General features: G+C 39.5%; 2 protein-coding genes across 3 annotated transcripts; both read left to right on the top strand.

Annotated features, from left to right (window-relative positions):
* The first annotated feature begins 22,364 nt into the window (after positions 1–22,364).
* LOC109475150 (putative uncharacterized protein DDB_G0282133) lies at positions 22,365–53,784 on the top strand. Its single transcript, XM_019775685.1, has 7 exons — positions 22,365–22,552; positions 22,665–23,140; positions 23,201–23,257; positions 45,635–45,988; positions 51,636–51,935; positions 53,505–53,585; positions 53,762–53,784. Exons 1-7 carry the CDS (start codon positions 22,365–22,367, stop codon positions 53,782–53,784), a joined length of 1,479 nt encoding a protein of 492 aa, XP_019631244.1.
* LOC109475225 (rho GTPase-activating protein gacJJ-like) lies at positions 53,722–62,905 on the top strand. Of its 2 annotated transcripts, XM_019775823.1 has the most exons (5): positions 53,722–53,801; positions 54,489–54,743; positions 58,780–58,974; positions 61,716–61,804; positions 62,438–62,905. In XM_019775823.1, exons 1-5 carry the CDS (start codon positions 53,795–53,797, stop codon positions 62,591–62,593), a joined length of 702 nt encoding a protein of 233 aa, XP_019631382.1. In that variant the 5' UTR covers positions 53,722–53,794; the 3' UTR covers positions 62,594–62,905. The 2 variants fall into 2 exon arrangements, with proteins under 2 accessions (XP_019631382.1, XP_019631383.1); XM_019775824.1 differs by lacking the exon at positions 61,716–61,804.
* The last annotated feature ends 9,184 nt before the right edge of the window (positions 62,906–72,089 follow it).

Raw genomic sequence — 72,089 nt, 5'->3', positions numbered from 1 at the left:
GGGGCTGGGGGGGGGGTAATGCATTCAGAGAATATATCTAAAATGTTTCCTAGCTTTATCATTTACCTTTCAGGCCTTAAGAAAAAATGTATTTCTATTAATACCTCCCAAATCATATATCTCGCAAAACGTCGGGTATTTCATATTCCACTGCACACAGAAAAGAAATAAAACTCAGAAATAACTATATCAAAAGTAACATCCGTAGTATTATTTATGGTAATTTTACTGTATTCTTTTGTTATGTCCTGTGTGCTTACGTTTAGCCCTCGGGTATGAATTTGCAAAAACTTTCCTATATCTCAATTTAATCGGTACTCAAGTTAACCCACTTCAAATCTTTCTCCTCTAAAATTGAACTTTCACCAACATCAAACAAACATGGATTTCGAACAAAATAGAAATATATTTCATTGAGTGTACCGTTTTTTAATATTTCCTCGCTCCAATTGCAATGGAAATGACAGCATGTTGCGACTACAATACTCCAGATAACGACTAGACCGTGTAAAATAATACAGGCATTCCGAATATGCATAAACGCTAGCAGGAATATACTTTAATATTGAACCCATGGCAAAGATTTGATTCACAAGATTTACCGTGCTAGCTCGTGCAGTAGGCCGTAACATCAGACGATTGCCATCTGAACAGAATTTTTTCAGTAACAAGAACACAAATCGAGGTCTATTCTACAGATGTATTCACAATACAAACTAAAACAATTAACTTAGATTGTTTTCCGTAGTAATTTTTGTAAAAACCGTCAATTGTTCCAATTGCCATCATTATCTGTATACTCGGTACTGTCTGTATACTTTATACATTGTCTTCTGTTGCAAGTAGCCCTTGGGCATAAATGTGCAAATAAACTGGTTTAATATGCTAGTTAAGGTTCAAATATATCGCTTGAACATTAATCATAGAATGAAAGATCCTTGTTAAAACGTTTCTAGAATAAAGAGCGGTCTAAAACTTCTTGGCATGTAAAGATTTCTGTTATGATATGACAGTGATAAATTTTCACTGATGTACAAACTGCATAAAATATATCTTGTAGGCAGACTATCGTGTTTTGCAATGATAAATGAATAAGACCTTTATTGTACGTTGATACTCTTACAAACAAGCAATGGGCCATAGAGATGAAGAAAAAGTAATTTTACAGTGATATCTTACTACTTATAAACTGAGAAATATGAACTACTATGTACAAGTTTGACATCTTCTACTTTCTTAAGGCGATTGTAGATGCATGGGCATATGGAGTTCATATATACGAACAATGAATATGAATGTTTCTCTTCTGTCTTAATGTCTAAAACTGGGATCTTGCATACAGTTAAAGATGGTAATTGTCTCATTGCTGTATAATCAAAAAATCAACAATAAAATAACAGTTATCCTCAATCAGTTATATATCTAAGTTGTAGGCAAATCCTTTGCAGTAGAAAACTTGACTATGCCTGCTTTTTTCAAAGTGGACTTTGAAGTGACCCACAAGAAACTAGTAGAGTCAGGAAGATTACAACCATGGATAACTGACATTGCCTGTCGTTTCTTATCTTAAACAACGTGTGTGTTGTCTCTGATTAGCTTCAATTATTCTCGGAGCTCTTAGCCACAAAGACTTATTTACAGACAAAGGAATAACATGGTTGATTAATTGCATAATACGTATCTACACTAATGAGATATTCAGACTAGAGTTAGCGCATAAACAACTCACTTCATTGACTATGCGTAACGATGCCCAAACACGTTCCTAAGAACGTTTCAACATTTCATTGAATATTGTGAAATGGATTTTTTTTGAGCTGTCAAATGGGAGGCCTTCCTGTGTTGAGGTATTGTAAGTTCTTGTGTTTTTTATGGCAAAAGACTACAAATGACAAGCACCTTCACCGAGCACATTGAAGGGCATAGGCTTGAATCTAAGCTACCAATGTCATCTTCCCACGGAAGCCTGTTTTATGGCTGAAGTCGTAAAATAGATATTGGTGTTATAGGTCAACTGTGTCCTAATTTAGCAAGAATTCCCCTCGGCGACGTGGTATCGTTCGACCTTTTTCTCCATCGAAGTGAGACAAAATGTCAAGCTGTTTAGAATGTATATAACTCCGGCAGAACGTGCGCTCACGCGGCAGCAGGCAATGACTTTTCAACGATGCAGGACCAGACTGCCAAATCCACCAGGATTTCGGACTATCGCGTCGTGCAAGTGGCGGGGAAGTCTGGGGAATTTTGATACAGGTCTAGAGTAGCAAAAACCGTATGATGTCAGTTGGGTATACCGGCAGAATATCAAGACACACTTGGATAGCTGAGCAGGTTGGATCGTTCTGCATCGACAAGATTCTGACAGGATCCTTACATACCCACGCCCGTGAAAGTACAGGCGTGTCAAATCTTTTATGTCTGCCGTGATAAAAACGCGAATGGTCCAGATTGCCGTAAAAGTACCGGCTAAGGCAGCGGCAGTTATGGCTGTGACACGTCGGTAGTTGGCATTCACATCCTTATCCACCACTTTATTACCTTCATACATACTTCACTACACGAGCAAAGAATGACAAACAGCAAGTACAAACAGCAAAAACGCATCTGTGTAACCGTATATCTTTTTCACTTTGCCAATCTTCACGAGTGCCTCATTGTACACTATCATGGCAAATGTATGGCAAAGGCTACTCGCACAAATCAAAGGCAAGGGCATAGATGTCTAACTGTATTGGTATTCAATGCAATTTTAGGGTGGTGAAACAAATACAAACTTTCTGTGTGGGGGAACATGTCTGATATTGACATTTACTGTCATTTAGTAGCACATTTTCATCATCATCTCATACTGGAAGCGTTTGAAATAGCCACAAACAAGCTACGAGAGTACCCTTATTTTTTGGGTACGATACAAAACATGCAGCCGTTTTCCGTCAGTGACATCGCAATTTTGCCTCATAGATATCAGTATACTATGGGATAGGGTTAATTCAACTTGCTACGGTAACATTAAAAGTACGACCAGAAGATTGACTTTGGAATACAGTTTTGCCGCCCTGAAATTGCATTGGATGCCTTTATATAAGAGAAACGTTATGTTATGCATTACACTGAAATCGTGAGCATACCTGAAGAAGTGTAGGTCGCGTGCATCGCCGAATCTCTTTGTGGGGTTCTTGACAAACGACCGGACCTTCTGCAACCCATACATCTACCTCTGACTCGGGATTCTAAGAGCTCGTGTACCGGAAGAAACATTGGCGCCAGGTACACGTCACGTGGCTCGTAGTGGCCACGGTGGCCATGATTTAAATTCATCTGGCGAGGTTAGCGCCGGCGAGCGAGGGCAAGGGAGATAATTGGAAAGCTTGGGAACACATAATGGGCAGTTACTGAACGGTGCAGAGCAATAACGGTAATTCACGCCTTTTACCTTAAAGCAAAAGCGACTAAAAGAGACGCATACAAAGCTGAAGACTATGATAAAAATGGCATCTTGACGCTGCTCGACAGCAACTGCAAATGCATTAGACGAAGTTCTTATATACTGAAGAATGAGAGTAATAAAATTTTCATACTAGCTATACTAAGGCTATGGTCTTTGGATTATGCTTTAATCGGTTTTCTGCGGTAAGGTAGTTGTAAGAAACTCTGCTTAACTGAAATTCAATACGCAATACTTACAGTCAACATAAAGTTAAACTACAATCAATAATGGTCATGATATATTTTATCGATTTATCGTAAAAGAAGAATTGAACTTCAACTTCTCTGAATGATTTGATTTTATTCTCAATAAATCAGAAGCACAAGAATTTACATGTTAATTTCACAGAAAGATAAATTAAGTACGAAATATTAAGCATACAATGCAATGATAAAAGACAAAAAATAACTATCGCGTTGCAAAAAGCTGTTTGACCAAAAGGGAACAAATTATCTTCAAACTATTTCCGGAAATAAAGTGATTAGGTGAAAGTCCGATCATCTGTCTTGCTGATAAGATAATCGTCGAATACATTGCTATTGATGAATCGAAAAATCAATTACATGGAAAACGTAAACGAGGCAAAACTAGATATACTTCTGTCAGAAACCCGACCAGACTTGCTTCATAATATAATATTTGTCCCGAAATAGCCATTTAAAAGATGTCATTTGATCAACGATAAGTCACAAAAATGCATCAGTCTGACGAGGGTCAAGGGAATGCTGAGTCTGCTGCTGCTACTACTACTACTACTACTACTACTACTACTGCTACTACTACAACTACTACTACTGCTACTACGGTGACTACTACTCAATATGTTAAAGCTAATACAATTTTTTTTTTATTCCAGAAGTCTGTGTCATATTTCTGTTCGCTCTTTCCCCCTACTTCATTCTCAGTAAGGTTCTTCGGTTAAGTATATGGGCGACCTTTACCTTCTTTTAGCTTCTGGAGACCAGAGGAGCAGTTTACTGACTGATTCATCATGGCGAGTTGCATAGTCAGCGAGGCGTATCCTACGCCGATCGACTCTGGTGGAAGCAAGGGACCCGTAACGTTGTCTATGTGTTGTGTATTTCCACCAAGGTACGTTGTATACAGAACGGAGCATCTTGGTGAAGGTAACGCCTAATTTCCTGACCTGCAAAGTAGTTCATAAACCTCACCTCACAGCCTATGGTATACCAGGTGAAACTGGTGGGATCATGGTCTATGACGTCTGAAGCAGCTTGACCCCCTGCCCTTCCGGAGTGATATGTCAGCCGCATGGCCTCAAGAGTATTGGGAGCTCTTCTCGACTCACGGAAGACCCCTCTCCAAGTTATTATGGAATGATAGATCATTTCAAATCTTCCTTGCGTTTCTGAGCGGTCGAAAGAGCCCATCTCCGAGCTCCATCTGATATTCAAAAGGTTGAAACGTCGCTGATGCAACCGACGTTTCTTCAGACTCGTTCAAGTTCGCTTCTAGAAAACAGTATAGAATATGTGTTCCACTACGCTATACCTGATGTTAAGAATGTCATTCAAACGTTACATTATGAATTCTGCAAAGGAGATCCTCAGTGTCATCTAGCTACATGTACATACCGAAAATCACAAAGATCCGTCGACCAGTTATCCAGTTTTCCTTCCTCGAAAATGTTTAAACAAACACTCCTGTAGTGCTAGAACAAGCAGCCAGGGGGTAAGAATATCTAAGATTCAAATTCATGACCCTACCATGTCCAGATCACTCACGAGCTTGACAATTCATCAATAACCTCTCGAGTTTTCGTGGTAATATACACATTACATACAAGCACACACACACACACACACACACACACACACACACACACACACACACACACACACACACACACACACAGGTAATAATATAATGATATAAGACCATTGTCAAGAAGTTCAGACCATAGCTGTTGTCTATCGGTAGCTGCTTTCGTAGTGTTTTTCAGTCTGTCTGTCTAGACAGCTTGTCTGGACTTTTCACAAGTTACTAATGATGCGTATTGTGGCCGCTGGCAAAACATGAAAGACTTTAAAATGTATTTGAAATCTTTAAACATTCATTTGACGATTCCTCCTACATCCTCGCTTTTTACAGTTCGCAAAGAGGAATATGCCATGAAAAACTTTCCTAATGTATGGGAGAAACTACGGTATACATATTATGAAACAAGATTGAACTGCAATTGCCAACACGAAAAATTGGACTCTCCCTAATTTTCGACTGTACAACTCCAGTCTTTGTCATTCCTTGTGTCCAATATTTTGTGTTGGCAATTGCAGTTCAACCCTGTTTCGTAATGACTTGTACCAACACAGTTGGACTTCAAGATAAGATTACATACGGTATACACAGTTACAGCCATATTGTCATCTTGCTACCTACAGAAATCGAGAAAGAGAGAGAGAAAAAAAAACAAGAGTCCTTGGTTTAACTAGCTACTCAGTGTAAAAAGATATTCCAGTCACGAATCTAGACCCCAAAACGTGCATCTGAATTTAGAATACTCTTTTCAGTTGGGAAGATTAATTAGCAGCAGCGCCAAAGATTTAGATTACAGACTTCGATCAACGCTGCTTCGGCGTTGGGTCGAAGACGACATCCTGCAGTAATGAAAGCAGTCTCTATTGGTAAATCGAACAGCCGGCTACCTTCCGAAATCTCTCTCAAACAAAAGCTCGCCACACCATCTTTTGAATAGTGAGAATCTTAGGAGATAATTATGTCTGTATTTATGTATGGGTGCTCAGAGTAGAAGGAAGCCCTTGCCTTATCGTAGGTTAGGGAAGATAAAATACTGCAAATTGTGGGGATGGGGAAGGTCAAGATTAGATCGATTCCATCGAGGACAGTTGGAAGGCTTCATCAGACCGCGGGACGAGCTTGGATGAATATTTCTTGTATGAAAAATGATGCAAAAACACATCACCTATTTTCAATTGATGAATAATTTCTTTACATAACTCACGACCTGCTCATTTCAAACGGGATATGAAATCGTTTCCATTCAGTTTAGACATGCTGTTTCCAAGAATCAGAAATAAACATTAAAAATGTTACATACGTGTTGTGTTACAACTGACATAAATTTGTTAAATGGTGGCACATCGTTACTACTTTCTCTTAAACAGTCCTTTGAATGTAGATAAGGTGGGGGGGGGGGCAAAACATTGCCACGTTAAAGCACTAGAAGTTCTCTATTTTTACTCACATGTACTGATCTATATTTCACAGCAAGATGCTATGCAAAACATACTCTAGTTACTAATTCTCAAGGATGAAGTCCCCAGGACAGCTATATGTATATACCCAAGGAGGTGGGGGGGGGCGCTAAACCAACCCAGCAGACACTGATCTACGCTTTATCCCGTTGGCAAGAACGTCGCCTTATATAGGAATCAGATAAGTGACCTACATAAAACAGATTGATGCTGGAATGAAGACATAAAGATCATGTTGCAGTGACGGTTGGTCATTAGCCCCAGACGTTCTTTAATTGCTTGTAGAAGCTATTAATCTGGTGGGCCTTCTAACCACGATGATGCCGAGGGACTGGTTATTTACGGGATACAGGTTGGGTAACGCAGTACTTAAGGTTTTAGAGCGGCGAGTACAAATGATTAGGCGCGTGGGAGTCGCGTGCCGTCGTATTTACACCCCAGGCGAAACGCACACACTGTCACGAATGTAAGGAATCGACATGTTCTATCTAAATTAGGTTGACTATGTATAGATATATTGATTTTAGATTTTATCTATCCACACTTTAAAAAAGGATAACGAATGCATTAATGAAGGTTAAGCCTAGTTCCAACACAAAAAAGGAAAGTCGGAGAGTCAGCGAGTGGATCATACATCTGACGAAGGTTGGCGAGATCGACCTTTTTTTCCCCTTTTTTTGTGTTGGAACTAAGCTTAAACTTCGCAACTATGGAATCCATCAACACAGATGAGTTTTCATCCAAACATTGCATAGATAACTAAATATAAATGAAATATATCAACAATACAAAGGAGGCCGAAACTTTAACATGCTTGTATAAAGGCATCCGTTCATAAACTTATCTACTAATTCAAATAAATCAATTACACAAAACAATAAGTTAAATAACCATCAAATGAAATAAAATGTACACGTAGAAGACAAAAATAGTTAAAATAATGACATGCAGTCGAAACAAAAACAACTTTGCAGGGTCATGCATTTAATTGCATGGCACTGGACACGCACTATTAATGAAATAGACAATTTATATTTTGATGAGCCGCCCTGGCCGTTATGTGCAAGGGACATTGTTTATTGACACAGGTGGCGTTTGGAAATTGGATTCCGATGCAGAATGGACTATAGATGACAATATTTTGTAATTATGAAAAAACTGCATCTATTTTTCAAAGAAAGCCTTAGAAGCAACTGGAGGGGGGCATTCAAGCTATACCGTTGCTGACAGGTATAGCTTGGATGTCTATTCTTCACCAACGTATCCATGCTAGCTAAACTATCTGTTAAGTATAATTTATTTCGTGGAAAGGTTTCCACCAACTTCTATTGTTATTTTTTTTTCTTCAGAATTTTACTATCAGAATCTGATAGCCGTTTGAAACACGGCCACATATTTGCATAACATGTATATCTGCTAGTAGGCAGATACCCCTTGGCACCTCTATGTAGCATTTCTATAGATTCTGAAGAAAATGTATATCAATGAGATGGCTTTGACAGACGAAATGTTATCGCTGGAGAGCACTTGGCCATGGCTTTTCAAAACGACCGCGGGCTAGTATGTATCACCAATAAGTGCATATTTACCGTTAAGAAGCTTAGAAGGAGGGTAGTGAGACTGCTGTGACCTCTGGTTGAAGACGCTCAGCATCAGGGGCAAAAAGTAATGGTAGGATTAGATTTACCGACAGGGACCTGACGATAGCGTTCAGGCCTGAGTATGGTAATCTATTAGTCTCTGTTACCGGTGAAGGCAGGACGGTAGCAAAACATGGTCCCCTGGTGGCTTCGAGTTAGAGCATTCGGTCAATATTTCCATCCCTATTTCTAAACGACAGAAAGTTCTTTGCAGGGATTTTTTTTCGTGTCGTGGGGCTAATGTTGGGTTCATGGACATAATTCCCTTAAAATGTAATTTGGTCTTCGTATGATAGATTTTCGGCCAGAGAACAGTTTGCAGATAGTATTCTATATTTAGAAGCTATCATATAATGTGAGAACGTGGGTATAGTGGGGTGATATGTACCCCTTTTCTCTCTAATTCGGTAACCGTTCAGTGACAATGTACCACGGAAAAAGATCCAAATGTTGCCTTCCACCTTATACCCTTATATGTCTTTGTATGCCAACATTATTCCATTTATCTGTATGCCACCATCATACCATTGGGAAAATAACAACTGTTTGACATGATCCCCTGTACATGTACAAACATGACAACACACCCCTTTTGAAGCTCGCTCAGATATGTTGGTCGTTAATGAATACGGTGTGCTTTCAAATCATCACCGATGACACTTGGTATTTCCACACACCAATGTAGCGCCGATGAGAGTCGTTTCCTGACTACTTGACATTTCCAAGGTATGTTCTAGATGTAAGCTCAGGGGAGATTTACGTGAGGCTACTTGAAAAACTCCTTTTTGTGTGATACATGACCGAGCATCTGGGAATATAGTAGAGAATATCGATTGAAGTTTCCTACCGACGTCCCAACGTTGCAAATGTATAGACAGACCATTAGGGAATTGGAGTTCATCCAAGGACATAGACTTTAGCTAATTTTCGTTTCAAAATAAGCTAATGTTTTCTTATCTGTATTTATCCTGCAGCCTATGTATATACAAGTACGTAGAACTCAGCTAATGTTCAACATAAGCTATAACCTAACGTTTCTTGTCTTTATATTATATTCTGCAACTTATATATTAGACACATTAGGACTCACAGATTTATACTTATATATCTTTGACTCTGCACTTTTTATGCCTTAGACAAAACTATAAAACATTGCATGCATCACAGAAAAAATGGTTCAACACCCAAATATTGTTAGAAGTCAACACAGCAGCTTCTATTATACTATGATAAATACAATACCGGTATGGAATATATACCTAATGTCCTATTAGTCATCATAACATTCATCCTTGCACAGGTCATCCATTAATATGTAAGCCCTGACCTTTAGTTGCCCTCGACCGGCCCCTAGTTCAGAAAGGATAAAATCATATGTATAGCTGCTACCACAGGAAAAGATTCAGATAAATATCTATATTTTGTTACGCAGTGACAAGAAGGACGGTTTTAAAGATAGGTTTCCAATCATATCCAATCGGTGACATTCCATTTTACGAAATCCCACCTTAAGCGTCACTTTTATGACAGTGATATATGGTACTTTCCACCCAAGAGAATTCTTTGGCGGATTGACAAGAATCTTACTGTGTGTGTGCAACCAGTAGAACTGAGTGTACGTGTAGAGACAGCCATGTACGTACCAAAGGTTATGAATCGCATTGCATACAGTCGCCCACGCTATGAGCTACTGGGAGCACAATTCAATTACTACCATCCGACAGTTCTGATTGGCTGTCTGGCACGTCATGGTCGTTATGATTGACGTTGACGCCAAACGGTACTGTTCGCCCGTACGCTTTGGTGCGGCCATTAGACAATCATTCGTGTCTAACGAAGTTGAAGTTGAATGAAGGTCAGAGGTCTTTGTGGTCGTCTGCTTATCGCAATTTTGTCAATGGCAGGTTGTCTCACTCAATAAAGCTTTTCGATTGCATCCAGGAATAATATGCGGTTATCCTAGACTGAACTGGTAAAATGTAGAGTTATATTCAATTCATACCAATGTCTACGAAGGCTTTGTACATGGACAATGCCTCTTCAACAATTAATTTGCCAATATTGTCACCTAAATAAGACAGAAGATGAGCGTCATTTATCTTACATAACAAGAGAAATATCTTCTTTAATTGTATACATGACAAGTTCCATAGTTGTAGATATTTATATATCAAAGAAAAATTCGTATTCCTCGTGCAACTCTATAAACCATGTATTCTAACCTCCCTCAGTCTGTTCTCACACTACACGTAAAACTATCATAAAAAGCGAGAAGACGTTAAACCTTTACATTGTGTATTAGTTACTTTTAAATGTTTATTATAAGTTTGTGGTATAATAAAACTAGGACATCTACATAGTGTGTATCCCCATTTTTTTATCTAGACGTGTTTACGGTCGTATAACTACCATGGAAAATTTTGTTACCGGCACAAAGGAAAAGAAGAGAAAACATTCTTGAAAAACGTATCAATAACCAAAGGCATGCACCATGTGTGCATATGGCTACCTCGTTTGGCATGTGCCAAGGCTTGTCAAGTTTCTTAAATGTGACAATGAGAAACTTTGATACAAAAAGCTACATTTCCTGTAAGCTACCGTGTCGATGAGATGCTTATATTCCCCTCTATTTCCAACACAAATGTACTTTGAAGTTTGTGATCAAGAGCCTATTTAAGCCTGCCAAATTCTGCGTCGCATCATTTCACGACTCAGTACCCACAAATGAAACCCAAAATAAATGGTGCAAAAATCCCAATCCATCCGTGTTGAACAAGGCTAATGTCTCTGCGCTTATAGCTCTTGGACCTGCTGACTGAGATATCGCATTCGCCAAAGCCAGCACCATAACTCACTATACAAAAGGTTGGTCTGATACATTTCAACCGCTTGATCCGAACTGAATTCTGTTCATCCACCGTTCAAAAGAATTAGTTATGTTTCTCTTGAAAACATCCCTGGATTCAGGCAAATCTGCTTCTGTTATTTGAAATGAAATGCAGCATACTTTACGACATAACTTTTCAAGCCAGCGGCTCCAATTCTTTTGCAAGCTTTCTAAAGTGTGGTCGAAGCATCGCAAATAATGATATCTCGGCAATGCATATGAGTAGATGCATCAAAGACAAGCTTGTCCCGTAACGGCATTACTGATAAGCACCTTACCATTGGGTAGCAGGATTTATTTGTTCTAAGAAGCCGTTTGAAGCATTAGCTTTGCTCTAACAAGGGCGTAATTGGCTATAGGTCTTAAGGTCCATGTAAGATCCCATATCGTATTTCTCTTCATTTTCCCCAGTCAAATCTTTTGATTACTTGTATTTAAAGGCCTGGAGGGCTCCGGGAATCAACTGCTTTGGTCGTGATTCTTTGAGAGCAGATTTTCAGTCCGTTGCAGATTAAAAGTTGAGACGATAACTAGTAGTAGGCTGAATACAAGAAAAAAATGGAGGTAACTTTTGCTCTCGTAGGAACACATGTAGATGTTTGTAATATAACAACAGTATGTCTTCATCACAAGAGATCATGTGTTTTAAAGTCAACCACCTTTGCTATTCTTTATTAATCTAACTATTGAGTCAAAAATACATGGCACAAGAACCAAAGAAGTGTAATAAGGTGCCTCCGTACCAAAACTTCTACAGGGCCCCTCAATGTGTGCAATGTTTGTAAAACTCTCAACCGGGACGGGGCATAAGGTCTACTTCCATCAAACTTTGACCCATTGCTGAAAGTAACACGTGCACAGATTGACGTGTTCTATGCGATTGGGTCAGATAGCTGAGAAAGACAGACTTAGTCAGTCCAAAACTAAAGTGAAGTCTTTAGTTAGAGAACAGTTTAATTTCTTTCACAAGGCCAATTTACTGACAGAAAAACTTTCAAACTTAAGACAAAAATCAATTTTGGAAACGTACACACTCGGTGAGCTACTATCAATTACACCCTTAAAAACCAGAAGACAGTCAATTTCACATGATTTATAGCTCTGTACGGTCTTAGTTTTGGCACCGTGAACTCAGCAAAATTGCTCGCAGTATGGGCAATTATTACTCCATATTGGCTTTTCGTTATGCTAGCTCGACGCGACTGGATACGATATTGTGAATGCACTGTTACATTTGAAAATGCACTTTAAATGCAGAAGTTTTACTTCTTTAGATAGATATGAAACAAACTTTAACAGGCATCGTGCCAAACCCTACAAGAGGCCATGTTGGTCAAAGGCAAGCATAGCACTCTCAAACTTTCCACATTGGTAAACAAGGGACGCCAGTTTAAAATGAAAAAAATGTATGAACAGCCACTTGGCTAAATTTAAAAAATATTTTTGCAATTTCATCCTTATTCCTTATTATTGTTTTTCAGTTTTAGTTAAATCAAGCCTATCCTAGATCATACTGATATCCGTTAGGCAAAAAAAAAATACCACTGACGAAAAATGGTTGTTTGTTTTGCATCAAAGTCTGTTTCTAGATATTTAGACAGTACCGAAAACTAAAGGGACTCCTCTTGTAGCTTGATATGATTTAGTTCTAAAGTTTAAATGTGAAATGACGTAAAAATGTGCTGATAAATAAGTCTTTGAAGGCAGTAAATGTCAATATCAGACAGATTTCCTCATCCAGAATACATGTTCCCCCCCTAAAATTACATCAGTTGCCTTTAAGATTTAAGTGTCGGTAGTGTTATTTCAACGTCATTGCACGATTTTTATGCATGAAGAGATTTAATGGAGAAAGAAGTAGACTCGGCAGTACCTAAATGCAATTCACACATACCCTTCGCATTAAAAGGAATAGCTTTCTGAAACTCAAGGGAAAAATATATAGGTGTTTGTTTTATTCATGCCCCGTGTGTAAGTGTTATTGGGAATGTGTTAAAACCTACTATAAATTCTAACGTCGGTCCTACAATCCAGCCATACGGTTAGAAGAGGTAGCCCAATTTCGTGTGCTATATATCTTTGTTTAGTCACTGTTACAAACGTGAACTCCAGCAAAAAAGGTCTATCTGCAGGCAAGCGTAGCCATGCAATACGGCTTTGATACATAAAAAATCATACAACTAAAACGAAATGTGTTTTACTTTATTTGCAGATCATGGTGTGTTAGGATAGGAATGCATCATCCAAATCCGCCATTATTTTCCATTCGAGTGTTATAATTGCAATTTATAGAAGTAATCACTACCGTAATGGCAAACGTATCTTCGATAGAAATCGATGCCAGAACACGTTTTACTATAAAAACCTTAAACCGAGTTGTGAAAAATACTGCAATAAGTTTCACCGATACAGTTTGAATGAGATAGCAAACTGTTTCCAATCTTAAATGTGAGTGTAAAATTAAAAGAAACATATCAGGATATAGGAAAATACTAAACACTGAAAAAGACTACTTCATAAGAGCAATCAAGGAGGCCATCTACATCCGGGTACAGAAGAGACGGCGGGCGGTATAGACTTCCTGCCACTTTAGTTGTCAATGAATTGATGACGTCACGTGTCCGTTATATCACGTGCTCTTGGTGATTGGCCAATCTAATTCTTTGAAAAAAATGTGGTTGGACAGTCGAAAATTCTGATTGTGTGACAGTTTCGGTTCTGTACTACAATGTTAGGGATTGGTAAGGCCTCGACCTAAATCTTGGAGACGTATTGTGGGGAAGTCTTTCATCGCTACTTTCGTCCCTCCCCATTTACACTACATTAACCAGACCCTATTCCGAGGAGACACTGGGCTACAAAGGTCCATTTGATAAAGTAACAAAAGAAAATTACAAGGTCCTCCTAAAGCAACTACGGGCACTATATCTTCTTAGTGAGAAAAATCATAAACTGACAGGGAACTGGTACGGCCATCTACTACCACAACGTCATATTCTATCGTAGTATCCTAAAACTCCAACCCACTCTACGCTATAAGTAACTTAAAAAGTACTAAATTTTCCGCAATAACCAACGTGGCATTACAGATTGGGTCATACAGAAAATTTAAACGTAAACGGTTTGTTATTCTTTCTCAGTGCCCGGCTAGCGTACGGTAGTTTAAGGTGGGGAGGGGCACTCAAAATTGATTGGAGCTATAAACATCCGAGCAGGCCGCCAAGTTTCGTGCTGTGCAAGAGCTGGGAGCAATTTATGAGACTGCGGGAGAATATAGATCCGAATGTACGTAAAGGGGCACGCTGAGGCTTCAAAACGTACCTGTTATGGGGGAAATTTTAGTTTACTTTGTAGCGCGATGATATCTTTTATTTCCCACAATCATTTCTCTTTAGTCCATATAGTTTAAATACACTAGTGTTTGCAGTCGTCCCATAGGATTTTGAATGAAACTTAGATACCATATCTAAAAAAGTATTTCAAAAAGTAAGTTTTTAAATGTTCTTGTTTCATCGTTGTTTTAAACATTGTAGCAAATAACTGCTATAATTTACAAGGTGTCAACGAGTGGACAAAGCGCTTACAGTCTTACATGTTGCCAAGATTTACAGTCTAATTTGATATTTGATAAACCATTAAATTGTAAAACCTTATGGGACCAGCTGTGAATAAACAATAAATGTTTACTTAATATACTTTAATAGCCTACTGTGCAAAGATCTAAATAGTGTCATTACAGTACTAATCTCTGTTATACCAAAGACGTTTCAGCGCTAGTGGTATAACAAGCTTCACTGTTTTTCGTATATAATGACTAATGTATTTATATTGAGTCTTTATTCAAACTTTATAATTTATGACATACCTGCAAGCAATCAAAATGGCCCCGAATAAAAGCCGCGGCACGGAATACAGTAAAATGAATGAGCAGGTATGCGGTGAATAGTCTGTTTTATATAATAATCAATCCATAACCAATAACATCCACATATACATAAGAATACAGCACCTTTTATTTCTGCGACTGTGACTATAATGAATAAATGAATGAATGGTTTATTCGAAACACACACATATATAGTACAGAATATAGTATAGATAACAGCCTCGCAGTCAACCATTGCGCTGTGGCCAACATTAAATTATTACAACTTGCTCATTAACATTATCATTAATACATAATATCTCTCTCTCTATCTCTCTTTTTTTGAGAATTCAATGTAAATATAAGTGAAAAAATTGGAATCGTTCATAATAAAGGCAATAAAAAGAAAAAAAGGGTGCAAGGTTGTGACTAACAAAGTAATTAATTCTTTTTCAGATATTTTTTGGGTCTTACATTGGAATAATAATAGAAGATCAGTCATAATGCAAATATGATATATTGCCACTGGCATAGCAACTGATGTGAATCAGTCTTTTTGATATGTTGCCAACATCATGTCCCAGACAATTTATGTATTTGTACCTTTCATGCACGTACAACGTTGGGTAACCTGACCCTTATCCAAAACATGCCAGTTTATATTAGTATAGTGTATACATAGCAAGAATTGTCTTCTCAAAGATATGTAAAATTGACGTCCTATTAGCAGCGTAGTTACATCATAAATGCATTCAAACCAAAGATTTCATCCTGTATTCATGATCAATTATTTTGAAATTGACTACTAAAATAAATGTATCTATATGCTTGATATAAAATACCTTCGAATTGTTCACACAACGGCATATGCTGATTTTTTTTCGAAATAGCAAAGATTAAAAGCGAAAGAAAAATAGAAACCATAAAACATGCAGCTCAGTATATTTGATATACATGTATAGGGCTTTAGAATTTCAATTATTTTGTCCCCATGGTATGTATTTCAATGCATTAACATATTCTCATAATTTTTTTTGCTCTCTTTATTTACAACGTTGAAATATAATCTATTATTCGACTCATGATATTTTTGCACGCAATAGTTAACGCTTGAAACCCAACAAATATTCCACATGTATTACGATAAAGCTCATGGAAGCCCGGACGTCACAAATTGCTTTTAGGGAGGCAAAAAAGGTATTTCATATTCCGGATATCGTGGTCTTAAGTTCGGAGAATAACGTAGCCATTAGACACGCAGGATGTGGGTGTTAAGACGCTAAAACATCTTAGGCTTTGATTCTATGATTTCCCAAGCCATCCTGATGCCGGAAACAGATTGCTAAACCCAGGCAACCGGAACGAGAGAATGAGAGCCTGGAATCCTCGGGCCTTGCGTAATATAATTGCTTTCAGGCAGTCTCAAATACCTTACTGTTAGACAGCGAATATCAATCTTTCGTTACGTTTTCCTGGTGTTCTTTTTGTCGGAGGAAAACGTACACTGGTCCGGCATTAGGCCATGTTGAGTTGATCTTATTGATAACATCCCCGGGCGCTTGAAGTTTGGTCAGTTCACAAAAATGGTACAAAGCAACTGCAAATGAGCAGATATGCGCAGCAAATTGCAAAGAAAAACATAGAAATCCTAATCTGCATGTTTTGTAATTTGTTCAAACTTCATAATGAAGGCATCTTTCGCACGTTCGCAACAGTTTTGGAGTTTGCCTAAGATGTCATCCATATAATCAAATCAACATGCATGATGATTTATTGAACTATCATGGGCACTTTTTGTTAAAGTTTTTTTTCAGTTTTAAGGGGGGAACCCGTTCAAGTTACGTCACAATAACACCAAACTGTTATGATTTATTTATATAGTACACCCTCCTCTGAAAACTTTATGGCCATACAACGAGTAGTTTTGGATTAATTGGGGACGGACCTCAAAGGCCCCCTCTCTCAAGCCCAGTCTGAATAGGGTTATTAAGTTAATTGCAGACAATCAAGTCGCAGTGTTCAGTACATGTTCATTGCTGCTAACCTGATCATGACCTTTGCCTTGGGGACACGGTTACTGTTACCAGAAAAAAGCTACAAATTTTCCGTCTAGGTCCTGCTCCCGTGCACTGGAACGAATCGACCGAGAAGTCATTATTTTCTACATCCCTTCAAGCAAGTAATTAAATTGCTTTAGTCAGTGCCATAAAGGTATAGGTCAACTGAAAGCCCCTCTGCTGAAATTGAAGTAATATTTTTAGAAGGTCTAATGATACATTGCTAATTCAAAGAAACGAATTGTGGCCATAGAAGAACGTCTGGTTTCATTTTACGATATCTGAATTCTTTTTTATTGGCAAGAGGGTATCTTAATGCGTGCGTAGATGGCTATGGCAATGTAAGTTCTTTTGGCTACGGTTGAAAAAGTTTTGGAAATGCTCCAGCAGACATATAGCGAATAGTATTCAAACTGTGCAGCCATATAAAGCATTGAGACGGCGCCCATGCTAAGCTGCGCGGTTTGTCTTTTATGTTTGAACATTTAACAGTCACCTATAAAGAAAGCTGACTTTTGTCTATGAATTCCGGACAGATCCAACAAACTCTTTAAAAAATCTAAAATTTATCTGGCAAATTTATAAACTATCTGGCAACAATTCCATTATAATGTAATGCATCATTTAAGATCGCGTAAAACAAGGATGGCATCCCGCCTGTATTTCTGAAAATAGTTTCAACAGGTTGGTAGAGGATGTGATATTGTGATTCTCTTATATACAACCACATTGCTTATGTTTTGGTGTCTATCTCCTGGGGATACAATCTTAGCCCTGTTTAGGATTGTGTTCTCGCCACAAAAGCGCCACCTATGTACACGACCACGGTAGCCTAGGGCTAGATGTTTATTTGATTATTTGTTTCCATGTTTTTGAAATTCTTAGTTTAGTCTATGTGTATTTATTGTTGATGTGGTGTACATGTATGTATGTATGTATTTTTAAATGTTTCCACTATGTTGTAATTGCTATAATGTTTGAGCCTTGGAAGATTAGCCCTTCGGGGCTAAAAGGTTTCGAAATAAATGAAATAAATGAAGTTTGAATCTACATGCTTTGTTCCTCTTTTTCCTCTTTTTTTTTCCTCCTTTTGTACCCAAGGATAGATAAAATTGCATCCGACCAAAGAAACAAGGGTTTTTGCAGTCGTTAGATCACGTTGAACAAGATGCAGTTCTTTAGTACATCACAAGGTGGCAGTGCAGGTTAGTTACCAGGACGAAATATTACATTATGGCTTTGACTATCCTGGGCTCTTCCCAAAAGAGAAAATACACTTTTTTCACCAAAATAACCCGATTTCTGGACAGTACATATATGCCATTTTGTGATGGACATGTATCATGTAACGAAGCTACTACCTTCATCGTGGGTGACCTTAAAGGTCATAATTCTTGTTTACACAGATATACATTACCCAACCCCCCTATCCACGCGGCATAGCTTGGGTACTAACATGGGATTGCAATCACAACAAAAATAAATTCAATTTATGATTTGTGAGACTTTATAATTTGGATTGTGTCGACTCTCCAGTTTGGTTATAAATTCGCCATATTACGCAGCTGGCTTTCAGGTCAGGACGGCTGCAGTTCATTTCGCCTCCGCAGGGAACCATTTCTAAGGTTGCTGTTAGAGATAGATTCTTTACGTTGTACCTTATACCTTGTACAACTGCAGTACAATGCAGAATCGCCAGAGGCCGTTCAGCCCCACCAACCTCTGTTTTACTTGGAGAGTAAACATTAGCTACTTATTCTGACAATAGCACTGCACCTCTCTTCATCCCAAAAAAAACGCGCCGCGCGTTTCTTCTTTTCATCCGAAAAAGCAGCGCAACTCTCTTTTTCCACAAAGGCATTACACCATTCTTCCTCCATGAAAGCTAGCAACACACTTATCTTTATACGGAAAAGCACCCCACTTTCTTCTCTCAGTCCAAGAAAGCAACGCACTTCTCTTTGAATCAATCGTAGAAAACACCGTTCAGACAATCAACTCCACCATGTACGTAAGACTAACCTTGGATTGTTTGTCACACGGCATTGCGGATCAGCTACCGAAGGAGAACACACCCTACAAGAACAGCAGCAACCTACACCAGAGTCACTCTACCCGAGGTTCTGACCAGAATGTACCACATGAAGCTATTTTCACTGGCTTGACTTAAAAGGTACGTGTCTGTTAGTGGATAATCAAAGTCAAATCTATTGTGTATTGTTATTATGACTTATTAAAGGTTTGATTTTCTCAGCAGATATTGAGGTGCATGACATACTTTTTATCACTTTCGGCAAGGAAAGATAGCTATTAGAGAGGACCGGCTGTTAGAAAACGTTTAAGCTCCAACCCAAACGTGCTCGAAGATTTTTTTTACTTCTGAAAAAAGTATAGTAAAAGGCGTGCTGCTCCTACCCTGGATGCCAAACTAGTATCGGGCCGTTAGCCGTTTTCCTTCGGCAGCCGAGAGCCTTTCGCCCGCCTGCCTAAATTACCGCTACGGGGGAGTTGAGCCCGGGGGGAGTTGGCTGGCCCTAGAACTACTCGTTGGTCCGGCCAGCCAACCTCCCCCCGGGCTAGACTCCCCCGTAGCGGTAATTTACACCAGCGGGCGAAGGGCTTTTGCGGCCCGGACAGCGAGTCTGGATTTCCAGGGTATGCTGCTCCCTGATAGCTTGATTTGGTAAAGTCATTGAAAAGGCACCGATTCTGCAACAACCAGGAAGTTCAAACAAACTATGCACCTTCGACATTCATGGAGCAAAAAATACCTAAACTTCTGACAACAAACGGTTCCTGGAAGGACCTGGATTGATTTTAGGGTGCCTCCCAAAAACTAAAGGATTTTATCTTGGGGCTTGTTTCTGTAGTTTTAAATGCCTAAAGTGTGAAATACTGAATCAAATGTGCTAATGTGGGATAGTATGTGTCAATATTATACAGATTGCCTTATTCAGAATATTTCGTTTTGCCACCCTCAAATTGCAGAGGATGCCTTTAAACTCTTTTAGGCTTATGGCAACTATAACCTGACCTCATACAAGGCCTCAGACAATGAATTCATTATAGCAGTTTCTCCAATATGAATGTTTGTCTTTACTGCACAGAAGGCTTTGTGCAAATGCATTGTTTATGGGGGAGCAAAACCCATAGTCCTATGATTATTGTTTTTATATTTTAGAAAAAGGCATATGAACCTTTTAAAGATGGTTTATATTTTCAGTAAGAAGAGTAAACAACATTTAAAAAAGCACCGCAACTCCCTTAATCCATGAAAGCATCGCACGACTCTTAATCCAAGAAAGCACCACCGCCCTCTTTGTAAAATACGTGCCGCACTTTGTTTTCTCTTTCCAAGAAGGAAACTCACTTCCCTTTATCCTGAAGTATTCACCATACATTCGAATCCATCCAACAAAACGACGATCAGACAATCAACTCCAGCACTAGCCTTGGATTGTTTGTGACATGGCATTACGGATCAGACACCAAAAGACCACCTCTGCTGGACTCAATTTACCCAGAAGGTACCAAGCCTTGAGAACAGTTGAGAGCAGCCGAAAAACAATGCGTGCGCGGACGTCAGCCACAAAATTAAATGGTGTGGCCTTGGTTCTCACTTAGGAGGAACGCCTACCTTCAAGTCGACTCATTTCAATTCTTTCAGTCGTACATGGGTAGCAGCAAACAATGTGACAAAAGCACAGCCACATAGATAAATGGGATTGTTCCGAGCGCATGTATTTTAGGTCATTCTAATTTTATCTTTTGTTCTCTGAAATTCTAAAATAACGAATTTAGCAAAAGGGCAAAATGAAAGAAAAGTTATTTCTCTTCTGTGTGAATCAAGATTTCCGCATCGAACAGCAGGGTAAACGTAAAAAAGGTAGCTATAAATGTTGTGATCCAATAAATAAAGGTTGTGTGGCTTTACTAAGGAGCTTTCCGTTTTCCAGGACACCATGGGAAGAAAGCTCCGACACATGCTGATTTTCCTTCTCATCATCCTGAAGAAGCCCAACACACCAGAGGCTGGCTGCAGCTGTGTATCGTCACCTTTATTTGAGGTGGATTCAGGAGATTCCTGTGATCAATCATTTTACAGAAAGGGCTTGGAAAAAATTATTTATAATAACTACCCAGTGTACCTTCAACCGGGATGCCTTGATTTAAGAAGAAATCGTATTGAAGTTATTGGGGCGACTGAGCTTTCTGATTATAATCTATTTTGTAAGTTGTACTTGTCCTACAACAAGATACGAATGATTCAGCCTGGTTCATTTATACATTCACCCAAGCTACATTATATAAATCTGGGCTACAACCAGCTAACAATAATTCAGGATGGTACATTTGCAAACTTACCAGAGCTACAACATTTGTTCCTGTCCAACAACAAGATAACAAAGATTCAGGCTAGTACATTTGTCAATCTTCCCCAGTTACAATATCTATGTATGGACAGCAACCAGATAGAGTTGCTTCAGGCAGGTACATTTGTAAATCTACCCAAGCTACAAGAGTTGTGTCTGTTCAACAACAAGATAATTACCATTCATTCGGGTGCATTTGAAAATCTGCCCCGATTCCAAACCTTAGACCTCCGGGCGAACCAGATGTCTGTCATTCCACTGGCAGGTTTTGGTTTGTTTCCAGCCATAATTACCATAGAACTAGCCGGGAACCCCTGGCAGTGTGATTGTAGGATGGCTCCCGTCAGGCTACATATCTATTTTAAAGACAAGATAATATGCTATTCACCCGCCAAAGTTCTGGGACAAAAGCTTTCAGATGTTAGTCCAGAATCAATTTGTGAAGAGCCAACCACATCAGCACATGTTGCAGGGTCGGCATCTCCAACACAAGCCCTCGTTAACCCATTGAAAATTGCTAATGACTTTTCCAACGCCACCGTTACCTCTCGCTACCACTTGGTCTTTAAACGCAATAATGGTACAAAAGCATATCCTGCAAAAACCACGAGCAAAACAATCGAAACGGAAACTTCTGACAAACCAGAATCTGGTGACAGTTTGTCCATCCCCTTTGTCATTGGCTCTGTCTTTAGTTCAGCAGCTGGTATCTTCCTGATTATCATCATCATTGCCACAGTGAGCTACAATATAAAGACAAGGCTTCCTCCTTTAGGGCTCAATGTTGTTGGAAGAAACACGAACACAGCAGTTTCTGTAATGACAAGTGGTCATGATCAGACAGGACAGGATCAGTCTAATACCATCACTGAATCCAACATGATCAGCACAGCTACACTAGTGACCAATGATCATTATCAGACAGGCAGGTCTCAGACCATCACTGAATCCAACACACACACAATCACCACAGCTACTGCAATGACCAGTGGTCATGATCAGACAGGACGGGACCAGTCTAATACCATCACTGAATCCAACAAACACAACAGCTACTGTAATGACCAGTGATGATTATCATCGGTATGAAAATGTTGACAATCATCATGTTAAGACAGTGCAGGGCCCGTCTAAGGCCAACAATGAATCCAACACACACACCACAGCTACTGTAATGACCAGTGGTCATGATCAGACAGGACAGGACCAGTCTAATACCATCACTGAATCCAACACAAACACCACAGCTACTGTAATGACAAATAATGGTCATCACCAGTATGGAAATGTTGACAACCAGAATGTTAAGACAGTGCAGGGCCCGTCTAAGGCCAACAATGAATCCAACACACACACCACAGCTACTGTAATGACCAGTGGTCAAGATCAGACAGGGCAGGACCAGTCTAATACCATCACTGAATCCAACACAAACACCACAGCTACTGTAATGACAAATAATGGTCATCACCAGTATGGAAATGTTGACAACCAGAATGTTAAGACAGTGCAGGGCCCGTCTAAGGCCAACAATGAATCCAACACACACACCACAGCTACTGCAATGACCAGTGGTCATGATCAGACAGGGCAGGGTCAGTCTCAGACCATCCCCGAATCCAACATGAACATCACAGCTGGTCAAGATCAGCCAGAGAGGGGTCAGTCGCAGACCATTACTAGATCCTTGGATTCTGAAAATCTATCTTATGGCATAGGATCGACTGTCTCAGAGCTAAATTCTATGTACGCAAATGCGGAAACACAGTGATACAATCTACATTTCCATAGGAACGCCACTGCTGTGTAAACCAAAGTGAGACAAAAGAAATGGCCAATCTTTGATACCATTCATTATCAAAAATAATTGAAATATAATGTAAAGGCCCTAGAAATCACTGGGCGCTTACAGGAGAAACCTTTAATGTTCAAATTGTTGAATCTTTGGACGCTCAAAAGTGTCGTTTCTGTTGAAACCCGAAATAAAGGTTTTATTAACAGATTGGAGAGATAAGCCTTTCCTTTACCCTTATGTCCACAAAGACAGTGCTATTGGCCGCAGCAATGTATTTTATTTGTTCTATTACATTTTGAGTGTTGCGGTCTTACGTCTGCAGCGCGGAAGGGCCTCTTGCGGACAGCCGCTAAGTGCAGTTTGTAGTTGCCATGAAAAGGGATTGTGTGTGTATGAAGTTCGTTGGCAATGTTTCAATGTGATGTAGAGTGAGTGTGCTCAACTTAGCATGGCCGATATCAATTGAATTATTGTAGGATCATAAGGAACGCGGCCTTGTAAGGTACCCATTAATGCATGGTTCCTAATGTATAAAAAAACACTATGAATATTACCTTAATGTTGAATGTACAATCACATGTATTTACAATGCACTCATATTGAAAACAATCACCATGTAAGATATGTCAGTTTTGCATATAGAATGAAACCTGTGATTGTGCATAAGTGCATATGTTTCAGGTTTTTATGTTAATTCGTGGTAACATTAATATCATCTTAAGTAATTTAATGTAAAGTAATTATATCAAATACATATCTTGTGCTGATTTGAAGACGCCATTGGTTAAACACCAAATGGCTCTGTATTATAAGCCATTTTTACACTGTGTTTTAGAATGTACATGGAAAAAACTATTTGGTAGTATTTAATCCTCAAAGCCCCCCACCGACACACACACCTCTTTGATCCGCATGGCCAGAAAGCATGGTCTGAATAGGGTTCAAAGCACTTCTTGTGTACAGTCAGACTGAAAATGGTTGCCATATACGGAAATTCATTTTTTCCATGTAGAATGAAATCTAGGATTTAGAAAATGGAATCAACTGCAGTGTTTGTGTATGCGTAGATCAACTAAATGCTGAATGCGCTGGCACATGTACGATAATAACATAACATGTTTCCACATTTAATTTACCTTATTTCACTCCATGTTTCTAAGTTTGAATCGTATTGTTATCTATCATAACCTTCAAACTTAAGTGTGTATTTGACGTTATCAATTAAAGCATTCAAATTCCCAAAAACATTTATCGAAATGGTTTCTGATACTTCTACTTCTTAGTAAGTAGTCAAGCTAAGCTGTTTGAATTCTAAGAACACAGCCTTGAGTGATCTCCCAGTTTCTCCAATATACGTTTCCTCTAACGTGCCCTTGGATTTATAAACTTGACAATGATATACGACCATACATTTAATTTTATTTTAGGTGTTTCCACGGAATTGCAAAGAACGTTCTTGCAAGAGAACTTGATAGTGATGTTTCCTCACAAGACCCCTTGGAGTTGTGACCTTGACACTGTATTTCGTATACGACCCCGCATTTCTTTTTCATTGGTGTATTGACCTTTTTTGTTCTCTAAATACAGGAGGTGTTTCCACGGAATTGCAAAGAACGTCCTCGCAGGACAACTTGACAGTGAGGTCAACTATTGATCGTTTTGAGCAGGACTTACTTGACAGATAACCTATAGGGAAATCCCCCAGTCGTAAATGGCCGGTTCATATTGTCAGTTGTACAATGGTGGGGTCACGGCGTGGCAAAAATTAGGAGTCAAAATCGAACCATTTAGAGGGCAGGGGAACCGAAAGAAATATGGATGATTTTCTTGTCCACTGCCATTATATTTTGATATAATCTTGAAATTTTTTTTTCGATTTAGAGACCAGATAGTAAGATTTGAACCACTCATAAGAACAAAGGGAAGGGATTATGGCAACATCGGCAAGAAATCTGGAAAATTCATTATAAATTCTGACAATTCCTTGGAATTCTCACTGAGGTTCTCATAACGAGAGAAATGGCTATGAATCTATCTTAGTCTGATATCCGATGTGCACCAACAATGATCTGACTACCAGTTTTCCCCACCATTCCCGGTTTTCTGTTTGTATGCTACTGCTCCATTCATTCTCTCAAATCATCTTCACATCTTTTCCGTTTTGCCTACCAATTTTTCCTCCCTGGACTGTTCCTTGCATTGCAGTTTTCACTGATTCTGATATTCAGAAACGCGTTGCTAGTATATGGTTAGATGCACGTTTCATGTAACTTTCTGACCTCTACTCCCATATTTGACCTACAGTGGACATTGTGAACCTTGGAACGGCTACAGGACGGAGTATTAAATGCATCGGTGTTATTTGTTTCTTTTGTATGTTGTCCACTTTTGTCTTCAGACTAAACATAAAATTGTCCTACATATGCTGATGGCCGGCCCATTTGGAAATCGGCTTTGTAACCGGAAAATGCTACCCAGTCGTCTTGTAATGGAATAAATAAATAAATAAGCCCAGATGATATGAAAAGTCTAATATGTGCAAGTCCCCAGAGGGTGCATGGTGACCCTCTTTGCGTTCTCAATATCCGGCCTTTAACAGGGGTCAGATGAGGTCGTTCTCCTACAACATGCTTTCCTGGAGTTTAGGTCTCTCGTCTTGACGTCTTGACGTCATAGCCACCTGTACATAATGAAATCAAATTGGGAAACATGTGTAGTCCTCACGGAGACGGTTATTTACTTTAAGAGCCATGTCGGACATAGCCGAATATGGCCTTCGGAGCAATCCTTATGGTTAGGAGTAGGTCGGGAGCAATGTTGGCTGGTGTTCGGGCAGGTCGGCTTCTGTACGGCAGCAGAATGTTTCAAAATGTTTTAAACATTCGGCAATGGTTTGGCCATCCATGGTTGGCCGGTTTGGGAGTAGGTTGAGGAGTAGGTGGCATTCAAATTAAACTTAATTTTGATTCGGTTTGTGTAGAAAGGTAGGCGTAGCCTGTATCTGGCCAGACTGCTCACTAACTTCAGCCAACATTGCAGCTTGGTTAGCTTGTGTTCGTAAGAAGGTCGTTTAAGTGCGTCAGGGTATGAAGAGATGAAAACAAGTCCTTTATCCTGCGTTCTTCGATAACATCCCAGCGCCACGCGTCAACGAGATACCAGGAAGATATACGACTACCGCAAAGTCGAAACGATTGAAAATTTTACAGCGTCGAAAATCCAAAATTTGCTGCCTGCCAAAAGACAACCACAGATAATTGAATTACACGGGATTGTACATCAATAACATTAACATTTAGATTAAAACCAATTACCTCTGAAGGGAAGATGCCAACTGAGTCAGAACTAATCCATGACACGTTGAGCAGATTCTACCTTACAGTTCAGTGAAGCTGCCAGGGTTTAGATACCAAAGGTCCAGATCTACTACAAACTGTAATTAACCTGCGTTGTCGTCCCAATGAATACGTTTGCTCTTTACACCCGACCTCTGGATAGCTTGAAACCGGCGTCACGATTATTCACACGTGTGGTTATGAGTGATGGGTAAGGGGTGAGCAGGATTTAGGTAGTAGATCACAGTTTTCGTACTATGGGGATTTCTGTAGTTAAGGACGACCAAGGTGACTCAATTCGACGTGTTAGAATTAAAGTAGAATACACTTGTGAAATACGGAGCACACATATGTTTTTAGTTTGTTGTATAATCTATTACATAGCTGAAAACAATGAGACTCTCGCTTTATATAGCGCCCTGCAGAGGTCAACTGAACTGCAGCCGGCTCACCCTGGAACGCAGCTGCGTATACGTAATGCTGCGCATTTATACAGAAAAGGCTTCACAACACAAATCATACAGCCGATACATTTCTATACAAACTCAGTTTACTCCTGGCTACCTCTCAAATTGGTCAATCCAGTCAGGCTTCGAGAATTCCGACCGCACTGCTTTGTATACTCGCGCCGTATAGCCTCCAGGGTGGCCAATTAATACTGTGTGCTGTGGCCTTGACTTCAGGTATATGCGTTAACCTCAAAGGTTACACAAGGAGGTCGAAGGTCAATTGTAAAGTCTAGACTATATTGCCTGAATCTGCCGAAGGGTTAGCCTGCAATAATATTGTATCCAACATATATATATGATATTAATCCGAAGCCGTTAACTATTACAGTAACTGTTAATTTTCAAAGCCAGAAGAAGGAACAGTTCCCATAAATTGCTATAATTTTGTCGTCATAAATTGATACTGGCAATTTAACAGTTTGTCGTTAATTTTGCGACTAAATTATTTGTAGAAACCAGCTTGTACAAGCACCAGTCTCACATTTTAAATGTAAAAGCAACTAAACGATATCTACTGCTGTAAGTTCAACAAAACCGCATTTCCATTGACCAATTAGACTTGTGTAACGTTGCCTTTAGGACAGGTCTGGCTTACAACTTTCAATTACAGATCGCCGTCCAACCGAGAGACTACATTAGCCTTAAGCATATGGGCGAGCTTGTCAGCGGAAAATAACTCGTAAGTTTTGACCGGAGATATTTGCCAGTAATTAGCTGCAATGACTCCGCGAGAGTAATTTATGATTGGTTCAATCCATCATCTTGATTGATGTTTAACGGTTGTATGAGATTAACAGTAGTCGATTCTTTCCGAAGCAGGAACAAAATGGATCAAAAGGAAAGATGACACCGAACAGCAATAATTCTACTGAACAGCAATGGTTTAAGTGAAATGCAATGTTTTGGCCAGCATTTGTACTGGATATAGCCATGCTATGATTGAACAGCAATGATCTGACTGAACAGGATTGGTTTGACGTCAGCAATAATTTGAATGAGCAGCAATGGTTTGACTGATTTATGTGACTAAACAGCAATGTTTTGAATGAAAAGCCATACGTTGACCAAACACCAATGATTTTACTCATCATCAATGGTTTCACTGAACAGCAATGCTTTATTTACTGAATAGCAATGATTTGGCAATGCCGTAAGACATTTCCAAATACTTAGCTACAATGACTCCGCTAGAGAGATTTATTATTGATTCAATCGATCAGTTTTGATTGATGTATAACTGTTCTATGAGATGAACACTAGTCGAGTCTTTTCGAAGCAGGATCAAAATGAAATAAACACAATGGAACTGAACAGCAATGATTCGACTGGACAGCGATGGTTTAAGTGAACAGCAATGTTTTGACTCAAAAAGAAGCAAAAGCTTGAACAGTAACGTTTGGCTGAACAGCATTTTACTGATTAGCTATGTTAGACCCCGATTTATTCTATGTTATGTTATATTGTCTTGGATATTAGTTTAATTATGTTTCAGAATATATTCTGTCAATAGAACTTTTACTTTGAGTTAAAATTTATTGCAACAAGTTTATAAGCATTAAGAACAACCCGGAAAGAAAGATGCCATTTACCAATAACAAAAACATAATGACAACAACAAATCAGTCGAAATAAACAACACCATATTAGGAAACAGTTCGGTAACAGAAACAACCATGGTTCAACGTTATCATGAAGATGTCTGTAACAAAACGCCGCAATGATGTAAACTAATTATGGAAAACAACCAATAACTGTTGTTTATTGTGCCACTAATGCTTGTATATGGTAGAAGATAAGCAATAATAGTGTATCATTAACGCACTTATGCTTGCCATTAGAAATCCCCTCGACGGCCACTTCTCGTAACACAACAATAGTTCCTATCATCGCCCTCATCATAGCGCAGTGTAAAGCAGCAACAGCGATCAATCACTGCTTTTTCATGAAGATATTATATATATATAATTAGCCTATGTAACTTTATAAATGAAAGAACAGGAATTCAGATACCTCATAACTCCGTGAAACATTTGGAGCTTTTGTATTTTTTATTTCTGACTTGTCTCATTGATTATGGAAATAAGGTTATGATTAGTATGTATTTCAATATAGGGTTCACTGAACTTAAATTGTATATATCTTATATGTGAAAGTGCTATCCTTTGGCGATGTTTCTTGTTTACATTTAGTATTAATTATACAAATATCCTACCATTTGCAAAATATATACACAGCGATGCGTACCTTTAGATGACTTACACATGTATGAAATTGTTATTTTAAGCAACAATGAACCGTAGGATTTTCCATAGTTACTTGCATAATTTGTATCATGTTCAACCTGACAAAGATTATACAATATACACGTATCTGCGCCCTATTGTGTACAACAGTGGAGTTTTAGAATCCCTTCACTAATTGTGTAAATCAATTAAGTCCTCATATCACACACGGACACACAGACAGACCCAAAACAATACCTTCATTTTTCATAGAGGTAACAAAAACATTAGGATATTGCAATGACAATAGCGTGCCTTAGTTTAACGATAGCACGTCTAGGCGACTCATCATCGTTCGGTGGCTTAAATCTGATTGAAGCCGAGACAAAGATAATTCCACGGATCCGTTTCCCATAATTACGAGGCAGCAGCAGCGATCACTGACACTTTGTAACCCTCTAAAGAATTGCTGCAATTTCGCGCATGACCTTTACGCTGACATCATTTCATTGATAACATTAAATACAGCATGCGGAATCACACGGAGGAAGCGCACTGCTGGTTGGATAACATCGTATACACAAGTGACTACAGAGCCGCCATTTTGAATCGCCCAAGGTGGGGGGGGGCGGCATTTTATTTTGCAAAGCGTCAGACATGGATCTCTACTCGTTCGTAATAACGTTCGCTGTTCCGGAATGTGAATTTGACCTTGACGCGCGCAGCAGAGCTCGGAAGGCAGCGCCATAATTATCTGTCGCACGAATTTCCTGTCATTTATTCAGACAGGCATGTACCAAGGTGACACTCGGCTCCTGCGAAGCGTGTTTCATTATTCAGTGACGCTGCGACCCTGTCACCCGGAAGAAACATTCCCAACTTCAGGAGTGTTTTAAAAGGATGGTTGCTCCTGAAGACTTATAGTTTTTGCATTTGTATGCAGATTTATGTGGACCCAAACATTGCGTTTGCTTGCGGTCAGGGACAGAGTGTCAATTCTCTAGTTCAGGGGGAGGGGGGCCAAACATGATGCCAGCCTTCAGGCTATGTAAACTTTGCCACAAATATGCATATTGCTCAATATAAAATCACGATGAAATAGCTCAAAGTATGAGAAGATACTAATTTCATTAAACGGTTTTATCCCCTTCGGCGGGGTAATTTTCGCTTCAGTTGTAAAAACAAATTGTTACGCTTCACCCCAAACGAACTTTGCCGATGAGATGAGCAGAAATACTATCCCCCAGGGTTTGAATCAAATTATCAGAGGGAAGAGCACTTGAGATAAGCATCAAAAGATACGATTCCGTCTGATTATTCTAAGGTTACTGCAGTTCATATGTGTGCTGTTTTGCAAACTTTGCTGTTATCATTGACTTTATCAAAAAACTTTTAGGTTAGGCCATGATGATGTGATTATATCTATAGCTTGTACCATGTATGTTGTAGAGTATAGTATAATGTTACGGACGTAGATATAGTCTCACATACCATTGTATTTTCTTTCTTGTGTTGTTTGTAACTGCAATTAGCCCTCGGGCATGTATTTGCAATAAACTTTCCTATTATTTCCTATATGGATGATATCTCTGGGATTTCTTAAACTGATACGAGCGTGCTAATTAAAAAAAAAGGTTTGCAGAAAAGCTATTTACAGATTACGGTATTTACAGATTCATTGTATTGGCCGGGGAAATTCTCCTAGGTCCCAACCGCACCCGACCACTGCTTACGTACTCCCAACCACCAGCCAACCAGTCTCCAACCATGACCCAAGCTCCCATCCGCAGCCGAATGTTCTTTTTATCATCTTTAAACATTCGCCTGCGTTGGCGCAGTTGAACAGTAGCCGACCTCAGCGAGCACAGCCAACCACAGCCGACCTTGCTCCCGACCTTCTCCTAATTATGTATAACCATAGTTGGAATGTGTTTGGTAGTGTTCATGGTGGTCTTCATGATCAGCTACGTTTGACAGGGGCTCTAGGCTTGTAGACTTAGCAAATTGGCTCTGTTCAGAACCTCAGATGCTGTAAAGTTTCTCGCTGAGAATTAAAAGTACACCCCTGGCCCTAGGAAGCACCACTTCCACAATCGATAATAACCACATAAAGATTCCTGGCAGATATTATAATATATATTGAAGGTTATTATGCGCTGTCTATTTTAGATTATGATTATCAGAAAAGAAATCCCCACAGAAAAAGCGGTGAAGTTCGTTCATTATTTTCCAATAATGTACGTTTAAGTCATTCCACTGTGCGGATGCTATATACAAATTTTAATTATATATTGTATGATGTTTCATAAATGTAGAAAAGATAAAAATTGTTTTTCCAGTCCAAGCTTCAAGATAATGATTCTGTGTCTTTTTCAACACATATTCGACTTATACTTTCCAACTAATATCAATCTATTGGGTAGAGGAGCGCTAAAACTGTACTATAACAGCCAATCGTATTATTTGTTTTCAAATTTATGTAAACGCTCTTTAAATAATTTTCCTCAACTATGCATTGAATACACATTCATCAATGTATAACTTTTAACCTGATAATTAATTCGTATTTTAGATTTGTTGTGTATGTACCCTGTTGGCGGATTTCAGGTGAAATTGTATTTAACATGTCAATGCCAAGATCAATAAAGCTGAATCTGAATCCGGAACTAGATCTGAAAGACCCAGATTCTCAACAAAGGGTTCTTATCTGTGTTGCCACACATTTTCGTTTGAAAACTCTAACCCAGCATGATCACAGCTACAGCATTTTCGTTCAATAGCCATATCTATAGCCATAGCTATATCTATGCAAATCACACACACAACAACATATCGGGTCCTGTGATAATATGGCTTCTAGGAATTCTACCGGATCAAGCTTTGTCCGCCTTGTGATGAGGTTTTCACATGAGGACATAGGTTGTTAACGAGGTTTGGCGTTTTCGGCATGTTAATGTGAAAAGGTCATGAACTGTAGATGTCTGTCCTGTATACCAGAGCGCCCCGTCAGGGCAATTTTGGTCAATGCAGTTGATGAAAGTGCCGCCGGCAAAGTCGGGTTACCTTCAAAGTATCCCGTTGATACCTTACTGACAACGTGTGGAGGTGAAGGAGAAAATATGCTAAAGGTTATTCTATCAACATTGGTGGGGAAATCCTCTTCCCCACTGCGGCGAAATAGTCGATATGTCTCCTATTTCATCCTAATGAAAATGATTTTGTCTATTGATTACTGTGTTAGGTTTCTTACAGTACCTCTATTGAGCTGTCAGGAGGCATATTTCAGCGCGCATTTGTTCGTGAAATGACCCTCTCTGATTACACTTTTGCAAATAGAGACGGTCGTTAAGGGGTTTTGTCTAACAATTTGCGACTTATCGATGCCAGTTGCATAACAGCTTAGCTGACAATTGAAAATTGCATTTTATATCTAACTGAAAATACCATGCATTGATCAGACCAAAGTCCTTATGAAATCATATTATGGCGTTATTACTGTCATATATTTTTCTTGACACTCCACTATATTATAAGTAATAATAAAGATATGTCATATTTCCGGCAAGTCTTTTGGGTCTTTTGGTGTCCGTATGACCGGAAAATGTCTCGGGTGAAACGTTTGGGTTTGATTTATTTAAAATGTGTATGATGTGATTCAATCTGGTATTACACCGCTTTCTGAATTCCTCCACAAACTGCCCAGTCCCTTCTCTCACCCTGCGCCTGATCATGAGTCACCTTCAGACGTGACCTCCCTATCAATCACCTGTCAAAATCCCCTCCCACCCACCATGCAACCGAAGTTTATTAGGAGACACAGACACACAGTACAACCACCAATATTTCCGTACCTTGAGTTAACAAGAATCGCGTTTCCATCACCCAAATCCTTGATCAGTCCTTGAAGATAAAATACGATCTCCCGAGTAATGAAAAGAAATACGGTGAGAGGTTCTGGCCAAGTCATTATCACAGTAGGACCGTCAAATATTAATCAGTCTGGACTGGCGGCCTTAGTGTTGGTAGTAAAATTGAGCTTCCTCATAGCGACTGTCTGGAATGTGGCGGTTGGTACTTTGAAGTGGCTGATCCACCAATTAGTAACTCCCCAGTTCCTTTATCCAATGCAAATGGTATTGCTGAGGGGGCTTTGTAACGTCGATTACGATGAACAGCAAGTACACCTTTGAGAAAATAAATTTGACAATCTCCTTGAATAGTTAACGTTTCATTAGGTCGGTAAGTCACAACGAAGAGACTCCTTTTACACAACCTAGAGGTTCCCTGTAGCTTCTTTTTCTGCAGCAGTACTTTTTTCTGCAGCATTATGCACATAACACAGTCATGTACGTTTTGGGCCGCATTGTGTGATACAGTTCCCCATAACCATGTAGATATGTAAATACTTTGCATTAGGGAACGAATCTATTACGGCGACACCTGTGCTGTGCAACATGTGAACCAGACAGAATTGTCCTGAGGAAGGTGATGACAGACGGTCATCAAAATGTCGGTTGTCAAACCTCTTGGTTGTGTAAAAAGAGTATCTTTATTGAAGGTTTAAAATAATCAAATGCCCTCATAACTGCTGTTAAATTTCAAGTTTTAAAAGAAATGACGAAGCTGTTTAGATCGACACAAATATATTTGTAGAAATTAACACATTCGTCATGTAGTACATAGTCATATCAACATGTCTGGTAGACTAATTATCTACGTCGCTTTACATTGTATCTCATTTGAGGAGTTATTACTGATGCAATATCGTCTCAAATATCTTATCTGCGCTCAGAGAATCATGAGGCGGCTTAAAATACTACATCGATGTAATAACGTCCTTCTCTGTCCTTCATGTATGACCGCCAAAGTTTACATATCACGCGAGATCTATCTCTCTCGCGAGATTTACCCTCGCCGTGATGTAACGTGCATCAGATCGGGCGGTTGCCAGAGACGACGTGAATCTATTACCATCGATTCTATCGTTTGCAAGACGCCGAGATGTCCTGTTTGTATTACGTGTGGATCTACTCAAGAACATCCACTGACAAGAGTGTTTAAAACTGATAAGGGCAGACGACTCTGCCTGCCTATAACTGTTCCGTTTGCGTCCAGAGAACCGTAAAATATCGCTAACTTTGACATACTGCGTAGCGTGAACCCCGTAGGTTATATGATGTAGAAGCGGCACTGCCCTATGGCAAAAGGTTTGCGTTTGAATCGTTTGGACATTGGCATTCGGAAGTTTTTCCAGGAAACATCTGGCATTTGAGTGGGGCAAATGCCCAGCCCGTCTTGTCGATCGAAGAAAGGTCTATGCGTGGTTTCGTATGTAGTCCAATGTTATGCTTGCCAGTCGTGAGGACAAGCTAGCTTCATTTAAATTTGTTTACGGTAAATATATATAAGATAATTAAATGTTCATAATGCATCTTCACTCATTATCAATTATAACCTACAATTACCGGAAATACATTGCTACACATGAAAGAAATATAGAATTTTGCCAAAAACATATAAATTTATGTCTTCAAATTCCCTCTTTTGAATAGACGTCTAGACATATGGCCTAGGAGAATAATGCTATGTCTCTGACTTCCAAACTGATAATAGCCTTTTCTGTGGGTTGACTCCAGGTAAGTTACGTAAATTTTGCATCTGAATTTGAAACGTCCTGAAATGCTATTTCATATGCATTGTAAAGGGAAAATGAAACCAGAAACTAAACAACAATTTTGCCCTATACAAGTAACCTTCCTAAGCAACATTTGGGAAAACAAAAAGTGGCACCGGTGGCAAAAAAAATTCTTGATGAGGAATAATGTGAATAATTTCTGAGGAACATTTACTGCCATTTTTAGTACATTTTTGTCATCATTTCAGGCTTGAAGCATTCGAAGCAGCCCAAAATAAGCTACGATATTTATTGTGTACCGGCCCACGATAAAAATGATCCTTCAGTGACATCGAATTTTTGCCTCAAAGATATCAGTGGATTCAAATTCATAGATTAAAAGTAAAAATTGACTTTGGAAATCAAGTTCTTTTTCTGCCATTAAAAATTGCATTGTAAGATGCAATTCCATTCATGAACAGTCTTCTCTCTTCTACTGTAGCCATGTATGCAAGACGCTATCTCTCTAAAAGTGTAATCGCCGAACTATCTTTTGAACTTACTTCATCAAATTACACTCCCTTTGAGATACGCCTTCGACTTCTTCGCAAGGACATACCCTCCCGTATCTTAAGGAATATCTAAATAGACCACCGCGAAGCTGCACTGTTGAGAGAATGTTAAGAAGCATTATGAATTGCCCACGGAAAATCCCTAGGCTAAGCTAACTGAATTTAGGACGGTAGTGGTGCAAATACCCTTGCTACGTCATGAATACCTGTGTTGTGATTAAACATAATTCTGTTATCACGTAAAACCGCATACAGTGTTTTACGGTTGTTAATTAGGATGGTATCTCATTCCGTCTAATTATCCCGTTTTGATTTATTAGCAAGTTGAATATTTGTCAGTGCATTATTACATTTTATTAATGATGTTATGTTGCTGTATTATTACAACTTATTATTACTGCCACAGTGACATAGATTTGTTTTTTATTCACTGAATAATAAAGATAGCTACTATGAAACGCCATAATGATGATACCTCAAAAATCCTGGAACTCTCATTTAAATGCATCCAATGCAGTTTCAGGACGGCAAAACTGGATTTCCCAAGTCAATATTTTGGCCATTTCAAGTAGTAAGTTGAATCAATCCTATCCCATAGAATTTTGATATCTGTAGGGCAAGAAGGCGATGTCGCGGACGGAAAACGGTTGCTGTGTTGTATCGTAGGCTGCCGGTTTCTAGCTATCTATGGTCGGTACCAAATACACAGAGACGCCTCACGTAGTTTTTTTTTTAAATTGCATGGAATGCTTTTAAAGTGATTAGATATTCCCGAGTCAAGGTCCTCAAAAGTCTCTACAAATAGAAACTGTAACTTAATGATGTTACGCAGAGTCAAAAAGCATCTCACTTATACTACATATCGATCGTCCCTCGGCATAGGATGCTCCACTTATCTACAAATGCCATATCTTTGCATGAGCAAAAAGCTCTCGTGCGAATGTGAAGTCATAGGTGCCAATCTAGTTTAATCCTTTTGTATCCGTCGGCGAGAAACCGGGACGAGATGCCATCAAATGCTGGCGGGGTGACGACACGGTTGAAGAGCCGCTGGAAAGGGCATTGGCATTCAGCGCACAATTAGGCCCTCGATTTAGAGTTCCCTCGCATTGGACTAGACTGAAATGCTGTAATATGGGCCCATTCATGTCGTGCTTTGGTAAATGTATCGGAAGGAGTTGAGAGGATACGTGACCGGGATGTGTAACTCGCAGTTGTGTGTGCCTAGCGCCTGGCTGCTATGACTTTAAGCTCTGCTGTCGTGTTCCAATCTACGTAATGGACTACACTGGCAGCAACCCTTGGAGCGGACTCAACAGCACCGATGATAATATGAGTGCGAGGGATCTAGCAATGGTGAATTATTAGACAGGACCAAACACCTACAGGCGGTGTAATGCAACCCCGAGGCTCTCTGCACGTCTTCTAAAAAGTTTCTCTGATGGCTTAGATCCCGGCAACTGCACTTCTCTAGACTACGGCTGCAGCTGCCGCCATTCCCCAGTGAGAGTTCAAGTGGCAAGTACATACCCTGCCTTGTATGATTCATGCATAATTCTGCATCACGCTAAATTGTTCAGGGAAACGTCTAGACAATTAAGTCTTCTACCGAGAAAAGGCATCGCTTTCCGAACAGACACACTAGAGAATTCTGGAGTAATGGAAGCGGTTCCGAAGCCGTCCTTTCAAGGAGGTCCTCATCTGGCCTTGGGCTTATGTGAAGAACCGACTGCTTATACCCGACGAGACATGTAGCAATTCATCATATCCCCTCTAAGGGATTTCTATATGTCAGACTTTGCGACAATTGCCTGCGGTTATAAGCCGCGTAACGGGGATTATCTGCCCGTAATGTATGAATTACATGAAATGACAGCAGCAAATTGCACGGAAGTTGAATTTCTGGGTGGTCACGCTGATATAAATATGCACTGGAGCCCTTGCTGCGAAGCAAACTCGGTTTCTGAATCGGTTTTCTTTGTGAATTCGTGACTACTTAGCAGTAGTTAGGACCCTCATATATTCCTATCAATTCGTCATGAAAATATATGCTAATAAGCACTGAGTATTGACCTTCATTGACATCTGACTTACTGTTTCACGGGATGGTGAGATCACCCTAGCTTCTAGGGGTGACCTTTTTTGAATCTTTTCTTTTTTACGTATTCAGAGCCAGAATCGCTAGATCGGGACCCCGGAGCTTGTAAAACATGGATGCGCCTAGGTGATTAATGAGGCAACACAGCAGATTGCATGTATTGAACGTGGGGCTTTGTTGAATTGTGGGTAATACATAGTCAGTGCCACTGTCGTAAAACGCCACAGAAATACAACAGCTCGTACCGCCACAAACTAAGTACACGGGCGGCTGGGAGAGGGGAGCGGTTTGTTTTAGCGGCTGGATGCTGTGGTTATAGAACCGTGGTACCTTTATATTATTTCGTGGATGCGAGGGACCCGAATGATACGAACCGACCCCTCCACAATACGTATATAGGATTTGGTACAACTGCAGACTCAGCCGGCTGCTGGTCGATGTGAACGAAGAGGAATTCTAGGCGGAGTTACCTACGCACGAACAGGGTCCGTAGTCAACCCTAGCTACGCACAGGCCGCGGGACATTTTACACAGGCATACCGGCGGCTGCAGTGGGCCACTGGGCTGGATTTCAGAACCACAACATCCCAGGGGTTGAGAGCAGCGACTGTCCAACAGGTAAGACTGCGAAGCATTCAGGTACTATAGTCATGCCCATATCAATAACGACGTGTGTTCACATATGCCTTACTGCTGGCCGCGTTCGATTCCTACATTGCCACTCGCGGAGACAGAGATACAGTACCTTGCTTTATGCGTTATCAAATCGGCTTGTGGAGTTGTGTTCAGCATTGCTGCACATGTTAAAAATATCCGGGTGCAGCACAGCGTGTCCGCTAAGGTCATGACAGAGCCGTTTGTGAGTGTGTGTGTGTGTGTGCATCTCCGACAGATGATCTCCAATGCTATTAAGTGTTGACGTCCTGCAGAGTGTCGTGGCTTAGATGGGGGGATTTCGATTGCACTTGGGCCCTGGCGTAGCCAGCCTACTTCACACTTCAAAGCGTTATCGCCCTCTTACAGCTTCGCTACTATGGCTATCATGATCGCTATTGAAAAATTGGACCATAGCGTCTTGATGTTTATCTACGTCAATGGCTATTCTTTCGTAGATAAGAAAATCGCCACTACCTTTACACCCCCCCCCCATCTCCAACACCTCGGCCGAGCAGCAACGGTTTTGCCACGCACTAGAGAGCAAGTATCGAATAATGGATTATTCTATTTCTTGCTTTCAAGAAGCTGTGAGGCCAAAACGTGGACAGCGGTCAGCCAATTTATCTGATAGTGGAAACGCTGCCGCAAGCAGCCTCATCTGGATGAGTACATTCGGACATCACATCGATGTGTGTGAAGGTGAAACCGTCTTGATGTACAGGTCGATAGCAATCGACCGCCTGGTAATACGTGCCTTCCTCTGAGTAAACATTTATCGTTGGTAACCCAATGATACCACGTTGCTCATCCCGGAATCCGGTTAAAAGGTTCTTCAAAAGCTGTCCTTTTTTCGGCCTCTCTTCTTTGAGATCCTTTAAATTGATGGGTCTTGATATTTGCGCATATGTTAAAGCGAAGCCTGCCTGCCTGTATGTATGTATGCATCGTGCTGCTGTGCCGGCCATTCTAGGCACGGCCTGCGGCAAGATTCAATAGCAAAAAGGGGGCGGCTGCACTGCCCGCATGACGGTTGCCGATAGAAATGACATTGAAGCCCGGCTAAGTGGTGAATGCGCTGGCAGGATATGGAAAGAAATCCATCAAATTGCGGGCACGATAGCAATTCAATCAAGCCTATTATTACATTTTCCTCACTAATTTTCCACCAAGGAGAGCTTCACCATTTACGCTGATGCGATAGCCGCTTTACAGTTATGCTTAGGGAATTCTAAAGAATAACCGCCTACTTGATTGTCATCTACTTACAGTGAAGTCAGGTCTAATCAGAGTCAGTGAAATTTTTATGAAGACCTTTCAGAGCACTTAACCTGTGAGAGCACGTCTGTTCCATCCCTTTGCCTTACCATCGCAAGGCCTTGGATTCCACAGTTGCCCAAGAATCGATATGTGAAATCCTCAGGGTAAAGACGCAACAATAGATTTCCTTTCTTCATTCGAACCCTTCTTTCAATCGATGGATCTCTCGATCTTTTGCCCACAAAGGGTGTGCATACATGAATACGTGTGTGCCCGTTTTGGAACCAGGTTATATAAGTTGAAACGTTTGTAGTAGTTCCATGGCGGATGTTTCAAGTGAGCCAGGATGACATATATCGTCACTGACAACCAGACTTAAATTTGAGAAAACTTAGCTTAGCTATAATGAGCAAGACGCCAGATAGTGACTTAAACGTTCAGGCAATTGTTTTGCTGAAGGTAATCCCGTAAAAGGGTCTGTGAAACTACAAGGAGCTGTGTTTAATCTTTCAAACGCATCTTGACTGCTTCGATGAAGACAGAAATTGCTCATTGCTGCATTCGCATTCCCAAGGCAGATTTCTGTTACTGTAATTTGATTTTTCACGGTACTTTTGTGTTCTCGGTTTTCGCGGTCACTTCTGTACCGCGAACTTAGCATTACCGTTAGCAAATGATTCACTTACTTTCCTTTTTCTACACCTGCCGCCACTGTGAACATATAAATCCATGAACACCAGTTTTTCTCAGACCGTGAACTTTTGCAACCGCGAACATAAAGTGAATTAAATTACAGTATTCATCTTTTAGCGAGGTATTGTAATAACTAAATTGCTGTGTCTAGACGATTTTGTTTTGACAATGTCTCTTCCTACTTACTTAATTCGACCCCGACCACAGTCTGGACTTTCCTTCAATACAATTTTTCCACGGGGAAAATATCATTTTTTCATAGCATCTGATATTCTCTGTTTTACAACGACCTGAAACCTCACACCGACTTTTCCCCCTGACCCCCTCTCAATCCTCTCACCGGCAAACATCTGCACCGCATAAGATAAAAGAACCCTGCGCGTATGACCTCCAAAACACCGGCTAGACATATCCATCTTCCACCGCCTGCCTATAAATCAACTATCGGAAAATAATAGGTAACCACCGTATTTGTTGAAACTGGATATTGCCCGCATGCATTTTATTGTCGAACAGAATATAATGAATGGGCGACCACAATTCAAATACGACGTGTGATATAAACTTCGATAACTGAGAGAGTAAAGTTTCCAAGTTTTCTTCATATTTCTTCATATTTCTTCAGAAAAGGTCATGCCTTTCCCTTGAATATTCTGAAGTTTGAATTGCATTTTCGGGTTTTATTGTTTCCAGATTTAGTAGTGAAGGGTTATATTTATGGTATTCATAAAACGGATGCGTAGTTATGCAATAATGGTACGATAATAGGTTTAAACCTCATGCAGGATTAAGCAATTACATATTTATGAGACATAATAGTTTTACAGTTTTACAGTTATTATAGTGGTGGTGTGCAACAAAAAGCAGCCCATGTAATGCAGTTAGGAGCATGAAATACAAACATTGACTTCTTTTTACTCTTCCTTAAAATGAAATTTCATCACTATTTGAGTTGTATTTTACACACATTTATAACGTAACATCATGATTTATAACGTAACTTGTAATAACTGTAAAGATGAGAATTTTTGTCTTTCCTTTCACCTTAAATGTCAGAAATGCTGAAATATTAAAATCGTGCCCAAAGCAATTTTCTCTAGTTCTCTGTAATTTTACAAATGATCTGACAAAAGCGGAATTGCTTCCCATCTATATCCAAACACTCACATGACAACGACGACAAGCAATCATACCATGATTTATGTTGAGGATGTTATCTTAGTGGTGATGCTTTTCGGTCGACCGCCAAGTGAGGTTCTACTAACGCCCTTTGGTGCGGGCGTTAAGTGAAGTTTTCCACTAGAGATGGCGTCTTTTGGAGCAGGGCCTCTTGGTTAGGGAGTTAAAACATCCCTCTAAAGGTTCACAGGCCTTGGTGTCATTCCCGTTGCGCATTCATCATAATATCATTTCAGGAAGTTTTTTTGCTCCTTGGAGCAAAGTTTGTCGCGTATTTCTTATGTGCGTGGTGCAATAAATGAGATCCATTCGTAGGGCCCTCGTTCACTTTATTCCCGATGCTATAATCCAAGCTATGACATATCGGCTCCACCGCTTTCCAATTTCCAAATGTGCAGTGCAATAACGTCACACACACACAACACGGTATCCAGCGATCTGGGAAGGCGAAGCGGTTCGGGGCGGAAATTCGCTTCTCCCGGCGTTAATTGTATTCTCGGCAAGCCTATATCACATCAAAGTGATTGCGAGTACATTTTTGATTGGGCTGCAAATTGGCGCGTTATGTTCGAGGTGGAGATCTAATCCCCCACCCAGATAGGCCTCCGCGAAAGACCGTAACCACATTATCTTCAGTGCAATGCGGAGCGGCGGCCCAACTATCAATTATATACCCGATTGGTTGGCTGTGTGCAGACAGGGTTTTCGCACGAGATCGATAGGCAAGAGGCGCTCTTTCTACCACGGGATCGGCCTGAAAGCCCCGGAATTTGATGAGTAGTCTTCATCAAGCATACGCACGACGTCTTTTCGTAAATGTCGAACATCTGTAGGTCTACCTTTGGCGAGGTTTGGGCCTTAACTACACTGTAAGCTAGCAGACTGCCATGTTTGAAAACAACAACTGTCTTCCCAAAGCGGCGGCAAGAGGACAGATATCTATCAGCCGGTTTTAAAAAAAGGACATCGCAGCGTTTCTCTGCCATCACTTCCTAAGACCTAAAGACGATGTCGGGACATTAGTGAGAACATTATGTCAATAAGAGACCATTACAGAACCAACCGTCCGTATTCAATCAAGGAACTGTCACCTTATGGCCAGTTTGCAGCATCTGATCGTAAAGGGAGGTTAACCTGCAGCATATTACACATAGTTGCCATATCGGATATTGCTTTGGACATGCTTCAACACGGCAGATCAAAGTATCGAAGGCCAGAGCTGAACGTTTTTCTGCTGCCTCTGCATTTACGGGCTTTTAAACTTGTTTCAGGACTGTTGCTTCGCGGGTTCAGCGGCCTGTGAGTCACCGAAGTGGACAGGAACTAACCCGGACTCAGCCATGGTGGTGAACGGAAGGACGAGCGGTCTTCTTGTCATCTCTTTTGTCTTTGGTATGTAAACAAACGTACATGTATACACGTATGGTAATCTCATAGAGATACTCATTTGTTTGTTTGCTCGAACCTTGCTTTATTGATGAGAATTTCAATTCGGCCTGCATGCCAATTTTCTTTCAGATCATGAAGGCAGAGGTAAGGGTTAGCCAAAATATATTAAAAAGATAATGTTTTCATCTTTTAAAGTCCTAATGCATCTATATACATATTCATAAAAGACATAGCTATATGGTAGTTTTTAGCTTAAAGAATCGTCAATGATCAGTACATTGCTGTCAAAAGCTCTACTGCAAAGAATTGTTATGATATTCAGACAGTGAATGTAAGTAAATGATCAGAATCTCGTGTGCGGAATTCCTTTGTAATGAATGTATTGTAAGATTTATAATATTACCAACTTCCGGAGTTAATGTATCATGCATCTGCGGATTTCTGCTTTGCTGATTCAAATAAACAAAGATGGAAGATTGATTAAAGATTGCAGGTCGTTAATAAATGAAGAAAGCTGGAAAGGAAATCTAATTAAGTCACGGCCCCGATTCTCTTCCCTCCATCAATGATCATCAGTACTGCTGGTGCAAAAAGGCCTGACATCACAGATACGCTAAGACACTAGTTATCGACCAGGAGATGTTAACGCCGCCCTGCCTGAAAGGTTTCTAAAACAAATTCCTGCCAAGGCAATCAACCTAGATACATAAAACGAAGAGCTTCATCATTGGCTTGGTACCTAAAAGATGAAGCAGCCGTTAGGATGCGACAGATTGCTCCAGGGCTCGAAATGCTATTTTCTGTACACAAAACCATCTTTATTCACAAAACAAATATGCAGCGACGTTCGTAAAGTGTATAACTACACATGTAAACAAAACTGGCTACAAATAAATTTGCCGAGTAGACATAAAAGTTTAGAAATAAATCGACATGTTGAGTTTGATGTATCGTATATTATTAGTTCTTAGGGCTAAACATCCTTTGATATATTTACCTATTCATACACAGTAAAGGTTATCTCCTTCTATAACGCATTTGGATTTATCTATAGCATGAAATGTAACAAATTCTGTTGAGCGAGGGGAAAGAAATATGCACAGTTTCAGGCAGTATTTCGATTTGCCATTACTACATAAACTTTATCTGTACTAATTTAGCCATACCTCCAGGTTCTTCGAAATTAATGCTTTGCCTATTTCTATGGCACAATATTGAGTCTGCTGGTCAGCTATAGTTAGTTGCAAAGGTCTAGATGGAATGGTGGGCATAATCTAGTACAGAGGAATGGTTAAATTTTACCTGTGCTAATATGTATATGCAGGTGGCATTTGAAACCCTCTTAATGATTTATTAGTAGTGTTTTATATGACAGGCATTTGTGGTTTATGAGGAAATTGTTACTTTAATATACGGAATCTAGTTTTCATTGCCATATTTTAGGGCATTGTATGTAAAATATTATATAATTGCGTACCTTTACGTACGGTCACATCAATGCTATGAGGCTCTTTTATAACGTCATATAAAATACTGATAAACTATAGTAACAGATGGTTAATGATCAAATTATACTTCCTACCAATATCTGTCGAAGGGTTTTACCTTAAAACCAACCAGAAGGCAGTATAAATGATTTAATAGTCGGGGAAGAAAAATTGAAAGGGCAGTCTGATGGAAAATTAGTTTTCTTGTATTACAAGTCTCGTATTACTCTTTCTTAAACCCCATCATTTTTCAAAGCTATCAAAATCATTTGTCAAAGGTATCAAAATCATCCAAATGAGTAGATGTCCATATGGTGCAACCAGAAACTATTTTCACGCAGACAGTGTTATCACCATTTGCCTTATACATCTATTTATATCAATTAAATTTTTTTAGTCTTAGCATCACATATGTATTGGCTATTACAAATTCAATACCAGGTTTCAAGCAAGAAATCTGTACATAATCGTCTGTATATTCTTATCGTTGTTTCAAGCCCAAATTAGAATTAGAATTTATTTGAAATTATTCATAAACACTGTGTAAAGAATAACATTTGCATTATGCCAGCATTACAAACGTGTTTTTAATGCTGACATAGTGTTATAGCCAGTTTCGTCAGTGTTGCGTGTTCGTAAGTGGTGTTATTATTGCTATTACAGGGCTAGACATGCAGAAAATTAGGTCAAAAATCCCATCAAGATTGTAATCTATGGCCTTTGTAATCTGTCTCTTTGTGACGTCAAGAAATCCTTCGTCATCAATTCTGCGGCAGGAGTATTCATGTATGCTTCTAAACGCTGTAACTAGATGCTAGTAGTTGATTTATTGTTTTGCCTGTATTTGGCAAAAAATCTTAGAAGCCACCTATCGAAGTATTTAGTTTATTCAATAGTTGTGAACTTGAATTATTGATTCATCATCTATCTAAAAAACTAGCCTTCTATGTCCTTATATTATCAATTTGTAAAAACCTTCTCGAGTATTGTATTAGGGTTATGCATTTAGATATGCAAATCATAATACAATGCGATTGAAGTATAGCAGGAGTGCACTACCATACCTGGTTGGCCTTCTCAACGATAAAGAGTTAGCAACGCAAATAAGTATTTTAGAAGCTTAGAGCACCCTGTAAGGTCTCTAATATTTAACCCATGTGTATATCTTTATAATGTTGACTTTTTCTTTAATTGTCATAATCATGTTTCAGCCAGTGAACTGCTACTGTATGGAATTGTTGTGATAAATGATGTGAATAAACATTTCATTGTATTTCTTAAGTCCTGGTTGAGAGCAGCAACACCCCCTACCCTATGACCGTCAGAGGGATGGTGGGCGACCGTGTAACCCTCCGCGGCAAATTCCAGGAAAGTCTCGATGGCGTCATCGCTATAACGTGGAGTAAAATCGACAGCGCTGATGGCGGTTCCCGGAACGCAGTCGCCATCTGGTCCCCTAGTGGCAAAGATGCCAGAGACATGACCTTTGACCCGCTGAAGGAAAGGACGGCACTAAACAGGGATGGGTCCCTGACGTTACAACCGGCCGTGTCAGCTGACCAGGGACTTTACGTACAGACGGTCCTGATTGATGGAGTGGGCCAAAAGGAATATTACGTTGCGGTGGAAATTCATGGTAAGTTTTCCTATCTTCCTATCCATAGCGCGGCCTTGATAGCTTATAATTTATGACAATGATGTTTTGAGACAACTACTATGGTGCAAAGCCATGGTTCTAATTTAAGTTTACAAAGTATCATAGTCTATCTGATGTTCACATGGTGTCAAGGTGTAACAAATGTTCAGACAGTGCGTGTGTGTGTGTGTGTGTGTGTGTGTGTGTGTGTGTGTGTGTGTGTGTGTGTGCGCGTGTGCGTGTGTGTGTGTGTGTGCGTGTGCGTGTGTGTCAATCTGTTATAAGAAAACCTAAGTTCCAATTGGTACTGTTTGACTGATTTTTCTATCATAAAGAAACCTGCGTTCCCAAGGACCAATAGGAGCTTAGGATTCTTATTTTTAAATCAATGTCCTGGTTGACCACAAGATATTGGGAAGGCACTTTGTAACAAAGACATGTAATTTTGGAAACCTTTAAATGCATAATTACTTCTTTACACCCAATAAACAAAGTGAAGAAGAGCAGATTGATAACAAGATGCTGAGAGGAGACAGAATATCTTATGGCCAGATTATTTTCTCACGGCCTCTCACTTTCAGTACTGATCCCTCCACCACGCAAGACGTGACCACTCCTATAAATCCCAGCTTCAAATTAGTGTCAAGAAGACGTCTAGCTTGTTTTACCAGGCGTGCTTTGAATCCATTCTGGCTTAAGGAAATGTAATTGTAGCTAATTCTACAGTGTGACAAAACGATTTTACACCAAAAGGTTGTTAGTATGTTAATATTGTGTTCACGGCCAAGCTTAACTTCATTCTTCTGTTTAAAATTTGATTTTAGATCTATAATGTATAATGTGTAAAATATAAGTATTTAGTTGTATTTATTATTTATTATAGCAGTTGCATGTTTTCTATTGCGCCTTCTTGCATAATTTTGCATAATTATGTATCAATATTATAATGTATGTATCCTACGTTTATAAATGCTCTTAAATGTTGTACAGGAGCTGAAAAGAGGCGTGTCCTGTTACCCATGTGTGACAAAACTGTGATAAATAAACATGGAAATATTTATGATTTATAAATCCTCATCTTTTAGCTAAAATGTTTAAGTTACTAGTAAAAAATTGCGTCTTTTTTCAATGTGCCAATTTTCTTAAAGAAATCATGACTTATATGAGGAATGCATCTTTAATTGTTTCTCCTATATAAATATGTGCTGTCAACAAAAATCCGCAAAAAATTGGGCTTAGAAATCCAAGTTGGATCTTTATTCTTGAAATAAATCTATAAACGCCAGGCTGCAGCATTATGCAATATTACTTGACAATTATGATGAATATCAATGGCACAGTTCTGGTCACATAATTGAGATACAAGTAAAAATAGCAATACCGTTTTAATGTCGCCCTTTGCAGTTCATCACGTAGAAGTCATCATCCATTTACTCAAATGTCTACATCAAATGGTATCAAAGTTAATGATCAATATGCAGCAGAGGGAGCTCATTTAGCAACCAATAGAATTATTTTGCCCTATCGTCTTAACATTATATTTTAAGAGACCACATTGCTGAAAACGACCCTTACCTTCCTCGTCACCATTTTGACTAAAAGGCGTCATAAATCCCATTAAGCCGTTAAAAGTGCAATGATGGTGCATGCAGTTGTTCTGTTTTCTGCTAATTAAGATTTCTGTTTTTTTTCTCCGCATGCATGAGCGGGTGAGTTGTTGTTAATCATCCTATTTGCCATAATGGGTTGTGCAGAAGGTATCTCGGGGACTGTACTTTTGTTCCCTTCATTGCCTGGTAGACGTAACGTTACGTTCCCCTGACAATTCCCATTACATGCAGACGATGCCGGAGAGCATTTACCAAAACAGACTGCGTCTATACCTGGAGGGCCTCGATTTCTCATTAAGGATACGTTACCATGAATTTTAACTCTTGTTTTCATTAATAAGGCAGTGTTGATTATATGTTTGACATCCACGCGCTGATGAAATTTCGTCCATTGAAGAAATTAAAGCAGCTGTGAGCAAATATATGCAGTAATTTGCAATTAAAAAAATTGGAAAACATAGTGCCAAAACTAATTCCAAAGAAAATGTAAAGAAAGTGAAAATGTAGAGTCTATTATTCTCCATAGCATACTCTGTGTGTTTTAGTCATTTGATAAATTTTGCGTTTAGTCATTTGTTCAACCCTTATGATTACATAAATTTCATAATGAAGGCAACTTTACTTTTGCCAGACTTGTCTTTTTATTCGCATCACTTTCTGGGGTCATAGGATGTCATTCATGTAATAAAATCAACATGGCCTAATGGCAGAAGGTAATACAGCATGCAGTTATCTTTGCGTCGTTGCTTGCTCCAATGAAGAGAAAGAATTTGACTGTAGATTGTTAATCCAGCATCTGGATGAAAATGTTACTTTTGGCTCTGAAGAACTGTTATGCCCCTGCAGTTGGGTATAGTTGTTGCCACAATTGCTATTTTTGTTGTAGATGCTAGAATAAGCATTATGTTTATGGCTGCCATGTATTTTCATTTTGATTTGTTTCGAGTCTGTTGTTACACCAGGGAACTCGTTTGCTTTGAACACCTGTAGTTGAAAATGGTTTCTGTCGTACGGTTGCAACTGTTTATTTGACATATTGCCTCAACAGCATATTATCTTGGCCTCCTTGTGTTCTTATTTTAACTTGTTATAGGGACTTACGTTGTTTCACCAAGGGTCCTCATTAACAGATGATGGCTATAAACATTTGGAAATTCTACACCACTTTATTATCATGTTATCATGGCTGCCATGTATTGCTATTTTAACTTGATTTGGGGTTGTTATTTCATTAAGAATGCTCATTTAAAAGTTGCTGCCTTTGAACCTCTGGTATGTAGTTGCATTTGGTTTGTTGTTACAACTGATACAGATTCTAGAATAAACTTCGACAGCAAATTATCGGATCTGCCATCTGTTGTTAGTTTGCCTTGTTTATGCACGAGGCTTTCATTTTATTTATTCATTGATTGATCATACTTGATGCCAGGCGCCAGTTCAAATCCTCCAGCTGCTTCTTGTTTGAACCGTTAGACATCACTACAGGCGGTGGCGTCCTCCCTGGTTAAACCTCCGTATTTGTATGCAAAGACGGTTTCCCTGGATTACAGCACACACTTCGTCGTCCCTAGATAGTAAACTTGGAAATAAACCAATGGTTTGTGGCTTTATCCGGTGAACAATGTAAGATTCCAACGCATGGGCACGCTAAGACCCTCTGAGTAAGATGAACGGGTCGCATGTGACAAGAATTTATTGCCTTCTTTTATCAATGTCCACGGATTAGGCTAAAACATGTCCCGTCAGCTTATACCTAATCCAGGAGTGGTTAGGGAAAAAATTCCAATCAACTTTGCATCATAGAGCCCCGAGGATACGCCCTCAATACTACTAGTCACTGATAATTGGCACATGGAAGGCTGGTGCTTTAACTTTAAAAAAAAGAGAGATGAATTAAAGAGTTATGTGAAAATGGCATTGAATCTCTAAAATGTCCTTCGTAATATGTCTTCATGACTTTGATCTGCTGAGTCGAAATTGCCGCCTTTGTAATCTTGCCAGGTAATAAAAGCTGACCGTATCGTTGAGAAAAATGGTTCCATTTTACACTCATTCGCGCCGACTATATATTCCTATATGTGTCCCAGATCGAATCATCTAATAGAGATTTTCCCCCTTGAAGGTAATCATACACATAATTCTAAACGTAATTAGCTGCTATTTGACCCATAAGCTTCATCAATGGCGGGCAATGATATGGTGAAAAATCACCGGAATACCTGCCGTAATTTCACCTAATTGATGCCACGATGTCCTGGTCCAATTAGCTGTCATGGTGTGATGTAGTGGCTGGGCTGCTATCGGGTACAAAGTGGCCCAATATTTCAAACTCGTAACGTCGTTTTATTATCATCGCAGCTCCAAACTGCGATTTATATAAGGAAAGGTGAAGGTTTTGAAATGCATTACCTGTCGCCAGCCTTTGTAAGTTACGGTCTCAACTTCTACCAACGACAGTAAATATAAGGAACACGTAATGGTATACATGAAGTGAATTACTTGGCTTATATGTATATGAGATCTGTATATGCGATGAAATGTAATCTACGTAGGTTGTGTTGTTGAGTGCTATAGCCGTAATGTGGGAATACCTATAGTAACAAATCTTATTTATCTTGTTTTCTTATGGAAAGAAATATTTCCTTATGTGAAGAAAATCCAAATCAAGAAACCTACCACAAAATATCTGAATGTATAATTGTATTCTATTTCTTATTTCCTTTCAATCTTTTTCTACAGTTCGGAAAATATTTCTAGTATGATGCTCATCAATACGAATTTTCAAGATCTGTTCGTTGTCATAGGTCAGATACGCTAATATTCTATCCTTAAGATCTATTTTTCGTTAAACGTTTTGTTTTACCAAAAAGAACAGTATAGATGTATAGTTGACTGCATCAATTATAGTTTGAGTGGGCCATAAAATTGTATAAGATATTGAATTGAGAAGAGCTGATTCGTGTACGCAAAAGAGCTTTAATTTACCTGAAAGCATTACATCGTATTTGACAGTTGCTCGATATAGATGTGATGGACGGATCAAAGATGGCAATATTGGCCCTGATGAATACAATATCCGAACACTGTCAAAGGCCAACTATAATGTAGGAATCGATAATTTGGTGCCCCTTAAGAGAGAGAGAACCTGATGTCCCTGAATGTAGCACACTATTTGAATAGAACGGACGTGTTAAATTCCATAATATCAAACTGTCAAACAGTTATGGCTGTTATTTGTCTCCATGTTACCATGTGGTCATATGGTGCTTTTAAAGTTTGCAGTTTTATGTTCTTGCTTGGCCGAGAGGGCGACAATTTTTATGATATCAAGGACATATGAATCATAAAGGTGGTGAAATATTGCGATCGGTAGAAAGATTACATCGGTATTATTGTATTTATTGTGCACATATAGCCTTTGTATGAGGAACATTTGTCAGGTTATAGATCGATATTGTGGAATGGCCTTTATTAATATGGCCAATGAACCTGTTGAATATTATATAACTTCGACGACGATATTGTGGAATGGCCTTTATTAATATGGCCAATGAACCTGTTGAATATTATATAACTTCGACGACGCACAATGCAAGAGGACCATTTCTTTTTCAATATCAACCATATAACACAGTAGCATTGTGTAGAGTACTAAACTGCCGTTTAAATGTCTAAAAACGTCTGTTACCTTCCACCATCGTAATCCCTGACCAGCTTGATTGAGATATTTGGCACTGTTTCGACTATATTGTGCACGTTTGCTCTCCTGTGCAGTTTGAGATTCAGGAATATTAATCGAAGCTAGATACTCATTTCCACTTGAGTGAAGAAAGTCGTGTAAAGTGCCCTTCCCAAGGGTACAAGATCGGTGGCATGGAAGGGTTTGAACCCGGGACCACTTGGTTCTGAACCGAACACTCTGCTATTACGTGACATGACCCCACATGATAAGAAAGGATGCCGTAGAAACATCAATTTGAAAGTGTCGGTGTGCATTTTATGTAATCTCTTGTATTCTTGCTTGTCTTCTCTCCTAGTGCCACCGACGGTTAGGCTTTCTATGCCGAGAAGAGGAGAAGCTGTGGAACACACCACATTATCCATCCACTGTTCCGTGGAGAACACAAGTGCCTTAGTCAGCCCTATATACTGGACAAAAGACGGGAGTATCATCGACACCAGTTTGCGGATGTCGGTCACGTTAAAAAGTGGGGACAACATCAGGAACACTTCGTTAGTGATTCCGTACGTCGAGAGAAAAGATGGCGGGAATTATTCGTGTGTGGCGGAGTACCTCACGGGGTTTCAGGCGGCCAGCGTTCTATTAGACGTGCTGTGTAAGTACGGCTCAGATTCAGATTCAGCTTTCAGTGAACTAATTCTTTAAACACACCTTAAAGCATGCGTAAAGGTACATACGTATGAGAGAAAAAAACGGAACATTTACGCATACTTAAATGTAGGCTTAGATAATGGATTTTTTGCAGTGTTTATTTGTATTGACTTATAGTAGGTCAAATACATGTGCAAACATGGTGTGCCAACATATACACCGGGGATTTAATGTTTTTCTTAAAATACTTAATTGAACAAAATACAACAAAGTTTAAAATTTAATTCGATTTTGGTGTTAAAAAATATGCAAATGTATACAAATTGTATATTTCAGTAATGCTACAAGTAAATGCCGTGATGAAAGAATATACGGGAAAGGATCACAAATAAGATTATTTCTACCACATATACACACTTATTAGAATAAAATAAGGGTAAAAAATCAGCTGCCATAATTATAGTAATGATAATAAATGAATGGATGGGTAAACAGTAAGGTTCTAATAAGCTAGGAATAAAGAAGGGGTCATTTGGTTTTGCTCTTCGTAGCCCTACGCGGACTCTCTGTTGCCCCTTCCAATCATTAGCTTACATAAAATTACATAATGATGATGACCTTAGGCCTTTGTCTAGTTTGTTTTACAAAACAAAGATAAATTGGAGGCATTGACTAAGGATACTTCAAGGTCGTCTTTAAACCCCTAACAGCACTTTAACTTTTGCAGGATTAACTTTACGTGCCTCAGGGCCAACTTAGGAATCAAGTGGGATCAGGAACATACATAATATTAGCTACAGCGGTATCAAAACAGTTTAGGAACTACAGCATTAATACCATGTTACGGGTTTGACCAAAGAAATGCAAAGCAGTATCATTAGTCGCATAGCACGCATTTCCTATAAATCGGTGATGCTGGATTTCCATAAATACATCTTATCATGGCGCGTGGGTTATGGGACCTTCGAGCCACTAGACTGTGGGAAACGACCTCTTAAATTAATGAGCTATCCAAAGGAGTGGGACTGGGTGTCTTTGTGGGGAGGATCTGCGATACATTAACGAGTGATGGCTTTGAAAACATGAAACTGTTGGCACTCCACAAGCTCCCATTGGAGCATCTTTGTCAATGATGGATGGATGCAAGACGGACACTGTGAGAAGAAGGAACTGTCGCAAGAATTATCCATCTTAAGACCGTTGACTTTTATTGAACGAAACGATATTTACGCATACCTTAAAGCATATGATCTATTTTAGTACAACATTTATGCATAATTTAAGGTAGGCTTGAATATCGTTTCGTTCAATGAAAGTCAATGGTCTTAACATGGATAATTCCCGTGTCAATAAGGTCACGTGTCTGTAACCGTAACTCTTGCGACATCATGTTTTGAAGTGATTGGTCATTCATTATCCCGATGAAGGCTACAGTGGTCGTTGAAAATTTGATCTCTGTGTAATCTTTGTGTTAAGTTCACCATTTTACCATGATTACCAATACAGATGAACATTCACGATAATGAAAAGTCGTTATTTGTCTCCCATATAAGTGTCATGTTAAACATTACAGACGCGGCAAAGATCATCAACATCTCCAATCCCATCGTGCCTTTCGTCGGAGAAAGCGTCGAGCTGCTGTGTCAAGCCGAAGGTAACCCCACCCCCAACGTCACGTGGTACAAGGCAGGACTCGGGGAGCCAATCGCCTTTGTCCGCGGGGTCAACAGGAGGGCTTCCGCCTCCGTCACCATTCCTGAGTTGAAGACCAATGAGAGCCAAGATTACCTTTGCGTGGCATCCAATGACGTTGCCGATGCCGACTTCAAGTCTGTGTTCATTTCATTCGTTGAAACAGCAGCCATGACAGGTGGGTAACAATCCTACAAGTATCAAGTCACCACAGCGCACGGCGTCTGCGCCAAAACCCTATATATTGAGCATAGCACTTTGACAGATCGTCTCGTTTAACGTCGTGTTCACGTATTTAAAGATGACATCCTGTCTATAGTTGTATAAGTGTAGTGTAGAAAAACACATGGTCAGCAACATGCAAAATTCTGATGCAGCGTTGAGCAAACGTCCGAAGAATAAGGTGAAAAACATATTTTTAGAAAATTATGGTTTTGCGCAGGCACAGTACGTTCTGCTGACATGCTCAGAAGAGTCATATTGTCCTCAATATCCACATAAGTCATAATAATGCAAGTCACATCTCCTGCCCGCCTCCCTAACTGTCAGCTCTATCACTAGATTCTCTTTTGCTGAAAGGACATTGGAAAATTGGTACTGGGCAAGGCAAACATCAATATCTCTTTTTTTTTTAGTTGATAACAATCCAACTCCTGCAGCAAAAAAGTCGGCAACAAATCGACTCAGATCATGAATTGCAGGCATTGCTTAGACAATTGTTTCTTAGATCTCGTTTGCATCTTACTCAACTAGATTCTATCCATTTTCCCTTATCTACGTTCTGGTGCTGCTTCTAAAAGTATCCTGCCTTTGAACAGTTCCTGTATATACGAGATCTCATTGACTCGTTGTTATTCCCTAGCAGAGGTGATATCTCCCGTGCGACGACTGTTCAAGATAGCAATCATAGCCGGCAGCGTTGCAGGCGGGGTTCTGGTGCTCACGGCAATCCTGCTCGTTGCGCTGACGGTGTGCAGGAGAGATAAGCACCGGGCTGCCTGGACTCAGTGCCAGCTCGTCAACGTTGTTCCGCCGATCCCCGAATCAGAGATGGAAGTGGCTCCTAACAACTGCGATGAAGACTTCGATAAACTGGCACACGATGGGGATATTTCGCCAGGTAATTCTTTATGTAATTGTCTCAATTGAAATTCTGCCAAATCGTTCTGCAAACGTACCCTCAAGCAGTTACAAAATGGTGCAAAGTGCTGTAAAAGCGTTTTATTTTTTGGTTTAATTTTTTGTATGACGGAAAAGGAGTTTCCAACAACTGCTAAGAAGACTTCGATAAGCTAACACACGATGGGAATACATGTCTCAGGAAAGGTTTTTATGTATATCGATTGAAATTCTGCCAAATTGCTCTGCAAAAGTATCCTTAAGCAGTTACAGAACTGGTGCAAAGTGCTATAAAAGTATTAACTTTCAAATGGTGGGTTCCTTTTATTTTGCAGCATGAGGTAGGTTTTGCGGTGATTGAAGTTAACTGTTGGCACAATTCTGTAGTAAAAGAGAATGTCGTGATTTCGTGTTTAAGACTCCAATAGATTGTAAAGACGACTTTACCCTGTAAACGTATTCTTAAGCTATTACAAAGTTAGTGAAAAGTGCTATAAAAAACTTTCATTGACGTTTTCTTTATTTTGCGACATGAGGGAAAAGGTGCTTTCATGGTAATTGAAGTTCATGGTTGAAGCAATCTGGTGGTGCAGTAACTTTCTGATTTCGCCTACGTTTAAGACTTCGATAAAACTAGTGTAAGATGGGAGTATGTCTTAAAATGTACGTTCGTATGTATGTCAATTGGAATTCTGCTAAATTGCAATGCAAACGTATACTATTCATTTTCGGGATTGTTTTATTTTCTTGTATGAGGGTATAGGGGGCTTCAACAACTGCAGAGAACACTCCGATAAACTGGCTATAGCACGTACATAATGGGGATATGTCTTCAGGTAAGGTTTTATGGATGTCAATTGAAGTTCTGCCAAATTGCCATGAAAAACATCATCAAGCTGTTACAAAGCTGGTACAAAGTGCTATATAAAAGCATTTACTTTCACGGTGGGCTTATTTTGTGGCATGAGGATTAAAAGGGGAATGAACTTCACGTTTGAAACGATTCTGTTGCACCTTGTCAGGAATGCCATTAATCTGCGTTGAAATAATCGTGTGACATAGTGGTTATGTTGGCTAGAATCCACCAACATGTTGTGCCATTTAGAAAGGCACTTTATACGAATTCCCCCCTCCCCCTCCCTCCCGCAATCGATCACAAACACTCGCACACAATCACTCACTCACTTACTCACTTAGGTGAAAATGAGTACATTGCTTTGGTTAGGGACGTCCCTCTGGTAAGACGTTTGAAAAAAGCATTTCTGTGTTTATGGGGAACCACACCCCACGCACGTTAAAGAACCCACTACACATTTGGAAAAAGAGTAGGGACATGCCCCGGTATTGAATACTACTATCTTACTACCTACAATTTGGTGATTCAATCTGAGTCACCCGGATATAATGTAGGCCTGTCTCGTATTAGCGACACTATTATTTACATCATCCCCCCTGCGGACTCCAGAACACTTTAGTTTTGACTTTGGAATAAGCTATTCTGTGGGATTTAAGAGATTCGCGGCGTTACTCAAAACGTCAAAAAATCAATTCATAGCCACTTCATTTTGACATTCAGTAAAGTAGAAGCGATTTGATTGAAATCATGACAGACATTTCAAGCGGGGAAGATTAACTCTGATGTTAGATATTTTCAATGAAGCGACTAATATTTCGCTAAATCTGAAATCCATCATATCATCAGCTTGAGTTTGTAAGACTTATTTGTAAAAGGTCAGAGACAAGTTTCCATTGATATTGATTCATCTCAGCTAAAGGATAATCCATAAATCCCGGTGTACATGTCAAATCATCATTATGTTGTCAGGGACATAATGGATTGTTTCGTCACTATCCCTCAGACACATTACTGTTAAGAAGGCGTGAGCAGAATTTGAAAGGACAGCTCAACGCATTAAATTCACTTGAGGCGATTTCATGGCAGCAAAACCTGGATTTTAAAACCCTTTTTCTGGTCATTTCCAATGTAGTAAAGTTGCATCAACCAATGTCTTTTTAAAAGGCCAGTAATAAGTAGCAGTATTTGAAAGGACAACCCAGCACACTGATTTATGACAGGCCTTGTCACAAAGACTATTCATAGCTTTTATAACCCCAAGTCTGGCTGATAGCTGTAAAAACCATCTGTTGAAATTGATAGGCGTGGGATAACTTGTAAATGCAACGAGGAATAAGCTAAAGATAGAACTGAAAGGTCTTCGGCATTTCAAGTTTCAGTTACAATATCAGTTGTAGATGTCGATAACATTTTGAAAGTAGCATGATCATATCCAATGTAAATCTTTATAACGATACCTAAAGCGTATTAGACCAAAATGTTAACATACTCATGTATGCATCAATTTGTCTAACTCATTAAGTAAACTTTTTGGCAGAACCTTTAAACCTGAAGATCAACCTTGAAAAACAAGCTGGTAGTTGGCTTAAAATTATATTTAAACTGCCGTGTATCGGCGTTTCTGAATAAGCATGCGTTTATTATTAGCAACTGGGCACTCAAACGGTATTCTTTGTCTTACTTCACTTTCTTCCCCTTTCTTCTTTAAATTTCTTATATGACAGAGTTACTCCCCAGCCAACCTTGCCCTCTTCAGTTCAATATCGTTACTCTATGATTTATTATTCAGGTCTGCTCCCCGTCTGGGTAATAAATAAGATCAACCGTAACTGCAGCAAAAATACAATGAAATATACATCCGTACACTACTGATGTTCCCAGTGGGACTAACCTTAGTGCCACCGTGAGCTCTAGAGTAGTCGACTCGCCGTCTGAAGTTTGATTTTATGTTCGTTTTCTTAAACAACGGGGATGGAGGGTGACTAAGAGCATCAGAGGAAAAGCATTTATGGTGCAGCTTTACTGTAGTTTCCAGAAAGCTGTATGGCCATAAAGTAGCATCGAGGGAAGTAGTACTCTTTTTAACGGCACCCAAAATGATGTTAGGGCAGAAAAACTTGACATACAAAGTCAAGATCAAGGTTGGTTTTTTAATGTAGTAGTAAGTTGAATCAACTCTATCACATAGATATCTTTGAGGCAAAAATGTGAGGTTGCTGGTGGAAACGGTTACTTGTTTTGTTTCATAGTTAGGTTCTAGCTATATATTAGAGGTACCCAAAAAGTAAGGTACTCCTCGAGAATTTTGCTTTGGGGACTATTTCAAACGCTTCTTGTATGAAACGATGACAAAATTTGCTAATAAAAGGCAGCATATGTCAATATCAAGCAGGTTTTTCCTCGTCCAGAATATTTTGTTGTTGTTTTGCCGTCCTGCTGGAAATTGTAGTGAACGCCAATGTGATTTCAGGGTGGCAAAACACAAATATTCTGGATGAGGAAGTCTGTCCAACGTTGACATTTACTGCAATTTCTTTGTACATTTTCGTCATGATTACATACTTGAAGCGTTTAAAGTATGACAAAACAAGCTACGTGAGGCGTCTCTTTATTTTTTTTTTTGGGGGGGGGGCACCGTTCATAACTAGCTCGAACCAGTCTACCTACACAAAGAACCGTTTTCAGAAATATCAGTTTGCTATGGGGTAGGGTTGACACAACTTACGACATTAAAAAGAATAACCAGGGTATTGACTGAATGAAAATCCAGTTTTGCTGCCCCGAAGTTGCATCGGGCGCCTTAAAAAAAGTTTTGACGCTTTTATCTTCTGTTATTTATATATGAATAACAGAAGGGATAGGGTTGGGTTGGGAAAGGGTTGACACAACTTACTACATAAAAGAATAACCAGGGTGTTGACAGAATGAAAATCCAGTTTTGCTGCCCTAAAGTTGCATTGGACGCCTTAAAAAAAGTTTTGACGCTTTTATCTTCTGTTATTTATATATAAATAACAGAAGGGATAGGGTTGGGTTGGGAAAGGGTTGACACAACTTACTACATAAAAGAATAACCAGAATATTGACTGAATGAAAATCCAGTTTTGCTGCCCTGAAGTTGCATTGGGCGCCTTTAACAAAAGGTTTGACGCTTTTATCTTCTGTTATTTCCATAAATCAGACCGCTGCGTGGCCAGAGCCATCATGCCTTACGAGGTCAGCGAGCCCGGTCTACTCCATTTGAATGTCAACGACGTCGTTGAAGTGCTCAAAACCGGGAATGACGGATGGTGGTTCGGGTACTGCCAGGGAAAGGTCGGGGCCTTTCCTGCCGCTTGCGTCGAGATCCTCACGAAGCCGGATACGCTAAGCAGAGGTTGGGCATTCGTTTGTTAATCTTCTATTGATCCTGCGGTGACTCGGTGGAAAATATATGTGGTGCTGGTAATGGAAACTGCTTTAATGTTGACGTGATTCAAGCCGAGATATGGTTTTTACAATGAATCAATATAAAAGAGTCGAACAAATTCTGTTTAACGTAGGCTAATAATTTCCTCGCAATGATAATTCTTACCTGAGTACCCGATTAGACGCCTGTCCGTTTTGCGGAGGCTCGTTCTTTTTCATAGTGGCCCGTGAAACCCCGTCACACACAGCCGGATATGGCGTCCCGAACAGTGCCAACCACCCAGCCCCCACACCGTGGTTGGGAATAGCTGGAGTGCAAGGTCGGTTGCTTTTCGGAGTGGTTGGCTACTGTTCGGCTGCACCAGCAGAATATTTTAACTTAAAACATTTGAATATTTAGGAGTGGACATATGGTTGGGCTAGTTGGAAAGTTCGTTGGGGACTGATAGTCTGGAGGTTGGCGTGCGTTAGAAAGCATGACTGTGAAACTTAATATAAAAGCCTGAAAAGTTAATTGTTCAAGCGAAAATTACAAAATTTCGCAAAAGAATGCCTATCGGAAACTCGTTGCCATGGCAACACGAAAAATTATCTACCTATCTACTGATATGAAACTGTTTCTAGGAATATTTTATGAAAATTCACCAAGTTTGGTGGTTCTAGCGCAAGTCGTTCGGATGCCATGCGACTTCAAAGCGTTAAAAGTGGGAATCAGTAGGCATTAAAAGCATACTACGTCTCTTGAATTAATCTATTTTAAAACACGTCAGGTTCTAGAGACATCGCCAAAGCCACTAACATCTATCTGAGTTATGTGAAGCGTTAGAAAGTTCTAGCAGACACATATAACGTTATAAAGTGCAGGTCAGTAGCTATTGAAAGCAAACTGCCATTCTAGGATTGCGTCTTGCACTTTTTGGGACACATATATTAATATCGTCACAGTCACAGACGTCCGAATAATGTAAAGCGTTAGAAAATTCTTAGTAGACAGATCACGTTTGAAACGGAAGTTTAGCCACTCTTGGATTACAATACGTTAACATCGCCACAGTCAGTAACATCTGAGTCATGTAAAGTGTTAGAAAATTCCTAGCAGACAGATAACGTAAATGGCTGAGGTCAGTAGCTACTAAAACTATTTTTGGAATACAATACGTTAACATTCCGACAGCAACCAAGATCTGAGACATATTCCTAGTAGACAGATAGCGTAAATGGCTGAGGTCAGTAGCTATTAAAAGAATACTACGTCTCTCGGATTACGTCTGGCGAAAAACAAGTCAGCCAAACAAAGCGGCAAATGTCCCTACGAGACAATCCATTATAGGATAATCGATCGACAGATGGGAAACGAGTACGCCATTAGGGTAATTCCACAGTAAAACTCCTGTTTCTCTCCATGCATGACCACTCGTCAAAAGGTTTCTCCAGCCTTCCTTTCTAGAAATGACAATTACGTATAATTCCATTAACTTTGGAGAATCGATTCCCTAATCAAAGTCGTGTTGCACGATAATGGGTATAGACAGGGGCTATATGTTTATTTTTGGATGAATTGGACAAGTTACATCGATTTTATAGTATTACGCATATCATATGCAGTTATATTAAGATATGTTGATATAGACCTAGTATCTTCCATTTTCATTTGTACAATTTTCATTTGTACTATTTTATATTTATTTTTATTTTTTGACGAATTGGACAATTTGGCATTCATGTGCACGCATATCAGATGCATTTATATTGAGATATATTGATACAGACGTAGTATCTGCCATTTGCATTTGTAAACTTTCACATTTGGCACTTATACATATATCACAGAGACCTTTAAATACACGCTACAATATCAACCTTGAAAAAACAACCGAGTGAATGCTATTGCATACGTTTCCAGCATTACTTATAGTACAGTAATGATGTATTTTCTTCTACATTAAGCAATCGCAGCTCTCTTGAGGTTTAGTTTACGAGGGTGTCTGCTGACTGAGAATATTGTAATTATAATGCCTATGCTTGAAACAATGCCAAATGCCATATCACGAAACTACAACATCTGTATAGAACGAGCGATTTATATTCATTATTTGGCGATGCACCACCCGACTCAAACCCAATAATACAGCGATATAACGGATGACAAAGAATGATATCAACGTTGCTTATTATGCAGATGGCTTCTACACTATGGATGATATGTATTGGCTAATGATAAAACATTGCCAAGGTCAGTATAGTGCTTTGGAGTCCTGATTATAAATCATGCACACTCTCCTGGCAATGTTGATTCCGAATTAGTTTGGGCTATTCTGTCCAATGGCAGCATCAATTTCTGACACAACATTATGCTAAAAGTAAGGAAGGTAAGTTTGAAATCATTGAAACAGTATTTTCCCATTTTCAATACTGATCAAAGGAGGCCGTATATAATGACAGCAAATGACCAATGACTATATAGAATGAGATGTGAATGTGCCTTTAAAATCATTTGTGAAATCATTTCTAGAAGTTATAAATTTTACCACTGATTTTCAAAGCACATCACTCATCTAATATTGTAATATTGTATGGCATTTTGCAAAGTAGTCTAGTATCTTGTGCATTTGATATATGGCAATAGATGGCATACGTTGTACCCTGCACAATTTGTTTTACAAAATTATAATTAATAGTTGTTATCATTATTATTTTAACACAAAACAGGTCGTCGCCGGAGCAGTTCCACACAAGTTCCTGAGTGTGAATGCTCGTATGCAACACTTCCACTTAGAACACACAGGTGTTCTTCTAAGGTATGTTGGAAGAAGAAAGCAAATTCCCTATCATTTAAAAGATCCAGAAATGGCAAGACGCTCTATAGGATGGATTTTTGAATCGAATTTACTGCCAAACCAAACGATTGTTACCGAGTAGCCTGGGACGTTTTATCAAACAATTTTTTCAGCAGCACCAATAGAGAGAATTGCATGACGCATTTGTTAAATAGATAATGGAAAATTGAGATACCACATGTATCCTTCTTCCGCTTGCACCTAATGCAATTTCAGGGCGGCAAAACTTGATTTTCAACGTAAATTTTCTGGCCATTCTTTTAATGCATGAAGTTGAATCTACCCTACCTCATAGAATACTGATATCTGTAAGGCAAAAATGCCATGTCACTGATGGAAAACGACAGATTGTGTTCTATCTTTAGCTATTTGTGGCTGGTACCCAAGAAATAAATAGACGCCTCTCGTAGCTCGTTTGCTTTAAGTAAAAACTGATGACATGTGCTAAGAAATAGCAACAAATGTCAATATCATCAGACAGATTTTCTCATCCGAAATATGTCGGCCTAAATTTCCATTGGTCCCCTTAAAGCTAGTTATTTCCTGCATACGCAAAGGTTTCTTCGTAACACCGAATGTTTTCTTTATCCCCAGGAGCAAATAGATGACAGAACTTTACCGTTACGACGATGTTACAAGACGAAAGAGCGCAGTCCCCGCCAACATCGTAAATATTCAGATTCAGAAATGCAAGTGGACGGACATCAAACAATACCGACTGTCTCTGGGCGTGTTACAACGAACCTTTAACGGACACACTAGCAACATTTCTTCATTTATAGAACACTATTTGTATCTGATGGTGGCTGCTACTATGTGCAGCAGATATTGATGCTGCATATGATCTACTCGTGGTACAATCGAATCTCTGTAGAGGTATACTCTCCAATACTCCATAAACATCTATATATAACTTTGCGGTTTAAAGTGTAATATAGCTCATGGATTGACTGAAACCAGATAGAATCTCAGCAATACTAGTCCTGGACCTGCCAGTTAGTATGGCGGCGGAAATTACCGACAACATATACGACAAAAAGTTTACAAAGTGATATCTGTCTTCAAATTTACAGCGTTGTTAACTTTATTATAGTATACTCGTATAATTTCTCTTGCAATCGCTGTTTAAATGTGCAGGTTGCTGATAGAATCAACATGTTTCAAGATCGTGCCATTTTCTCTTCAAGATTAAGACACTCGTCTGAAGATCGATGTCGCAATGCTTGTGCTTCTTGAAAAGAATGCACTATGTTATATCTATGATTAAAAGGTAATATTCTAGGTAATATTTCTTTGACAAGGGAGCTTATGCTTTGGTCATGTTGATCTTGACCTCTTATGTGGAAACTTTTACACAATGGGTAGTATAGAAAGGGAACCTTTTTGCGCTATTCTATATTGCACCTTTGTGTCTGTGCATATAGTGCAATACAATGATAATACATCTAACATCCAATTGCATTGATGTCTTTGAAGACATACGAATTGATCTGCTTATTTAATAAAATGCAGTTACATTTCATTCTTTTGTCTAACGTATGCTGTGATGTTTTACAGCTCTTTTGTGACGTGTTCAGGCAATACAAAACTGTTCTAGTTCTGGTTAAAGGCCATGCGATATGGCTTACCACCAATTCAGCAACTTTTGTTATCGCAGTACAGCACCCACAGCCAGAGCTACAGGGCCTGATCCTCTTGACTGCGTAATCACGTTATTTATGTCTTTTCCATATGCAACAACTCTTTACGTTGGGGAACCGGCTAGCCAAGACATCAAGGCAGGCGTGACATCAAGGTGCATTCGTGATCTTTGTTCTTCTGCACTGTCTACAACCCTCTTTGCAAATGGCCGCCATGGGACTAACTGCATGAGCAGAGGATACGGTCCAAGAGAATCTTCAAGGATTTCATATCTCAAGACTCTCAAGCCATGACTTTGCGTCTGTCTTCACCGTGGGCCAGAATTCGTGGCGTCTTGGTTCAGAGCTTGATGTACTGCGATTGAGCTACAAGAAGAAACCTCCTTTCTTAGAGGAAAGAGCCCTAAGGTCCTTCTGTAAGCCTATACGTGAATCTTGCTTTAGTCGCAGACATGAAACTGGTCTGGCGCATTCGAGTCACGTACTTGAAGACGAGCGTTTTTCAATCATGAAATGACCTTCCTAGTATGTGACCACAGTTTGGGAAATACATTCGCAATGTCTCAATTACAGTGACACTGGAAGTAAATATATGGCTGGATTATTTGACGTATTTCACTGTTACGACAATTAACGAGTGGAATGAATTTATCTCCCCAAGTGTGTCGTTTCTGATTACCTAAATGTAAGGTCGTCTTCGGTTCCCGCCGTTTGGCTGATTATTGGGATGCGTATTAATCTTACGGAGTGTAAGGTTCGGCCAGATATGCACGCACTTTGCTGCTAAAGCCGGGAACCGCCGAATTACCGTCTACTTCATCAATGCATCATTGCACGCTCCGCTGATGAGTCATTTTCCCGTAAACGGATCATTTGTTGGACGTACCGGCAGCAGTAACGTGAATGACAGGCTTATGTTTGCATTTAATCCCCCGATTCTGTGACAAAATAAAGGGACTATTCGCCCACACATCTCCCGGATATCGTTCCTACACAGCTTGTCCACCAGGTCCAACCCAGCTTTCTTCATACACGCCTTCGGGCCAATTACACTAAGCCGTAAACTCCCTGCCTTCAACTCATAAATCTACCGTAACGGAACTAGCTATCGTTTGAACCCCCCTCCCCACTTCATCTGAATGACATAGACAGATTACTGGCATTTCGTACTGCTGCATTCTAAAGCTCTATGTTTTCCCAGATAGCTTTTTTTCAATCAAACTTCTGCAGCAACCTTATTCCTTGAAGCATCGAATGCGAAGAGTAATAAAGTTTATTAGCTGGTTAGCCAGAGGCTTTTTGATTATAGACCGAGCAAAATACGAGCATCCGTACCGTTCATTGTTCAGGCGTTACGAGTGCTGCCAGCTACACTGCTGGCAAAGTAAAAAGGTATGACGTATTTCACTGTTACGACAAAATTGCTCTGTAGAATCCACGATGAGATCTGTATTTATCCCAGTGAGTAACAGTAGTATTGAGTGAGCGGATACCGTACAGTGCTCGATGACCTAGAATAATACCCAGAAATGATCTGTTTATCACTCAATCAAACCATCATTCAATATTGAAACTCGTAAATGAAACCGAAATGCCAATACTACTACTTCATGGACTGTGGAGGCACTTCGTATATACTTCATGATCTCATAAAACAAAAGAACATTTATGGAAGTGACATTGAAAGGTGCCCTTGTGTTCGATCCGTTGGATTATTCTGGAATACATATATGCCTTTATTTTCAACTAACATGATAATCTTATTTCAAAGAAACAAGATCATCCTGTACCTGATCCACGCTATAAATGTGCTGTAAGAATGTTCTACATGAAAAGAAATACATTAGCCCCATGAGATGCCTGGCCGTAAACCTCTATAAATGAGAATCTGACTTGGCCATTGACGAAAAAATCCAGACCTATCCTTACAAATCGCCGTCGCTTTCAAGCGGAAAAACAAGCTCATTTCAGTTGGTAATCCAGGGTCAGCCGTAAGTCTACATTCGATAGGCATATTTGAATGGCTTTTGGTAAAGACCTTTAGGACTTGGCTAAAATTGCTACTGAGAGAACAAGAGGATTTGGCGGCGTTGTGATCTTGTTCTTTATTTTATTAAGGGTGAAATGCAATAAACTATGCGTACTATTATGGCCGATATGACAGAGACTTTGCTATATTATATAATCTATTATGCATTGTTGCGGTTGAAAAAAAGAAGAATTCAAACTCCCTTGAGGTTTTCGGGATTTAGTGAATGCATTTGGACTGTGGGGAGGGTTTTATGATATAAAACCCCATACAACCGATTTTGCTAAGAATGATTACCGGGAAATACCTCTCGAATAGCATCATATAATGCACTAGTACCTACATAAATGTTACACCATTACACAACACTACTAATTCTGGAACCCAAACAGACAAACCTTGCACAAATTAGCACCACCCAGAACAATACTTACATCCCGGAAAAAATAAATGGTACACATTTAATGACTCTCTCCCAATGGCAACATAGATTTAACAGTTTTGAAGGCGTCACCATTGCCAGCATTTAAGCATTTGAAATTGCCCAAAACAAGCTACGTGAGGCGTATTTTTTATTTTGTATCACCCATAGAAATCTAGAACCAGCCAATGATAGGGAACAAGCAACATTTTTTCTATCATTGACATCGAATTTTGCCCCACAGACATCAGTATGCTATAGGATAGGGTTGACTAACTTACGCCTTAAGGATGACCACAACATTGATTTTGAAAATCCAGTTTTGCCGCCCTGAAATCGCACTGGATGCATCGATGCCTTTGAAAAATACAAGGGCCAAGTACGTTGCCTTTTATGACGTATTTCACTGTTACAACAAAGTCATGCCCTTCTTTACAGATGCCAGCCTTTTAGTGCTTTGCTCAAACCCCATGTACGTGTTAGCACACGTAAATAGACATGGTTGAAACTTCATTTCAGGTTTCAAACGTATCCAATTACCCCAGCATCAGCTTCCAGTGGATAACTCTTTGACCTATCGTCTGGGGTCCTCTTTCTTGGACAAAAAAGCCGTGACCCATAGTGGGATCTTCAAGACATTCTTGGAAGCGTCTCAAGTTCTACTATTAGCATGCTACTTGTTTGGACTTGCGGAATCCGTCAAAGGCCTTAGCGCCAGTGTCTTTTGTAGAGGTTCATTGACCCAAGATCTCCCAATTTCTCGCGAGTAATTCCTTATCGAACATCAATAGGAAGGTGAAGATTGGATTCGATTTTTGTCCGTTCCCTGTTGGTCCTTCTTGACAAGAGTGGTCGCATAAGTTCTACTTGGCTAAATGATCCCCCAATCGCGACGAAGGAAGGGCCGTACACGACGTTAATTGCATTATGGTCGCTACCCTTTTGGGTTACACTGTATCTTATAACGGGCATTGTCTTGAAATTTAAAGAAAAAGGTCGACACCATATCACATCAGACACTCAGAGAGAATTGTTATTTTACCGCCGTACATTGTACTTGTAAGATTGTTGAAAGTTCATACGTTGATTTATTCATTTATAACGATGGTATATTCAAAATGATTCATTGCTCAAGATTATGATATAACAATCAATCAAAAGATCTGATGACATTAGAATATCGCCTCTATCAGAGACCATTCGTCATAATGATCTTAGATCATTATTCAAGCCATGTTGATTTGATTATACAGATGACGTCCTGTTGGAACCCAAAAACTGATGCGAGCGTGCGAATACTAAAGTTTGACAACAAAGTGCCTTTGCTGTGCTGACAATCATACTTGTCGCCTGCCACTCATGAAGGTTGATGAACTAACTAAACACAAAGAGTATGGTTTGGCGAAAAATAGATTATTTATTTTCATTTCTTCATATTTTCTTCTTTACCTTTGCCAAATTGATTTTGGCATGCTACGACATTAGCATCGTTTTGCAATATTTTTTGTAATTTTCAAGTTACAGCATATATCTGCTGCTTTGTACGATTTTTGATTACAGTATGACGAAAATGACGAAAATTTATGCGAAAGACGACGTCATCCTATAATCAAATCAACACAGCCTGACTATGAATAGAGATCATGGTGAAAGGCAAATTGTATGCAGTTTGGGGATCTTGAAGATTAGGTAGGGACTACAATCTCAACATGTCATCGATAGTTGGAAGAAGGTTGTTCATCACAATAGCATGTTTTCGATCGAGATTATCCTTGCATCGTGAACCCATTCATCTCTTGCGGTTGAAAAACAGCAGTTTTATGGTGAATGTAACTGTCTATTTTGTTCTTGAATAAGAAAGTAAGAAATCTGAAAGTTCAGACACCAACGACTTTAAAAAAATGGTACATATATTATGGTTTCTCTCCTTTGCATCAATGAGAAACAGTACGGGATGGTCAAACACACAACACTACGAGCGGACTAGCCTGCTGTAATGTTTGCACCACTGTATGGCCCAAGAGCTACAGAAATGGAGATGTGCACCACCCTCATAGAGTGGAACGGGTCCTTATTAAAGAGAAAAAATATAATTCACTTAGCAACTGAAGAATTTTTACAAAAGTCTTCCGTATCAGGAAGTATTGACTCAGCCAGTGTTTATACATGTATATCTTATCACGAAACTCTTTATATTTGTTCACCATCGACGATGTGTCTTTGCAATATGTGGATCCTGCAGGCAAGTACGTGGTATACCAAGTCATAAATATACCTGCGTCTTGTCTAAAGCAATAAAAACTTTATCGAGAAGATATTGGAGGTATGTATAAATCAAGGCATTGGCCTCCGTTGTTATCACCTCCTTACAATCGTCCAACGTCACAACTTCTCAAAACCTGGGGCCTTCTATATTCCCAGGAAAGCGATTTCAATCTGCTGGGTATTGTAATGAAGTGACTTGCAAATTGGTTCTTGGAATCACTCCGCAGCGTTTTGTTACATGTTTTAAGGTGCCCGATGCAGTTTTTAGGGTCTGAAAACCAGTTTTTACAAAGCCAATCTCCTGGTCACTTATCTACATACAAATGCCAGTTCAAGGAAATCTTAGTTTCTAAATGTATTTTGACAAATGATGACTGTACTGGTAGGACCCAGGGCTGATTTGTGTTTTGAACCAAAGGATTCATCTTGGGGCTTATTTCTGCACTTTCTGCATTGTTCCTGCAATGAACTGAACTGTTTTAAATGCCACAACGCCCAAAGTAAGAAATATTATTTAGTGCAAATGTGCTAATGTGGGGCAGTATGTGTTAATAGATTACTTTATAATTGTGCAGATTATTCTCCGTTTTGCCGCCCAGAAATTGTATCGGATGCCTTTAATGTGAATGTAAAGTACCCATATGTGACTACATTTCTACCGGTAAAGATGACCCATCGAGACTGGCCGGATGTCACCACTGTAATGGTAATATGGATATAACCTCTTCGATTTAGGAGTAAGGAGTAGTGACATTTACCTCTGAAAGGTCGTATCTTTCATGGCTTTCGCTATTGTATATCATACATGTTGCTCTTTACAAGTGATTTGTTATCTTGTTGCTTCGTCGTATGGATTAAATTCACTTGAGGGCGAGGGTTCCATTCCCGCTCGGGCATAGCCATTAGTGGTCGCGTCCACCCTTTTGGTTGGAGACATGAATCATCTTCCACCAGCCTTCCTCAAGCAGATGTCTTCATGACATTTGTCATGTTTTCTCTTTTGTGCAACATTGAGCTTTGTTCCGTTTGGGAAGCGAACCATATGGATCCAATATGCTCAGCAGCGTTTACGTATGACATTTTACGGAATTTCAGTGAGAAAGAAAACCACGAGATTATTGTTCGAATTTTCTGTGAGCAGAAATGAACTGATTGCTGTGCTAATCGTGCTAGTGATTTCAATTATGTCTGTAATACTAATAGAACCTATAGTAAATATCAGAAATACACACGCAAGTAAACTCTTTAGGTAGCTGATTCCATATTCTACGGTGACAAGAATCAAATTATCAAAGCCTTTCTTTCGCATGAAAATGTTGAAATATTGACAGAAAAGTTTTCTAATTATTTTATAGCTGGCATTGTATTGATCAAGACAATTTTTGCTCCCTTGAGTCTTTAATGCATTAAAATAACCCCATAAAAAACTAATCTCCGAGCAGATCGTTTAGTGGCTGCAAGACAGTATCAAATTGGTAAAACTGTATCGAATTGGTTCGATAGTACGCAATACACGACTCGCAAATAAATTTAGATACCAGTGCAGAAAAGAAAGCGAGATAAAAATACGTCAAAACAAACGTGAAACCTAGATAAACCTCTGCTATGAGAGCAGTCACAGCGACATTTTTTTCAATAATCGCCTTTAAGGTACTAAGACGTCAGTTCATATAGTGTGACAGCTACCCAAGTAAAAGTTACATAAGCTGACTACTAATGCTATACAAACATGAAACAGCTCTTTCTGTCATGCTGTGAAATATATTAACTGTCATGCTATTCATAATCTCAGGATAAAACGGCACTCTACTAGATGAAGACACGACTTCGCTTTTAGCCTGCGCGTATACATCTATCCATAACAGTGCCGTATGTCAAGAGCGGCGTGGCATGTAAGGGCAACTGTTTATTTAGGCCTATTCGTCTCTCATATCAGCACTACTTTCAGAACAGTTATAACAGCCAAGGAAATAGCTGTAATATGAATCACTTTTTTTAAAACTTGGCTCATTACTAATTTCTGTCTTTACAAGTAGACCATTCAGGAAGTGCCAAAATATGATGGCGCCTTACGAGTGTGTTTAAAACCTGTAAACACAATCGTCAGCCATGTTTGTTTACATTCTGGTAGTTTGTGGTGGAGCCAGATGGGGGCTGAACAAATCAACAGTCAAATGTAAAAGTACAGATTCTTTTCTGTGGTAGAAAGAAAAAGTATCATCTACATTTAATCTATAAGATCTAACAAAAGTCATGTTTTCATGATTTCAAGCAGATCTTCTTCATAAGAAATACAGTAGTAAGAAATACAACTTCAGGTTAGAAGCAATGACCATTCAGACGTAACATACAAGATTAGTTGTAACCCAAATGGAATTTTAATTTTCACCCACTGTCTGGTTTTATGACATTAATCGCTGCCAAACACAAATGTCAGACCCACCCACTGTTCACACAAATGTTGTTGATTTATAACAGTGTTTCCCCTATTAGGCCATGTTAGCGATGTATTCAAGGGGCATGCAAAGAGTCAGAAAGGAGAATGCTATGCTGCAATATATAAGTCATCCTGCTCAATAGTCAGTTCATCACCCAGGACAGTCTGGTCACGAATTTGAGTGAAATCGAGTCAAACTTGACTACCAAACACGCCCCTAATACGGCTGACTTACTCCCGAATCATTGGCTGGTATTCTGCTGACTTACAACCTAATACGACCATGATCGAATCTATCGACCAGTTTCCAAATGTTTTAACACTTTGAAACATTCGGCTAGGGCTAGGTCGAACACCAGTCGACTTTAAGCCGACCTACTCCTAACCTTAGTTAGGGTACGCCAGGCTAGCGTTCGGAACACCGAATTCGTGAATGTGTGACACGGGCTTTACCCTTTTAACCAACATCTCTACTTTACGTCGGGCATGTTACATAAAGGTGACGTTCAACACCAAACTGTCCCCTCAGAGTCAAGGAGCTATACATAGCATACAGATTGGCCTGCTATTCCAAGGACCTTCGCTTCGAGTGACGAATAACACAATTATTTCAAATTAGAGTCCATCTATCTTGATCTTGGTCACTGGCATGTTCAATACCCCCGGATTGTAAGCCCATTGCATGTGAGAGCAGGGTAACAGCCTAACGCCATCAAACACCGTATAATGATAATCAGCAGCCTGAAACAGCGCGCGATCAATCAATTCTTTGCTATGGTTTCTTGTATAAAACAATTGTTTATTTTGTTACAGGCACCCAACGTAATTTTAGGGCGGCGAAACGACAATGAAAATATCCCAAAAGAGGAAATTTGTCATTTGACATTAACATATACTGCATTCCTTAGCACGTTTTCGTCATTATATCATACTTGAAACGTTTTAAATAGTGCATTGCAAGTTACGTAATGCGTCTCTTTATTTTTGGGTACTGCCCATACATAGAACAGCCCAAGATACAAAACAAGCAAATGTTTTACGTGAACGGCATCACATTTGTGCCTCACAGATATCAGTATGCTATCGGTTAGGGCTGATTTAAACGTATTACATTAAAAGAGTGACCAGAAAATTGAGTGAAAATCTAGTTTCACCGACATTTAAGTGCATTACATGCCTTAAACATCAGGCACATTTGCACACACTTCTCTCGCCTCTACTGTGCAGGTATGTAGATGACTCCATCTGGGATCTGTTTTGGAAAACCTGCAGCAGTAATCATCTGTCAAGCTAACGTTAATTTGAGACCACACACGGCGTCCTAAACCTCCAGGTAAGAATTTACCAAGTCTACACTGTGCTTCATCTTAGTAGAAACATCCACGGGGATACAGGATCCTCTAGTCTTCCTTACGGCGCCAGGGAAACTGCGAAGCGGATGAGAAGATCCGCAG

The sequence above is a fragment of the Branchiostoma belcheri genome, unplaced genomic scaffold (assembly GCF_001625305.1).
Source record: "Branchiostoma belcheri isolate BF01 breed outbred unplaced genomic scaffold, Haploidv18h27 scaffold33, whole genome shotgun sequence".
Taxonomy (NCBI): Eukaryota; Metazoa; Chordata; class Leptocardii; order Amphioxiformes; family Branchiostomatidae; genus Branchiostoma; species Branchiostoma belcheri.
The sequence above is the reverse complement of the archived record's forward strand: the minus strand, read 5'-3'. Positions and strand labels throughout refer to the sequence as shown.

Coding starts and splice junctions, on each gene's coding strand:
- LOC109475150 (XM_019775685.1), top strand. CDS start 22,365: ATGACAAGTGGTCATGATCAGACAGGACAGGATCAGTCTAATACCATC. Junction 22,553..22,664: donor AGTGGTCATGATCAGACAGG/ACGGGACCAGTC, acceptor TGTTAAGACAGT/GCAGGGCCCGTCTAAGGCCA. Junction 51,936..53,504: donor CGTTCTATTAGACGTGCTGT/GTAAGTACGGCT, acceptor TAAACATTACAG/ACGCGGCAAAGATCATCAAC.
- LOC109475225 (XM_019775823.1), top strand. Junction 54,744..58,779: donor CGATGGGGATATTTCGCCAG/GTAATTCTTTAT, acceptor TCCATAAATCAG/ACCGCTGCGTGGCCAGAGCC. Junction 61,805..62,437: donor CACACAGGTGTTCTTCTAAG/GTATGTTGGAAG, acceptor CTTTATCCCCAG/GAGCAAATAGATGACAGAAC.